Genomic DNA, 72089 nt, shown 5'->3' with positions numbered 1-72089 from the left:
GCTTTCTTTCCGATTTAGGTAAGTTAGATGCTTATTTTTGTCGGCTTCTATGCCATCCACCGTTATTGACCAGTAACTGTTTCCTTTGCACCTCTGTGTAAACAGGGTTATCTACTTCACCTCGTTGCTATTGCGACCTTTTGTTGCACTTCACAAAACATTTTTGTTTTAAGATTGTTTTGTGCAGTTCAACTAAAATGTCACACCGACAACGTTGCTTGATTGCTTGATCATAGTGGAACTGCACAAGAGGAGATCTGACTTCCTATCCGTGTTGGCAAATTTTGTTCAGATCTTCTTCTATTGTGTTGTTTGAATTCTGCGCCATGAGAGGTCAGTACTAGCCTTCTTCCACATGACTGTGTGGTGTGCTTTCAAATGTTGTGCTACTTATAAGGTAATGTTGCTTGATTTTAGTGAACTGCACAAACGGAGACCAGACTTCCAATCTATATGTGCAACGTAATATCCCATTGAGGCAAGATGATGATATTTCACAACTATTGGCCTGTATTTTGCTACTGTCATCAGAAAATTAATGTTGTTGTTTAGTGTTATACTTGTGCTCCCTAATTGACATGCCAAATCTGACATTGAAGGAGAAGCTTGTCTGTTATGGAACCAAGTGATGAAGGGGAACAACAAGCAGAAGAAGAATGAAAATCAACTCCCGGTGCTGTAATGAAGCACTGAAATTATGGTGACATAAGTAATGATATAGTTTTGCATCTTAATTTATTGCTATGGTTGGAACGAGTAATTGTTTTGCCACTTTGATTTGATGCCACTCTTAATGTAATAATGTAATTATGTGTACTTGTGCAAACAGGGATCTTGTTTGAAGATAACATATATTTTAGTGGAAATACACAAGAAGATGTTGGAAACTTTAAACTAATCGAGGAGTTTATAGTAAGCATGACAACCATAGTAGATAATAACAGATGGTTCCTGAGAAGTGCTTCATCTGTATGCTCTACACAATAAGCCTCCTGACAAAGTTTGGTACCGGCCCATGGATTTCATCTATATGATTGACCTTTGTCGTCTCTATTGGTGTTGTGCTACTGTTTAGCTAATGTCATGAGAAAGTGGTATTTTTTCGCATGTTAATCTAAGGCTGCCAATAAATTGAGGCACCGGTTTGCCACCGTTATAGCCACTGATAAAATGAAGTAATAATATACTTCAAGTTGAGGTTCTGTCTTTGGTATCATATTATTTCCTATGAGGATAATGAGGATGCATCTCTTGGTGACTATACATTTCATCAATTACTCCCGTTGTTAATGTAATGGTTGTTTTAAATATTTCCTTTTCTTTTTTCCGAGCACACAGGGATGCTAGCATTTAGTTGTTCTCTTGTCTTTGCACAACAGGATCATCCTCCTTTGAAGAAGAATATGGAGTACGTGAAGTTCCTAGTTCCGATTATGCCAAGATAAATAAGCCAAGTTTCTTCTTATCAGAAGGGAGCAGTTGAAGGACAGTTACATTTCTGAAAACAAGAACAAACTAACTTCAGCTCAGAAGGACTCACAGATCTCCATCTTTGTTGTGATGACTGTTACAATGTTGTTTTAGGATTCTTTCTAGTGAGTTCCATATTTTTAATTGTGTGCTCTGCATGGATCATGTAGGTGCCTATTTAAACTGTAAATTCATAATACGGTTTGCTTTATACTAATCACTTATTTTGTATTTATGCAAACAGGGATGCTCAGCTTGATTTCAATGGGAACTGCACAAAATGTTCTGATGGTTCATGCCCTCCATTATACTACATCATGCGCAATACATTGAATGTTCTCGAATCATTCATTTCCACCACCAGCCACAAAATTTGCTACAAAAAAGGAGGTGCCGATATGTTCCAGGCGTTGCAACATATAAAGGTGAAATCCTACAAGCTACACGCGAAGTTGGTTGGTTTTAGTGGAACTGCACAAAAGTAATTGATGAGGACATCAATACCATTGTAACACCCACTGCCCCTGCTGCTATACATACTGGACCAATTACTAGAGCTCGCGCACGCCAATTAAATTATCAGGTATTTTTGTTTCTTGGTAATGATTCTAATGTTCATGAGAACATGATGCTGCCTAAATTGGATACATTTGTTTTGCTTACAAATGGAGGGCCTGTCATGGATAAGAGGGATGAACACTGAAGCAAGACCAAGCATGGAGATGATGGCATGCGTGAGGGGAACAAGAACGGAGTTACAAGTGATGATTTCAGGACTTTGAAGCCACCATAATGAGTCCATGAAGCCTCGGACGAAATATACAAACTGCCACTTCATAATATTCGTCCAGAGGCTATTCTAGGTGCTGCGTCACCTTATTATTGGGCCAGGCCCATGTAATTTCGAAATACATAAGTATAGGCTGTTTTTAGAGTCCGTATGTGTGGGGGAAACAAGAGATAGGGTTGGTTTCGGACCCCTTCCCCAAGGGCCACGAAATTCCCCCCTCTTCCCTCCATATATACAGCCCTTAGGGCACCGTTTAGACTTTGGGTTTTGTTTAGATTAAAAGTTTGCCATAGCTGCAACTTCGCGTACTTCGTTTGTGTTCAACGACAAGACAAAGGCGTCACAGAACCCCACCTTGATCAATAAAGCTTTCCTCTTATATTCGCAATATCCAGATTGCAATCTTAGTTTCTTGCTTGTTCTTCGTTTGCCTGCAGGAAACAGACCTTCGTGGTCAGGTTGTTCGTGCTCCGGCGTGGTCAATAACCTCTCGGAGTTGGTTCAACGATTGCTAAGGCACGACGTCCTCGCACGTTCGTAGTCGGATCGTCAAAGTCGACTTCCTCCAAAACGATAGCCACCATCTCATCGAAAGACGGGACACCTTTAACACTATCAAGTGGTATCAGATTTCCAGGTTGCTCGGTGAGATTTTACAGTTTTTTGTAGTTTAGATCGAGTCTGTTCTTCATTCCTTTCGTCCACGAAAAAGCCAAACAAAATTTAGGGTTAGTTCATCCTATCCGAACCAGTCTGAGCCTTTCCATAGTATTATTAGTATTTTGCTTTGTTGAATTTGCGGTTGCATCATCGTGTCAAGTTCCTGGTCTTAGCATCTTTTAGAGTTTCGAGTTCTGGTCATAAGTTCTCACGCCGCCACCGCACCATCATTATCTCCCCTGCCACCTACCACCACCGATTATCCGCCACCACTCTGAATCCGTATCCATATACCACCACCAATCCGTATCCATATACCACCACCGATCCATATCCATATACTACCACCGCTACCACCACCGCTGCCATATACCACCACCATATATCCACCACCAATCCGAGTTCCTTTAATATTAGATTTTTTTCGAGATCCATCTAATTTCCGATTCGTGTTTCCTTGCCGGAGTAGGTCTCGGGAAAAAAAAATTAGGCCAATATTTCGGCGACCGAAAATATTTTTTCCATATCCTATTTTTATGCGTTTCTAAGTCTTTTGAGACACTCGCCATCATAGTGATTTTTGTCACACTTTTTCGTCATCGCTGCCCTGATTTTTGAAAAAAAAGTCAAAAAAATTCCGTGCCCATCCTGTCAGTTTGACCTGGGAAGAGTTTTGAGACACTCGCCATTATAGTCATTTTTTGCAAAAAAAAAGAGGAGCGCAAAAAAAGAGCGCCAAAAAAAACATAGTGAAAAAAATCCAGAGTGTGCTTTTCCCTTGTTTACGTCCAGCCCCGTGATTTTGTTAGTGTTCTAGGCTCGCGTCTCTAGCACGGTCTAGCCTAGGACCAGCACTGTACAGTCGTTGAGCGTTTATTCAACTTTGCATATCTAAATTGATTATTGCTGACCCTTTTTGCTACCATATTATAAGCCTTCCCAGCTCCACATACATCTACATCATGCGTTTGACTCTCTTGGTAATCGCTCTATCCAAGCTTTGAGAGTTTTGACTACATCGGTTGCCGATCACCGCCTGCTGTTGGGTAAGAACTGGTAAGAATTTGAGATTTGCTTGACGGATTTGTGACACCCAGCACCACCACCACTTGTTAGTAGTCTGTAGGATCATATTCTTGTGTGTTTCTATTACTGCCAACCATGCCAGGATCACAAGCCGACGAGATTGACTGGGAGAACTTAATGAACAAGGAGCTTCATGATAAGTTTCAGCAAATGATGACTGAACAGGTGGAAGATGTGCTGAACAATTTTGAAGAGGCCATGGAGAAGATCACTGGCCTTGAGAAGACATTCAGAACAAAGCTCGATAACAGATTTAATGAACTGCTTGCGTGTCTTCCACCATCGGCTGCACCTGTCGCACCTCTGCAACAACAACAACAACAACAACAACAACAACAACAACAACAACAACAACAACAACGACGACGACGACGACGACGACTACGACGACTACCTCCATGTCGCGAAACAGCCCTCCGCTGAGCGAGCCGTGTCCTTCTTCAGCCTGGCCAAACTGTTGGTGCTACTGTTGATACTTATGTGGCTCCTGCTGCTGATGCGGAGAATGATATGCGGGAGATTACGAGAATGAGGTTGATCAAAATCAGAACTACGTGCAACCACCAGCACCACAACCACCAGGTCGTCCACATGCAAATAATCAAAATGGTAGGGCTCTCCCTCAGGTACGAGATCATGACCATCTTCCTAAACTGAAATTGAATATTCCACCATTTGAGGGTAGATATGTTCCTGATATATATCTTACTTGGGAGTTAGAAACTGAACAATGTTTTACATGTTTAGGATATCCCGAGGAGAGACGTGTTGCTGTTGCACTTTGTGCTTTCACTAGTTTTGCTTGTCTGTGGTGGTCTGAACATCGTAGATTATATTTGAATAATATTCCAACTACTTGGGCTACTTTGAAAACTGCTATGCGTACTCGTTGGGTTCCACCATATTATCAACGTGAATTACTTCAAAAATTGCAGCGTTTAAGACAAGGAAAAAAATATGTAGAGGAATATTATCATGAATTACAAACTGGCATGATTAGATGTGGTATTGTTGAGGATAATAAAGCTATGCTTGCACGTTTTATGGGTGGATCAAATAGAAAGATTCAGACCATTCTAGAGTATAAGGAGTATAATAATATCACTCGTTTATTCCATCTTGCTTGTAAAGCTGAACGTGAAGTGCAAGATCGACAGGCATTCGCGCGAACTAAATTTTCTGCCGGTCGACCTTCATCATGGACACCATGTGCATCCTCTACTTCCACTGCACCATCACCTGTATCAGGTGCCACCTCCAACCGTGATACAAGAAAGCAGGCACAACCACCACTATCTGCTAAGAGCACACCTGCCGGGCCTGCACATAGCTCTTCTTCTTCCATGGCATCAACAGGGCACACAAGTGATATTATTTGTCATCGTTGTAAGGGAAGAGGTCATTATGCGAGAGAATGCAAATCTCAGCGTGTGATGATTGCTACTGAGGATGGTGGGTATGAGTCCGCTAGTGACTATGATGAGGAGACTTTGGCTCTTATTACATGTGAAGAACACGGTGGAGACGATTCTGATCATGAGACGCAATACATGGCTCCTGAAGATGCTGACAGGTATGAATGTTTGGTTGCTCAACGTGTTTTGAGTGTGCAGGTTACACAAGCTGAGCAAAATCAGAGGCATAATTTGTTCCATACAAAGGGAGTTGTGAAGGAACATTCTATTCGCGTCATCATAGATGGAGGGAGCTGCAACAACTTGGCTAGCATGGAGATGGTGGAGAAGCTATCTCTCACCACAAGACCACATCCACATCCTTACTACGTACAATGGTTCAACAACAGCGGCAAGGTTAAGGTAACACATACTGTTCGTGTGCATTTTAGTATCTCTACATATGCTGATTATGTTGATTGTGATGTGGTACCTATGCAAGCATGTTCCTTATTACTTGGTAGGTCATGGCAATTTGATAAAAATTCTGTACACCATGTAGAAACAATCAGTACACTCTTGTTCATAAGGATAAAATTATTACTTTGCTTCCTATGACTCCTGATTCCATTTTGAAAGATGATATTAATAGAGCTAATAAGCAAAACAAGAGAAAAATAAGAGTGAAAATCATATTGTGGCAAAAGAATTTGAGCAACACATGAAGCCTAATAATAAACCATCTAGTGTTGCTTCTGAAATTAAATTGAAAAGTGCATGTTTACTTGCCACCAAATCTGATATTGATGAGCTAGATGTTAACAAATCTGTTTGCTATGCTTTTGTGTGCAAAGAGGCATTATTTTCATTCAAGGACGTGCCTTCCTCTTTGCCTCCTGCTGTTACTTACATTTTGCAGGAGTTCGCTGACGTTTTTCCACAAGACGTGCCACCGGGATTACCACCTATTCGAGGGATTGAGCATCAAATTGACTTAATTCCTAGTGCATCGCTACCCAGCCGTGCACCATACCGTACCAATCCAGAGGAGACGAAGGAGATTATGCGTCAAGTACAGGAGCTGCTCGACAAAGGTTATATACGCGAATCTCTTAGTCCATGTGCTGTTCCTATTATACTAGTGCCTAAAAAGGATGGTACGTCGCGTATTTGTGTTGATTGTAGAGGCATTAATAATATTACTATTCGTTATCGTCATCCTATGATATGCTTGATGAATTGAGTGGTTCTACAATATTCCCCAAAGTTGATTTGCGTAGTGGATACCATCAAATTCGTATGAAATTGGGAGATGAATGGAAAACAATTTTTAAAACTAAGTTTGGTTTATATGAATGGTTAGTCATGCCTTTTGGTTAACTAATGCACCTAGTACTTTCATGAGACTAATGAACGAAGTTTTACGTGCTTTCATTGGACGATTTGTGGTAGTCTATTTTGATGATATACTGATTTATAGCAAATCTTGGGAAGAACATTTGGAACATTTACGTGTTGTTTTTATTGCTCTACGTGATGCACGTTTGTTTAGTAACCTTGGGAAGTGCACCTTTTGCACCGATCGAGTATCTTTTCTTGGCTATGTTGTTACTCCACAGGCAATTGAAGCTGATAAAACCAAGATTGAAGCTATTGAGTGTTGGCTGCAGCCCAAAACGGTCACACAAGTGAGGAGTTTTCTTGGACTCGCTGGTTTCTATAGGCGTTTTGTGAGAGATTTTAGCACCATTGCTGCACCTCTCAATGAGCTTACAATGAAGGATGTGCCTTTTGTTTGGGGTACCGCACAGGAAGAAGCCTTCACGGTATTGAAACATAAGTTGGCACATGCTCCTTTACTCCAACTTCCTGATTTTAATAAGACTTTTGAGCTTGAATGTGATGCTAGTGGAATTGGATTAGGAGGTGTGTTATTACAAGATGGCAAAACTGTTGCATACTTTTCTGAAAAATTGAGTGGGCCTAGTCTGAACTATTCTACTTATGATAAAGAATTAGATGCTCTTGTTCGGACCTTAGAAACATGGCAACATTATTTATGGCCCAAAGAATTTGTTATACATTCTGATCATGAATCTTTCAAACACATTAAAAGTCAAGCAAAACTGAACCGTAGACATGCTAAATGGGTTGAATTCATTGAGACTTTCCCGTATGTCATTAAACACAAGAAGGGTAAAGAAAATGTTATTGCTGATGCATTGTCTCGTCGTTATACTATGCTTTCACAACTTGACTTTAAAATATTTGGTTTGGCGACCATCAAAGAGCAATATGTGCATGATGCTGAATTTAACGATGTATTGCAGAATTGTAAAGAATGTAGAACATGGAACAAGTTCGTCGTTAACAATGGATTTGTGTTTCATGCTAACAAGCTATGCATTCCAGCTAGCTCCGTTCGTCTTTTGTTGTTGCAGGATGCGCATGGAGGAGGACTAATGGGACACTTTGGCGTGAAGAAGACGGAGGATATACTTGCTACACATTTCTTTTGGCCAAAGATGAGACCGGATGTTGAGCGTTTTGTTGCTCGCTGCACTACATGTCAAAAAGCTAAGTCACGACTCAATCCTCATGGTTTATATATGCCTTTGCCTGTACCTAGTGTTCCTTGGGAGGATATATCTATGGACTTTGTTTTAGGTTTACCTCGAACGAAGAAGGGGAGGGATAGCATATTTGTTGTCGTGGATAGGTTCTTGAAAATGGCACACTTTATACCATGTCATAAAAGCAATGATGCCGTTAATTTTGCTGATTTGTTCTTTCGTGAGATTATTCACTTGCATGGTGTGCCAAATACTATTGTTTCAGATCGTGATACTAAATTTCTCAGCCACTTTTGGAGATGTTTATGGGCTAAGTTGGGGACTAAACTGCTTTTTAGTACTACTTGTCACCCCAAACTGATGGACAAACTGAAGTAGTCAATAGAACATTGTCTACTATGCTTAGGGCTGTTTTGAAGAATAACAAGAAAATGTGGGAAGAATGCTTGCCTCATATTGAATTTGCTTATAATCGTTCATTGCATTCTACTACTAAGATGTGCCCTCTTGAAATTATGTATGGTTTCCTACCTTGTGCACCTATTGATTTGTTGCCTCTTCCTTCTTCGGAGAAGGTTAATTTTGATGCTAAACAACATGCTGAATTGATTTTAAAAATGCATGAGTTAACTAAGGAAAACATTGAGTGTATGAATGCTAAATATAAACTTGCTGGAGATAAGGGTAGAAAACATGTTCTGTTTGCACCTGAAGATCTTGTTTGGTTACATTTGCGTAAGGATAGATTTCCTGCTTTGCGCAAATCAAAGCTAATGCCATGTGCTGCTGGTCCTTTTAAGGTGTTAGAGAAAATAAATGATAATGCATATAAACTTGAGCTGCCTGCAGATTTTGGGGTTAGTCCCACTTTTAACATTGCAGATTTGAAGCCTTTTTTGGGTGAGGAAGATGAGCTTCCATCAAGGACGACTTCATTTCAAGAAGGAGAGGATGATGAGGACATCAATACCATTATAACACCCACAGCCCCTGCTGCTATACATACTGGACCAATTACTAGAGCTCGCGCACGCCAATTAAATTTTTAGGTACTTTCATTTCTTGGTAATGATTCCAATGTTCATGAGAATATGATGCTCCCTAAATTGGATACATTTGTTTTGCTTACAAATGAAGGGCCTGTCATGGATAAGAGGGATGAACACTGGAGCAAGACCAAGCATGGAGATGATGGCATGCGCGAGGGGGACAAGAACGGAGTTACAAGTGATGATTTCAGGACTTTGAAGCCACCATAATGAGTTCATGAAGCCTTGGAAGAAATATACAAAATGCCACTTCATAATATTCGTCCAGAGGCTATTCTAGGTGCTGCGTCACCTTATTATTGGGCCAGGCCCATGTAATTTCGAAATACATAAGTATAGGCTGTTTTTAGAGTCTGTATGTGTGGGGAAACAAGAGATAGGGTTGGCTTCAGACACCTTCCCCAAGGGCTACGAAATTGTTGGCGGGGTGGGGCCTTGCGGAGCCAGCATTGTCCTCCACCTCATCGTCAGTCTCGCCAAACAGCACCTCGCCCGCTTCATCGCCCTCTTTTTAGGTGGCCGCAACCCGCATGTGGTACCGCCAGCGCGCAAGGTGGCTCTCACGGGCGGAGCGGTATGTCTCAAGCAGCGCCTCCTGCTCTGCCCGCTCTATGGCGATCTTCTCCTCCGCCTATAGGTACTCCTGGAGGACATGGTGGTTGTAGACAGCGTCGACCTGCGCCTTTCGGAACTGCTCCTCACACTTCTGCCTCACAATGTCCTTGTGTTGGGCACGGGCCTCGCTGACGGTCATGGTGCAATGCACCGGCGAGGACGACGCAGAGGAGGGGATTGGCGCCGGATCGTCGATGACCATGTTCTCCATTGGGACGCCGGCGTCCCCGGCTGCCTGCCGGCTAGCCAGTCGGCAGCAATGGCTGCCTCTCCTTCTGCTCGGTCGTCCGCCCGTACTGAAGAGCGCTAGAACTCGAGGAAGCCATGGAGGGAGTGGTGTGGAGAGTAGAAAGGGAATGGAGGCAGATATCACTGCGGCTATGGCCGGCGTAGCAGTTTATATTGCAATGGTGGGAGGTAGAGGGACGAACGGGTGGCGCCAGAGTAGCCACCTCGGCAATAGTGTATCATTAATGTGGGCGGCCGATGGACGGACGAACGACACTTGTCTTGCTTGAGCGCGGAGCAGTCGCCTCCACCAGGAAGCGACACGAGCGGTGCTGATCATTTCGGGTGGAAAGCGTGCGCGTGGGAGGGAGGGTGATGTAGGGTGGATCCCTACGAAGAACGTGATGAACACGAGGGGAAACACGAGGGAAAAACGAGGGGAACACGAGAGAAATCACTCAACCAACAAGATTCGATTACACATGCGCTAGATCCAAGAACACATAGAGATCACATGGTCCAAATCCAACAAGGGACGATACAAGAGGTAAGCGATTCTTCTCCGAAAGGAGGTCTTGAGGGGGGCCACCCAAGAGGGGGTCTTGAATCCAACGTGGATCGTCTCCGAAGAGGGGCCGCAATCTCTCTCGAGGAGGGGATCCGTATGGATGAGCAATGCTCTATCTCACATATGAGCTAAACCAATGCTGACCCTAGAAAGATGGGGGAGAAGGAGTATATATAGTCTAGAGGGTTGAAGGGGTACACGGGCCTCGGCCCTTTACTGTGCGTAGACATGGGGGCCAGATGTCCGGGCGACGGGCCGGATGTCCGGGCCTTCCCGAGGGGCCGGATGTCCGGGCTGGAGGGCTCAGCTTCTGGATATTTTGTAGCGTGGCGCCGGATGTCCAGGCTTCTTGCCGGATTTCCGGGCTGGGGCCGGATGTCCGGGCCCTGTAGACTTGGGCGTCTGGGCTGCTGCTGTTGTGGTTGCTCCAGGGGCCGGATGTCCGGGGTCTTGGCCGGATGTCCGGGGCCTGGAAGGTGAACTTGTCCGTTTCCGTTGGTTCTCTTCATCCATGGACTTGGCGGCTTGTCCGTCTTCACGTGCATCCTCGGGAGGTTCCTCTTGACACCTAATCATGCATAGCATATCGGACTTAGGTAGTAGCCATGTCTCGAGTGGATCATATGTGATATCACTAAGGAAGGAAGTCACCTCGTTCTCGAGAGCTCTAGCTCGTGCTCGTGTCATAGGTCCTCTTGGCTCTTGATGAGACGATGGTAGGTCCATGGGGATGATCGTAGGATGCTCCGCATCATCTCCCCTCCCTTGGGAAAGATCCGACCTCGGATCGAAATCCTCATCACCATGGTACGGGGAGAGATCTTTGATTTTGAAGATGTCGCTCACGGAGTACTTGTCGCGTGGGATGTCGATCTTGTATGCGTTGTTGTTGTAGCATGCAAGCACCTTGAAGGGTCCATCCGCTCGGGGTAGTAGCTTGGACTTGCGTTCCTTGGGGAAGCGGTCCTTGCGAAGGTGTAGCCACACAAGATCTCCAACATTGAACATCATGGGTTGCTTGTTGACGTTGAGCTTGGTCGCCAGTCGTTGTACTTGGCGCTCGATGGTGTTCCTTGTATCTTCATGCATCTTCTTGAGGAAGTTGAGTCGGGCACTCGCATCCATGTTTGTGCGCTCTTGTAGCGGTAGAGGTAGAATGTCCAATGGTGACAATGGGTTGAAGCCATAGACGACCTCGAAGGGGGACTTGCCGGTAGTCGAATGTCTTGCACGGTTGTAGGCGTACTCGGCGATAGGTAGGCACTCCTCCCACTCCTTGATGTTCTTCTTTATCAACACGCATAGGAGAGTGGAGAGCGTGCGGTTCGTCACCTCCGTTTGGCCGTCGGTTTGTGGATGGTATGCCGAAGAGAACAAAAGCTTGATTCCGAGCTTGGCGCACAAGGTCTTCCAAAAGTAACTCAAGAACTTGACATCGCGGTCCGAGACAATCGTCTTTGGCACTCCATGAAGTCGCAAGATTTCCCTACAAAACAAATTTGCAACATGTGAAGCATCTTCTATCTTGTTGCAAGGAATGAAATGAGCCATTTTGGAGAATCGGTCAACAACAACAAAAACGGAATCCTTGCCATTTCTAGTTCTAGGCAAACCAAGCACAAAGTCCATGCTAATATCTTCCCATGGGTGATATGGAATTGGAAGTGGAATATAGAGGCCATGAGATTGGGCTTTGGACTTAGCTTTGCGACATGTAGAGCATCAGTTGGTGAAGCGATTGACATCGCGAAACATCTTGGGCCAAAAGTAGTTCTTGGAGAGCGTAGCAAATGTCTTGTCGTGTCCAAAGTGTCCCATGAGTCCGCCTCCATGAGATTCTTGCAAAAGCAACAAGCGAAGAGAGGACTCGGGGATGCAAAGTTTGTTAGCTCTCATAAGATATCCATCTTTGATGTAGTATCGATCCCAAGAAGTATGCGTCAAACATTTTGCATAAGGAATAGCAAATGTAGGATCATGCTCATACAAGTCTTTTATATGCTCAAAGCCAATGACATTTAACTCAAGTTGAGTAACAAGCATGCATATACGGGAAAGTGCATCTGCCACAACATTTTCCTTACCTTTAATGTACTTGATGACATAAGGAAAAGACTCAATAAATTCACTCCATTTAGCATGACGCTTGTTCAACTTACTTTGACCCTTAAGGTATTTAAGTGTTTCATGGTCGGTATGGATGATGAACTCATGAGGGCGTAGGTAATGTTCCCATTCATGCAAAACTCGCACTAAAGCATATAGATCTTTGTCATAGATGGGGTAATTGAGTTGCGCTCCGGAGAGTTTCTCACTAAAGTATGCAATGGGGCGCTTCTCTTGTGTTAACACACCTCCTATGCCATTACCACTAGCATCGCAATGAATTTCAAAAGGTTTGTCAAAGTTGGGCAATGCAAGCACGGGGGCATGAGTAAGCAAATTCTTAAGCTCATTGAAAGCGATATCTGGGATGTTCCCCAAACAAATGGTGCATTTTTCTTACTCAAAGCATGCAAAGGTGAAGCAATGGTGCTAAAATCCTTCACAAATCGACGGTAGAAACCGGCTAAACCAAGAAAACTATGCACTTGTTGCAAATTGGTTGGTTGGGGCCAAGTTTTAATAGCATTGATCTTAGATTCATCAACATGAACACCCTTGGAAGATACTACGAACCCAAGAAAACAAGCTTATCAACACCAAATAGGCATTTTTCCATATTAGCATAAAGTTGCTCTTTTCGAAGAGTTTGTAGCACGGTGCGATGGTGGGTGACATGTTCTTTGAGAGATTTGCTAAACACAAGGATATCATCAAAGTAGACAACAACAAATTCACCAATGTAAGGGCGAAACACGTAATGCATAAAACGCATGAAAGTACCGGGTGCTTCCGATAAACCCATAGGCATGACTAACCACTCATATAGACCAAACTTTGTTTTGAAAGCGGTTTTCCATTCATCACCCTCTTGTATGCGGATTTGATAGTAACCACTTTTAAGATCAATTTTGGAAAAGATAGTGGCACCGCAAAGTTCATCCAGCATATCATCAAGGCATGGAATGGGGTACCTATATCGAACGGTGATATCATTGATAGGTCTACAATCGGAACACATGCGAAAGCTACCGTCTCGTTTTGGCACAAGAATGACCGGTACGGCACAAGGACTCAAACTTTCACGCACATGACCATGGTCTATGAGATGCTTTACTTGCCTTTGTATTTCTTTGGTTTCTTCGGGGTTGACGTGGTAGGGAGCTTTGTTGGGAAGCAGTGCTCCGGGGATGAGATCGATTCGGTGCTCAATGCCTTGTAGTGGAGGTAGACTCGGAGGTAGCTCATCGCGGAAAACATCTTGGAATTCCTGCACTAAAGAAGATAACACCAAAGGTAGATCGTGAGAGTTGTTAGTTTTTGGTGCCTCGTCCTTGCATAATAGGACATAGTGTAGGACACTGGATGGGTTCTCACACACTTCTCTCATCTCACGTTTGGTGGCAAAGAGAACTAAGTTTTTCTTGTCGCTCATCGTGGAGGCACTCAATTTGGGCTTGTGGCGCTCACTCTCTTTTTGCTGATTCGCTCTCTCACTATTCTCTCCACGATGGGTGTTTTGCTTGTTGGTGAGCACTTGGCTTGGAGACATAGGACGTAGCACAAACTCTTTCCCTTTCATCTTGATGCTATAGTGATTTGTACGCCCATTGTGAATGACACCTCGGTCAAATTGCCATGGCCATCCAAGAAGGAGGTGGCACACGGTCATCGGAAGGACATCACACTCCAAAGTGTCTTCATAGGCGCCGATCTTGAAAGAGACTTGTACTCTATGCTCGACTTGGATTGTGCCGGTGTCGCTTAGCCATTGAACCTTGTAGGGGTGAGGGTGCTTCATCTTGAACAATTGGAGTTTGGAGCATAGTTCTTCACTCGCCAAGTTATGGCAACTCCCTCCATCGATGATGACCTTGACAGACCGTCCATTGATGCCGGCCTTTGTGTGGAAGATATGGCATCTTTGATCGTCGTCTTGTTGATGTTGAAGAGTCAAGACCTTGGAGACAACAAGAGCGGGACTTGAGTCTTCGTCACAAAAGATGTGATCATCTTCTTCTTCATTGTTCACTTGTCGGTTCATGGCCACTTGCTCAAGGGCTTCCATTTCTCCTTCACTCATGGAGTCATAGGTTCCGTCGTCGTTGAGGATCATGGTGCGCTTGTTTGTGCACTCGAAGGACTTGTGGCCTCAGCCTCCGCATGTGAAACATTTGATGGAACTTGTATTGATGGTCTCATCGGTTGGAGTAGATGATGATTAAGCTTTCGGTTGAAGTTGCTTGTAGTAGGAGGACGACTTGAGCTTGTCGAAGCTTTCTTGTAACTTGACTTGTCGCCGTTGCTCGTAGTGGGAGTCATCGAAGCTTGATTGTTGGAGAGGCCATAGGACTTGGATGAGAACTTGGCATACTTGAAGTCATCTTGTACTTGCCGTTCCGCTTTGGTAGCTTGATGCACTAGCTCGATGAGGTTCGAGTATGGTTGGAAATCGGCAATCTTCTTGATAGGGTGATTGAGTCCATTCAAGAAACGCGCCATGGTTTGCTCATCATCTTCATTGACATTGGCTCGTATCATGGCAACCTCCATTTCCTTGTAGTACTCTTCAACGCTCTTGGTTCCTTGCTTGAGTTGTTGGAGTTTCTTGAAGAGGTCGCGGTTGTAGTAGTTTGGCACGAATCATGCTCTCATGACATCCTTGATTTGTGCCCAAGTGGTGATGGGTGGTTCACCTCTTGCCGCTCGGCGCTCAATGACTTGTTCCCACCAAATGAGGATGTAGTCTTGGAATTCAAGGGATGCCATTGCGATCTTCTTCTCTTCTTCGTAGTTCTACAAGCGGAAGATTTTGTCAACCTTCAATGCCCATGATATGTACTCTTTGGTGTCATTGCTTCCGGTAAACTTGGGCATGGTGAACTTTAGCTTCCCATATCGTTGCTCTTCATTGTGTTGGGGTCGGGGATGATGACGCCCATGTCGGTGAGGATTGGCAATCTCATGTTGCTCTTGGCGAGGAGGGTTGTCTTCCTCATGTTGCTCTTGGCGAGGAGGGTTGTCTTCCTCATGTTGCTCTTGGCGAGGAGGGTTGTCTTCCTCATGATGCTCTTGCCGTTCTTGTCTCGCTTGAGGAGGAGCTTGTCGATCTTGACGAGGAACTTGTCGATCTAGTCGAGGAGCTTGTCAATGCACACGTGCTTCGTAAATCCTTTCTTGAGCTTCGTCGCGAAGTGCTTCTTGATGTAGTCGAGCTTGTCGGCCTCGATTGGCTACGGCACGACTTGAGTCTTGAAGGGCACGTTGCACCTCAAGTGCTTGAGCTTCATGTAGTTGTCGTTCTTGACGTTGCGCCTCGGCGTCTTGTGCATCTTGATGTTGTCGCGATCGCTCCTCTTGTTGTTGTTGTCGTTGGCGTTGCCGTTCTTGTGCTTGTGTCGAAGCAGCTTGGTTTTGACGATGTCGATGCTCTTGAGAGTCGGTGTCGTGTAGAGGATTGCGGTTAGCTTGACGGTCTTGAAGCGCGGCACGACGAAGAGTGTTCGATGTCGGTGTACTTGAACCGGAGAGGGTGTCGTCGGAGTGTCGACTTGAGCGGCTCCGTCTTGACGAGGACGAAGTTGTAGAAGAGCGGACCATCATGGTTCGGATATCTTCTTTGAGGGAACTCATGGATGTGTCGAAGTAGTCTCTTGTACGTTGCTCGGATTGTCGTAGGTCGGTTGTGAGGTTGTCGATGCGGTCGCGCAAAGCAAGTTGTTCTTGATGCAAAGCCCGATGTGCACCAAATAGTTGAGTCTTGGTGACGTAGGATGACATGTCGTCTTCTTGCTCCAAGAAAGGTGGGTTGGTAGAAGTACTTGGCCTATCCATCATTCCAAACAAAGATATGTGAGTGGGAGAAAGAGAAGAGAAAGCTTATGGTGGAGCTTGGTTAGGATGGTGGCAAAAAGTTTGATGCAATTGTAAGTGAGACTCAATAATGTTGGAAAAGATTCACAAATTTGCAAATGCAACAAGTAGACCAATAGCAACATATGGTACACGGAAACACACATGCAAATAGATAAGTGGGGTTGGGCAACCAAGGATGAGCCAAAATGTGGAATCCACCAAGATGCTCTTGTTGCACAACATTAGAGAGACGCTAGCACGATTGCACAATAGGCGGATACGAACTTGTGCACAACCTACTAAGCAAAAATGTAATGACTTCTATCCCAAGTATGCTATATGTATGATGTTTCTATGCTTTGATCCAAGATGATCGAGTATGATAATCTTAATGTTGTATGATGCTATGGTTCTTGCTTATCTTTCTCCTTTTTGCTTAAAAGCTTGGTTGGCTCTTTGTTGTTGGAGCTCTTTTCTCATGCAATGCTTCACGAACCAAGATAGCAATTGTGTATGTGAAGACAACTTTGTGACACAAAAGATGATACCAAGATATGCAACTCAATGATGGTATGTATGCTATGGGAAGTATGAACACTAATGTGCACAAGTCACGTTGTCGGCAATACTCAAAGGCTAGTCTCGATGGGTAAGCTACGCAAAAGTAAGGCTATGGGGTATCAATGCAAATGCAAGAGAGTATGATGATATCACGATACCAAGATGATATGAAAGTGAAAGTGATACCGAAGTGATGTAGCCGTTCGTGGTAGTCCTTGGCGAAGATGGGCGGTGGTCATGTTGATGCCGAACAGTACCTAGATAGCCGAAACACAATAGGACACGGAAACCACAACTCAAATTCTCAAAGCAAAATGGGTCAAAATTGTTGGAGTTTGTAGTGGGAAAGGCTATGGTGGTGCTATGCGGAAGTGGTGGTGGTATGCGGAAGTGTATGTGGGCTCCGGAACAAAATTGGATGAAAGTTAGGCGGTAAACGGGGTGGAGGGTGGAAGTAATGCTGTCAGGGGCCGGATGTCTGGGCAGATGGCCGAATGTCCAGGACGGGCCGGATGTCCGGGCTCGGGATCCGAAGAACACCGCGTGGAGAGGTCAAATCCGGGCAAAATTCGGAAGATTTTGTGGATGAAATTTGGGGAAAAGATGGGGAAAAGCTAGATCTACCTGCAACACACGAAATCCGCTGATCAAATCCAACAAAACTTCATCACACCAACAAATCACAAAAAAAATTGGGGCTATTTTTGTGGGGGAATTTTCGGATTATGACGAAAAACAACAAAATCAAGCTAGAAAACAAAGAGAGGGGGCTCCGAAATAGTGATCAATGTGGCTCATGATACCAAGACGATGTAGGGTGGAATCCTAGATGGCCGATCTTTCACGAAAGGAGCGGATCCCTACGAAGAACGTGATGAACACGAGGGGAAACACGAGGGAAACACGAGGGGAACACGAGAGAAATCACTCAACCAACAAGATTCGATTACACATGCGCTAGATCCAAGAATACATAGAGATCACACGGTCCAAATCCAACAAGGGACGATACAAGAGGTAACCGATTCTTCTTCGAAACGAGGTCTTGAGGGGGGCCACCCAAGAGGCGGTCTTGAATCCAACGTGGATCGTCTCCGAAGAGGGGCCGCAGTCTCTCTCGAGGAGGAGATCCATATGGATGAGCAATGCTCTATCTCACATATGAGCTAAACCAATGCTGACCCTAGAAACATGGGGGAGAAGGAGTATATATAGTCTAGAGGGTCGAACGGGTACACGGGCCTCGGCCCTTTACTATGCGCAGACAGGGGGGCTGGATGTCCGGGCGACGGGCCGGATGTCCGGGCCTTCCCGAGGGGCCGGATGTCCAGGCTTGGCGGCCGGATGTCCGGGCTGGAGGGCTCAACTTCTGGATATTTTGTAGCGTGGCGCCGGATGTCCAGGCTTCTTGCCGGATTTCCGGGCTGGGGCCGGATGTCCGGGCTGGACGCCGGATGTCCGGGCCCTGTAGACTTGGGCGTCTGGGCTGCTGCTGCTGTGGTTGCTCCAGGGGCCGGATGTCCGGGTATTGGCCGGATGTCCGGGGCCTGGAAGGTGAACTTGTCCGTTTCCGTTGGTTCTCTTCATCCATGGACTTGGCGGCTTGTCCGTCTTCACGTGCATCCTCGGGAGGTTCCTCTTGACACCTAATCATGCATAGCATATCGGACTTAGGTAGTAGCCATGTCTCGAGTGGATCATATTTGATATCACTAAGGAAGGAAGTCACCTCGTTCTCGAGAGCTCTAGCTCGTGCTCGTGTCATAGGTCCTCTTGGCTCTTGATGAGACGATGGTAGGTCCATGGGGATGATCGTAGGATGCTCCGCATCAGAGGGGGTCTAGGTGGGCCAGGGCGGTCAAACTCGTGCTTGTCAGCGGTCCGCTCTAGCAGCCAGACGTGCTAGCTCGCCAGTGAGCTCACTGAGCTCAGCACCGACAACCAGACGATGGACGAGGCTTATGACCAGGTGCCGGTGCCACGGCCCAAGCCGGTTCATGACGTGTTCACCATAGAGCATGTGCGGCCACACTTCGATGCCCTAATGGCGGAACCAGCATTGCCGGAATCAACATTCTAGCAAGCGCTGGAGGACCAGTGATACAATATCTCTCTCCTCAATGAGCACCGTCTCGCGGAGGGACGAATCGCCAGCGAACAAGCGAACGACAATGTCGTCGCGGACATGTGGCACTATGATCCTGCCTTCGTGAACGAGTAGTGGGCGCTGTATCAGACCATTCGTAGGGCCCGCAAGGCCCTCTCTATCGTCCTTCGAGTTATTGCGCTTGCCGTGGCACTACTGTCTCATGTTGTCAACAAGGTCAATGAACATGAGGAACCATGAGATGACTTTACGTGGAGAGGATGACAGTACAGACCCACCAGGGCCATAGCCATATGTACGCAAGTGCCTCCTTATTACAACTATAAAAAAATTGCTTACTCCTGGTTTCCTGACATCACGGTCCCACACCATTGTCAACCTATATAGTTAATAAACGAGAGAATTGCACAAGGAGTGGCCGATAGCTGGGACCCAACAGCTCAACCATTTTTTTGAGGTGTGAGCAGAGTTTTTCTTGAGCGATGTTTTTGTTGTTGTTCTGAGGAGCAGCATATCAACTGGGCGGGTTGTGGCTTGTCTAGCCTAGGCTATTTTTTATGTCGACTAAATATCCAACCCAGATATTAATTTTTCAATGTGAAAATGGCTAGCCCAGCTATACTTTTTTGCGGAATACCCAACCCAGGTCAACTTCTTATTCTCCGCTGGGCTACAAATCTTTCCTAGGAGGGATGCATTAGGCTTGCCAAGAACATGGGCTTTAAGAAATAATAAATAGGCTATAATTATAAAAAAAATGGCTATAAATATAAAAAATGCACCGAATAGGTAATTAGTTTCAAAATTATTATTTTTGGATGTTGAATTTTTTAATATCATTACTTGTTCCACGCGCAAAATTTCATTGGCTTTTTACCTGTCGGCATTCTGGGATCGAGGATACCCAGACTAGCCTGCCTGCGACCCAGCACGCGGCCTCATCGACGACCCGGTATGGCCCAGCTACAAGAACCCTAGGACAAGATTTCTATATAGGTACCTAGCCTCAAGAGGCTCTTGATGACATAAGCCATGACGACCAAGGCCAGGCAGGCACCAGCGGGCATAGAGGAGGACAGTTTCCTCTTTGGTGCTAAGGAGGCAAGGACGTACGCGGGTTCCCAAGGAATCCCTAAAGTTTTCCATTCTGGTGCAACAAGACCAAGACCACGAGCTCGGCAGGACGAATGTCATCGCTGAGTCCACCTCTGCGTCATGACCAGAAGCTTTGTAGGTGAAGACCACCTTTCGTCAGGATAAGACGTACTTCTTGTCCCCTTTCAAATTGGCTGGTGTGGGATCCATTCCCGCCTAAGCTACGAGGGAAGAGGACCAAGGCCACTATAAGTATAGGCTAGCCTCCACCATAGAGAGTGGCCGATCCATTCTCACTCCCGGAGCCCTCGCGAGGCAGCTCATCCACTGTACATGTTCATCCTCATCCTCCTCATGAGGCAATCCACCACAAAGCAGGAGTAGGGTTTTACACCGCAAGGTGGCCTGAACCTGGGTAAATCTCTGTGTTCATTCCCTTCCCCACTCGCACGTACTTGACGAGGCAAGGCCATGAGGTGATGAGCTTGAGGCCAAGGCTGGGTTAGATCTTCGCACACGCCCCAGAGTTCGAACCTTGTTTGGGTGCACGGAGCCCCAATTCTGACATTACCTAATACAAATTTATTTTGATATTAGATTTAATCTGACTTAAAATCTTGGGATAAAAATATTTCAGATCACATCAAAATGTGTGAAATATGGTTGAATTATTTTTTGAGCAGTTGTTAGAAATTATTAACTGTTGTCCTAGCTAGAAAATGGGCAGTAATTTTAACAAACAGTAAATGGGCTCCAGTAAATTCCATTAGAATTCAAGAATGGGTTGTACATTATTACAAATCGCAAATGGGTTGTATGTTCTCTGCCATAGATGTGTGAAGCTCACTTGTGGGCCTACTAAGTTGACGTACGCAAGGCTTTGTCAACTTGTGGTCAATAGACGATTCTAGCAGTAGTGTCCATTGGATGTCTATCAAACAGCTATCGTGCTTCTTCAATCTCGGATATTCTTGCTTCAATCGCCCAAACCACCTCCTGTGGTACCCCCCGTTACCTCCTCCCGTGGCCGGCTGTGCTGCCGCGCAGGCCTCACCGGCCCACCCTACTCCTATCGCCGTCCATGCCATTCCTCTACTCACCAACACCTCCTTTTATTCTCCGGCAACGGCAACGGCAACCTCATAGTGCAGCCGGACCAGTGAACCCTCATACTCCCCTCCACGGGGGCATCCACTGTTGTGTCTTCGCCGGCTCTGGGTCATTCCCTTCCTAGGCCTCGCCATCGTCCACCGCGTTGGTTCTCTCAGCACGGCGTGGTCAACTTTGTCAACAAACGACAGCCATCGAAAGAGGCATGTACAAGGAGTGGCTGACAGTAGGGACCCACATGGCCCAGCGCCGCACGCAGCAAGTGTCTCCTTATTATGCGAAAGCAAATGTTTTCTCCCCCTGACAGGTTTGACCCACCAACTACATCTTCGCGCACAAGAAGTTCTTCCTTTATTGCGCGGAAAAAAGTTTCCTCTCCCTGACAGCTGGGACCCACTAGCTTTATTTATGATCCATTTCACGAAAATATAGATTGCATCATAGATGCTAAATTGTTTTATTTTTATTCTAACTCGAAAAAGAAGAAATTAAAAAAACAAGAAAACTTCTTCAGACGCAAAGAAGTGCCACCTTATTACGCGCAAAAAATGATCCCCCCTGCTAGGTGGGAACCACCAAATTTGGATGCTGACTTATGGGCCTACTAAGTTGACGCATACGCAGGGCTTTGTCAACTTAGTTAATAAATGATTCTAGCTGTTGTGACCATTGGATGTTAATCCAACGGCCGTGATGCATCTTCAACCTCTGGTCTTGTTGCTCTTGCCGCCCAGACTAGCGCCTGCCATACCGCCTCCTCCCGCCTCCCGTGGCCAGTTGTGCTGCCATGCAGGCATCACCGCCTGACCATACTACCACTAGCTAGGCCTTCCCACTACTCACCCACACCCCCTGTTATTCTTCGGAACGACAGCCTTACACCACAGCCGAACCAATGAACCCTCGTACTGCCCTCCATGTGGGCATCCACCTACCTCGTCTTCCCTGGCTCCACGTCGTTCCCTTCCTAGGCATCACCGTCTTCCACCTCCTTGATGCTCTCGGTGCGGCGTGGTCAACGAGGTCAATGAATGACAGTGATCAGAAGAGGACTTTAGTCGGTAAAGCTGACAGTTGGACCCACCAGCTACATCTTCGAACACAAGGAAGTGCCTCCTTATTACTCGCAAAATAAAAATGATTCCTCTCCTGACAGCTGGGACCCAGCAACTATATCTTTGCATGCAAGGAAGTGCGTCCTTATCCGCCCTGATAGTTGGGACCCACCCGATAGAAGCGTACATAGCGTTGTCTATCTGGTTGCGAGCGTGTACGTACATACTAGTCGATTGGTCTCTCCACAATGATGAACCATGGCCGAGCAAGCAGTGGCATGTGTAGTAGTAGAGCCCCTAACGTAGCAGTCAGGCAGTCCCTTCTAAACTATGAACACGTATGTACAGCCACATGCCAAAAAATACGACCACATACGTACATACGGGTGGGGTCTTGAATGCCGACTCGCTCATACGTACGGCTAGGGCTCATGTACATGGAGAGGCAACAGACAGTAGCAACGGCATCCTATTCATGGACAGCCAACTGGCTAGGTCAGAACGGAGAAACAACATCGTGTTCATCGAGAGGCAACGCAATGCGTCCTATTCATCAGGAGCCAACCCGCTTGGACGGAATAGCCAAAACAAGGCCTGGCGTACCGCAGAATGGAGGAAGCGGTTCATCGGGATCCGGTTCATCGGGAGGGGTCTGGCGTACCGCAATACGGAGGAAACAGACTTCTGTTCGAGTGCCTACGGTCGAAATGGGGTCCTGTTGATCAGGTGGGGTGTGGCATATACCGCAAAACAGAGGAAATGGACTTCTGTTGGAGCGCCTACCGTCAAAACGGGGTCTTGTTCATCGGGAGGGGTGTGGCATACCACAAAACGAGACTCCACGGGCTACTGTTCATCCACCGTCGTCCTTCATCAGGCTCCACTGGCAACTATTCCTATAGCCTCCACGTGGTCCAGTTTATCCACCCCCAACCGGCCGGGGTGTGGCGGCCTCCTCGGGGTCCTATTCATCCAGCGGCAACCACCTAGCACCACAGGGTCCCGTTCATCCACAACCAACCAGCCGGCTCCACTCACCACGTCTTGACTCATTCTACGCATCGTGCACACGATAGCAACGATAACTGTTCATCGAGAGGCAACCCAACACCGGCTGGCTACGTCTCGCATGGGGGCTCGATCGGCTTCAGCAAGCAACAGTAGTGATCGATCGCTCGGGTTCAGTTAGCAGCAGCAGCAAAGGAATCACTGAGGTTCAATCAGCAGCGAATGTATCGCTCGAGTTCAGTTAACACCCAAGGGATCGACCGCTCGAGTTCAGTAGTGTAGCTAGTGCGATCGCTCGTTAGCCAATGCCTCGCACACACGCATGTACGAGAGAAACGCGGAAACCACAGTGCATCGCTCGGCCCCGACCACCCACCGTTACCGGGAACAACCCGATACTTTCCTCGCCCTTGCTTCTACCAAGATTTTTTTGACATGGATGGCCCAAAGAATTTCATGCAGGTGCGTCTCCGGCCCGCCTAGGATCAAAAGCCCATTTTCTGTCATGATTCTCTATCATAGAAGTAGGAGCCCACCACATCTATGATGATCCATGTTTTTGTCACTATTATCGTCATAGAAGTGTCATAAGCATGACAGAAAAACTTGTCGTTCGAGCCATAATGTCGTGGATGTGTCTTTTTTTTCTAGTGAAGGTTGCTGCACTGCTCGCCCAGCTACCTCCTATTATATTGACACGCCTTCTGGATGGGTGTCATTACAGGAAAATCCCCTTCTAGCAGGCTGCCACATGCCTGACAAACCCCACTTAACCGCCTGCGGGCTCGACACCGCATCGATTGGTGACATGATGCCCGATGAGGTGGAGCGCTGTTGGCGAGTGAGAGTTTGCCTGCCATAGAGCTTGTCGGGAATTCGCCTTGCCGGCAAGGGTTGCCTTCGTTGTTAATCTTCATGCTTTGCCTTGTGCTCCTCCCCAGTCGGGTCCAACAACTGGGTCTTGAATCCCGATCTTCTCGGCAAGCCTTAGTCGTAGAGAAGTGTAACGCCGCGAGACCGTTGCGCCATATGTGTTCCAGTTATTCGCTGTCGTTGCCATGTCATCCGCTTGCGCGTTGCACTTTGCCATGTCATCATATGCATTTCATCTGCATGCTTTTCAAAACTTGCATCCGTACCGGTCTCCCAGTTGTCTCTGTTGTCCGTTCCGATCCCTTTCACACTCGCATGCGCCCGCGGCACCTCCGAAATATTATTTTATAAGTGGCATAAAAATGTTCTCGGAATGGTTTAAAGTTGGCGTGTGGTGTTGTTATGTTATAGGTAGACCGCCTGCCAAATTTTGTCGCATTTAGAGTCCGTTGATAGCCCAATCGTTAAACATATAGCCGCAATATAGCCGGTCAAGTGTCGGACGTTTTCGGTTTCCGAAAACTGATGCCGGGCTGCACTTCTTTTCTCTCCCCTCAGCCCAAGCCATCCTACACAGCCCAGTAGCCCACCGACACTACCCCTCTCTCCGGAACCGTCCGATCGAGATTGGAGGGCTCTGAAATGCTCTAAAACCCTCAAACCCTAGCCCCTTTCTATTTATAGACGCCTCCCTTGCCATTTTGGGCAACCTAGCTCTCCCCCTAACCTCCAGCCGCCTCCATCCTCATTTTCAGCGCCGGTGCATATTCCTCCCCCGCCACTTGTCACTGCCAGCACCACCCAGCGCCGCCGCCACGTCACCTACGCAGCCGCCCCGGCCAACTGGAGGCTGCCACGTCGTCCCTAACCAGCTCCCACCTCCGCGGCCCGCCTAGCCCATCACGGGCCCACCCCAGGCCGCATCCGGGCCGAGGATACCCGCGCCCTAGCGCGCCGCCGCCGGAACGCCCCGCTCCCCGCGCCCGAGCTCCGCCTCCCCTGCAACAGAGCCCCTCACCTCGCCGCCAAAGCGCCCCCGCCGTCTCGTGCTCGAGCCCGAGCTTCCCTCGAGCTCACCGCGGCCGCTAGTCGCCCCCACGACCTCCGCCTCGACCGGATGTGGCATCCCCTGACCTCCTTCTCATCGGATCCGATGGTTCCCGGCCATCCTTGCCCCCACGGGCTCCATCTGCCGCCGCCGTTGACCAGATCCGGCCCCCAGCGATCGGAACTGTCCGCCCGGCGCCCGTTCCCGCCGTCCCAGCCTCCTTCCGATGACAGGCGCCACCGCCGCCCACTGCCATCGCTGCCCTGCCTCCCTGCTCGTGCAGGTGCACGAGGAGGACGACGCCTCATCGAGCGCTTGCGCGCGTGGACCACCGCGCGCCCCGAGGCCCAGCCCAGCTCCTCCTACCGGCCTGCCTTGCCTCCTCTTCGCGTGGGCCGAAGCCCATCTAGTGATGCCGCCAGCCGCTGCCCTTATCCGTCGCCGTGGGCGAGTCCTGCTATATCACGCTCACTCTGTTTTTCTGTTAAAAATTGGCCAAGTCCCTGGACATTCATATCACACATGCATATTGTGAATGTCATAACTTTGTGCATAATGATCCTATGAGGATGTTCTTTATATAGAACTGTTCTGCTCTCCGTGATCTCCATGATGGCTATGGTTGCATTCCTATTGGAGTTCATCTTGACATGTTAAACTCTGTTGAATTAGTGCATGTTTATGTTAACTACTAAAAGCTGTTATAACTTGCCCTTTTGTTATTTTCGTGTGATTTAATGCATACATCATATGAGCATCTTGTCAACATGTGTTTGGCGCATTTTATGTCCTCTTGCTTGTAGTATTTATTTCATGCCATGATATATCCTGTGGTGCTAGCACAAGCTTCTGAAGTAGGATACTTGTTGTTACTGTTCTACTAAGGCTGAAACTGTATATTTGTTGCCATGTTTACTTGATGCTACCATCAAATCTATGCATAATATGGAGATTCTTAGTAATCATGTTTTGCCATGCTTAACCTGTAATTTAATGCCAAGCTTTTGCTTGCTATGCTATTGCACTGTAGCATCATTGTTCCATGCCTCCAACATGTCAACATGTTATTTCTGCTCGCATGTATGCCCTATTTTTCAGTCGTAATCTATGTTATAAAGTGGCTTGTTGCATTGATCATGTTAGATTAATCTTGATGCCTATGAACCTGAACCTTGATATTATTTGAAGCATGTTACCTGTTCTTCAAGTGCATGTCATGGTTGTGTCAATCTTGTTCTTGTAGCATGTTGTTTTGATGCTTGCTATATGCCTAGTCGTTGTTTTGGACAGCTAGTCCTTTAAACTTGTTTCATGTGTATGTGTTGAACCATTCTCCGTTTTAATCATGCTCTATATGAAACTTGCTTGGCTTTGTGTGTAGAATCATATTATCTTGTTGCATCCATGTGTTGAGTGTGTCTTCTTGATGTTTGAATGCATTTTGCATCAATGCCATGTTTAACTTGTTTTGCTTATATCTTTTAGGGTAGCTCCGAATTAAACGAACTTTATATGTAACTTGACTAGAAAGACGTATAGATCATAATGGTGCATGTTAACTTGCTGTTTAACAACTCTAACTTAATGTGTTATTCAGATATGGACCAATTTCAAAATTTGCATATGAGGACTTACCGGAATTGTTATATGTTGTTTCGGGCCTCATTTAAACTTGCTTTGATGTGATGTTTTGTATGCATCATCTCTTGCCCTGAGTAGCATCATGTAGCCTTGTCATGCATCATCCTTGGGTGAGCATCATGTCATGTTTATGTGTTGTGTGTTCACTATGTTGTTTGCTTCTTTCCGGTTGTGCTTCTTCTCGATAGTTCCTGTTTTGTTGCGATCGCGAGGATTCGTTCGACTAAGTGGGTTCGTCTTCTTCATGGACTCGGTCTTCTTCGTAGCGGGATTTCAGGCAAGATGACCGTTACCTGGATACCACTACTATCTTTGCTTTGCTAGTTTTCTCGATGCTATTGCTATGTCGCGCTAATTACCACTTGTTTATCAAGCCTCCCAAATTGCCATGACAGCCTCTAACCTTTTTCAACAACCTAGCAAATTGTTGTTTGGCTATGTTACTGCTTTGCTCAGCACCTCTTATAGCGTTTCCAGTTGCAGGTGCAAGTTATGCAATGATCGTGATGTGAGAGCGATGTTTACTTGTTTGTAGTTCTTCCACTTCTTCTTCTTCCATCAGGGGATAGGTTTCGGGTCGGCAGCCTGGGCTAGCAGGGTGGATGTCGTTTGAGTTTCTTTTTGTGTTTCATATGTAGTCGGATGTTGTTCTCATGTGTGATGTTTACTGTATTCATGTGGCATTTGTATGCCTTTGTATGTATCCCCAGCTACTATGTAATGGTACGATTTGATGATATCCACCTTGCAAAAATGTCTTCAATATGCGGTTCTGTCCTTGATGGGACCTTCAAGTTCCTCTCGGATAGGATCGCTTATTGGGTGTGATAAGAAGCTACCACTATCTGTGCATAAGGCAGGGTATAAAGTACCCATGCTTTATACATCGACACCGTCGTTGTTAGAATTCTGAAATTCAAACGAGCCCTTTGTTAGGTCCTCGATCCTAAGTCACACCGATCTAGAATGTAACACATCATAACACTTTTGCGGCCTCATGCACGGTATTCCCACGGTTGTAGCTGTCGGCGTTCTGGGAACCAGGGTACCCAGACTTGCCTGCCTGCGGCCCACTGCGTGGCTCCATCGACGGCCTGGTACGGCCCATCTACAACACCAACAAGGCAAGACCCTTGTGAGGGGCCAAGCTTCGCAAGGCAAACGAAGCCAAGACCTCCAGAGGGAGCGGCCCTCCCACGCTGCCTCCTGAGGAGCGGAGATTCCTATGCGGGTGCCTGATACGTCCATTTTGCATCATGTTTTCCTACTATTATTTATGAAGTTTTTATGCATAATAATGCTTTTTGGAGTAATTCTAATGCCTTTTCTCTCATAATATGCAAGGTACACACAAAGAGGGAGAATTCTGGCAGCTGGAAATCTGGACCTGGAAAAGCTACGTCAGGCCACCTATTCTGCACAACTCCAAACAAGTTGAAACTTTGTGGAGATTTTTTATGGAATATATGAGGAATATTGAAGCCAATTAGTACCAGAGGGGCCCACCAGGTGGGCACAACCCACCTGGGCGCGCCGGGGAGCCCAGGCGCGCCCCGGTGGGTTGTGCTCCCCTCGGCCCACCATCGGTGCCCATCTTCTTGTATATAAGTCATTTTGACCTAGAAAAAATAAGGAGAGGACTTTCGGGACGGAGTGCCGCCGTCTCGAGGCGGAACTTGGGCAGGAGCACTTTTGCCCTCCGGCGGAGCGATTCCGCCGGGGGAACTTCCCTCTCGAAGGGGGAAATCTTCGTCATCATCATAACCAACAACTCTCCCATCTTGGCGAGGGCAATCTCCATCAAGATCTTCAACAACACCATCTCATCTCAAACCCTAGTTCATCTCTTGTGTTCAATCTTTGTACGGGAACTATAGATTGATGCATGTAGGTGACTAGTAGTGTTGATTACATCTTGTAGTTGATTACTATATGGTTTATTTTGTGGAAGATTATATGTTCAGATCCAATACGCTATTTAATAACCCTCTGATCTTGAGCATGATTATCATTTGTGAGTAGTTACTTTTGTTCTTGAGGTCACGGGAGAAATCATCTTGCAAGTAATCATGTGTACTTGATATGCGTTCGATATTTTGATAGTATGTATGTTGTGATTTCCTTAGTGGTGTCATGTGAACGTCGACTACATGACACTTCACCATATTTGGGCCTAAGGGTATGCATTGTGGAGTAGTTATTAGTTGATGGGTTGCGAGAGTGACATAAGCTTAAACCCTAGTTTATGCGCTATTCCGTAAGGGACCGATTGGATCCAAAAGTGTAATGCTATGGTTAGAATTTATTCTTAATACTTTTCTCGTAGTTGCGGATACTTGCGAGGGGGTTAATCATAAGTAGGAGGTTTTTTCAAGTAAGAAAAGCACCTAAGCACAAGTCTACCCACATATCAAATTATCAAAGTAGCGAACACGGATCGAATCAACATGATGAAAGTGACTAGATGAAATTCTCGTGTACCCTCAAGAACGCTTTGCTTAGTATAAGATACCGTGTTGGCCTGTCCTTTGCCTCAAAAGGATTGTGCTATCTTGCTGCACTTTTGTTAATATTATCGTTACTTGCTCGTTACAAATTATCTTGCTATCAAACTACTTTGTTACTTACAATTTTAGCACTTGCAGACATTACCTTGCTGGAAACCACTTGTCATTTCCTTCTGCTCCTCGTTGGGTTCGACACTCTTACTTATTGAAAAGAGATACAATTGATCCCATATACTTGTGGGTCATCAAGGCTATTTTCTGGCACCGTTGCCGGGGAGTGAAGCTTCTTTGGTAAGTGAAATTTGGTAAGGAAACACTTATATAGTGTGCTGAAATTTAGTGTCACTTGTTACTATGGAAAACAATTCTTTGAGGGGTTTGTTCGGGGTATCCTCACCTCGAACGGAACCACAATTAGCTACCCCTCAACCTACTTCACCTACTGAAAATATTGAACATGAAATTCCTTCGGGTATGATATAACAACTGCTAGCTAATCCCTATGCAGGAGATGGAACCCAACATCCTGATATGCACTTGATATATGTGGAATAAATTTGTGGATTGTTTAAGCTTGCAGGTTTACCCGGAGATGAAGTTAGGAAGAACCATTTCCCTTTTATCTTTGAAGGGAAAATCATTGGCATGGTATAGGCTATGAGATGATATTGGATCCTGGAATTGGAATCGATTGAAATTGGAGTTCCACCAAAAAAATTATCCCCTGCATCTAGTTCATCGTGATCGGATTTACATATATAATTTTTGGCCTTGTGAAGGAGAACGTATCGCTCTAGCTTGGGGGATGCTTAAGTCAATGTTATATTCACGCCCCAATCATGAGCTCTCAAGAGAAATTATTATCTATAATTTTTTATGCTCGGCTTTCTCATAATGATCGATCCATGCTTGATACTGCTTGTGCTGGTTCTTTTATAAAGAAGACTATTGAATTTTGGTGGGATATTTTGGAAAGAATTAAATACAACTCTGAAGATTGGGAACTCAATGAAGGAAAGAGTCAGGTATTAAGCTTAAGTTGATTGTGTTGAATCTTTTATGAATACCGACGCTTTTCAAGACTTTAGCACTAAATTAGGACTTGACTCTGAGATAGCCTCCTTTTGTGAATCATTTGCTACTCATGTTGATCTCCCTAAACAGAAGTGGTTTAAATATCACCCACCTATTAAAGAAGAAAGTAAAGAACCGGAACTAGCTAAAGAGGAAACTATACTTTATAATATTGAGAAACCACCTTTCCCTGTTAGGATAAAGGAACATGCTAAAGTTTCAACTGTGGTCAACAAAAGTTATATTAGAACACCAAAACCTGATAAAAAAATTAAAGTAGAGCCTAGTGTTTCTATGGTTAAGGATCTCTTGGAAGAAAATATACATGGGCATGTTATTAACTTCTGTAATGCAGCACTAAAATTTTCAAACCTGATAAAACGGATAATCGTAGACCTATTGTTGGCATGCCCGTTGTCTTAGTTAAAATAGGAGATCACTGTTATCATGGTTTATGTGACATAGGTGCTAGCGTGAGTGCTATTCCATTTACTTGATATCAAGAAATTATGAATGACATAGCACCCGCTGAAATAGAAGAAATAGATGCCACTATTAAACTTGCTAATAGAGACACCATCACACCACTTGGGATTGTTAGAGATGTTGAAGTCTTGTGTGGGAAAATAAAATACCCTACTGATTTTCTTGTTCTTAGTTCCCCACAAGATGAATTTTGTCCCATTATCTTTGGTAGACCTTTCTTGAACATCGTTAATGCTAAAATAAATTGTGAGAAACAAACTGTCGGTGTTAGTTTTGGTGATGAGTCTCATGAGTTTAATTTTTCCAAGTTTAGTAGAAAGCTTCATGAAAAAGAATTGCCTGGTAAGGACGAAATAATTGGTCTTTCCTCTATTGTTGTGCCTCCGACTGATCCACTAGAACAATATCTGCTAGACCATGAAAATGATTTACACATGCATGAAAGAAATGAAATAGATAAGATTTTCTTTGAACAACGTCCTCTGCTTAAACACAATTTGCCTACTAAAACTCTAGGAGGTCCTCCTCCACCTAAAGGTGATCCTATGTTTGAACTAAAACTATTTCCATACACTTTTAAATATGCTTATCTTGATGAAAAGAAGATATATCGTGTTATTATTAGTGCTAACCTTTCAGAACATGAAGAAGAAAGCTTATTGAAAGTTCTAAGGAAGCACCGAGCTGCTATTGGATATACTCTTGATGATTTAAAGGGCATTAGTCCCACTCTATGTCAGCACAAGATTAATATGGAACCTGATGCTAAACCCGTTGTTGATCACCAACGTCGGTTAAATCCAAAAATGAAGGAAGTGGTAAGAACGGAAATCTTAAAACTTCTGGAAGAAGGTATAATCTATCCTATAGGTGGTAGTAGATGGGTAAGTCCTGTTCATTGTGTCCCTAAGAAAGGATGTATTACTGTTGTTCCTAATTATAAGAATGAACTTATTCCACAAAGAATTGTGACAGGCTATAGAATGGTAATTGATTTTAGAAAATTAAATAAAGCAACTAGAAAAGATCATTACCCTCTGCCTGTTTTGTCGATCAAATGCTAGAAAGATTATCTAAGCACACACATTTTTGCTTCCTTGATGGATACTCTGGTTTTCCACAAATACCTGTTTCTCAACCTGATCAAGAAAAGACCAGTTTCACTTGTCCCTTTGGAACTTATGCTCATAGACGTATGCCTTTTGGTTTATGCAATGCACCTGCTACCTTCCAAAGATGTATGACTTCTATATTCTCTGACTTTTGTGAAAAGATTGTTGAGGTTTTCATGGATGACTTCTCTGTATATGAGAAGTCTTTTGATGATTGCTTAAGCAATCACGATCGAGTTTTGCAGAGATGCGAGCAAACAAATCTTGTCTTGAATATGCAGAAGTTCCACTTTATAGTTAATGAAGGTATTGTCTTGGGTCATAAAATTTCTGAAAGAGGTATTGAGGTGGACAAAGCTAAGGTTGATGCAATCGATAAAATGCCACGTCCTAAAGATATCAAAGGTATTCGTAGTTTCCTAGGTCATGTTGGTTTCTATAGGAGATTTATCAAAGACTACCCTAAAGTTTCTAGGCCTCTTACAAATCTTTTGCAAAAGGATATTCCATTTGTTTTTTATGATGATTGTTTAGAAGCCTTTGAAACACTCAAAAAAGCCTTAATTTCTGCACCTATTGTTCAACCACCGGATTGGAACCTACCTTTTGAAATTATGTGTGATGCTAGTGATTATGTTATTGGTGCTGTTCTAGGACAAAGAGTTGACAATAAACTGAATGTTATTCATTATGCTAGTAAAACTCTAGACAGTGCTCAACGAAATTATGCTACTATTGAAAAAGAATTCTTAGCAGTGGTGTTTGCTTGTTATAAATTCAGATATTACTTTGTTGATTCTAAAGTTATTGTTCACACTGATCATGCAGCTATAAAATACCTTATGAAAAATAAAGATGCTAAACCTTGACTCATTAGGTGTGTTCTCTTTCTACAAGAATTTGATTTGCATATCACTGATAGAAAAGGAGCGGAGAACCCCATAGCTGATAACTTGTCTAGGCTTGAAAATAATCTTTATGACCCACAACCTATTAATGATAGTTTTCCTCATGAGCAATTGTTTGCAATAAATCTTTCTAATAGTACACCTTGGTATGCTGACTATGCTAATTATATTGTTACTAAATACATACCACCTAGATTTACATACCAACAAAAAAAATTCTATGATTAAAGACACTACTTTTGGGATGACCCACATCTTTATAAAGGAGTAGATGATATTATTAGACGTTGTGTACCTGAGCATGAACAGGGACAAATCCTACGGAAATGTCACTCCGAAGCTTATGGAGGACATCATGCGGGAGATAGAATTGCTCACAAGGTATTGCAATTTGGATTTTATTGGCCTACTCTCTTCAAGGATGCTCGTAAGTTCGTCTTATCTTATGATGAATGTCAAAGAATAGGTAATATCGGTAAGCGTCAAGAAATGCCTATGAATTATTCACTTGCTATTGAACCATTTGATGTTTGGGGATTTGATTACATGGGATCTTTTCCTTCTTCTAATGGGTATACACATATTTTGGTTGCTGTTGATTATGTTACTAAATCGGTAGAAGCTATTCCAACCAGTAGTGCTAATCACAATACCTCTATTAAAATGCTTAAGGAAGTTATTTTCCCAAGGGTTGGAGTCCCTAGATATTTAATGATTGATGGTGGTTCACACTTTATTCATGGTGATTTCCATAAAATGTTGGCCAAGTATGATGTTAACCATAGAATTGCATCACCTTATCATCATCAGTCTAGTGGTCAAGTTGAACTTAGAAATAGAGAAATAAATTAATTTTGCAAAAGACTGTCAGTAAGTCCTGGAAGAATTGGTATAAAAAATTAGATGATGCACTTTGGGCTTATAGAACAGCATACAAAAATCCTATGGGTATGTGTCCTTATAAAATGGTTTATGGGAAAGATTGTCATTTGCCTATTGAATTAGAACATAAAGCATATTGGGCAATCAAGGAACTCAACTATGATTTCAAACTTGCCGGTGAAAAGAGGTTATTTGATATTAGCTCATTAGATGAATGGATAACCCAAGCTTATGAAAATGCCAAGTTATTTAAAGAAAAAGTTAAAAGATGGCATGATAAAAGAATTCAAAAGCGTGAGTTTAAAGTTGGAGAATATGTTCTTTTGTACAACTCTCGTTTTAGATTCTTTGTAGGAAAACTCCTCTCCAAATGGTAAGGACCTTATGTAATCAAGGAGGTTTATCGGTCTGGAGCTATCAAAAATAAATAATGCCGAAGGTACTAACCCAAAGGTTGTTAATGGGTAATGAATAAAACATTATATCTCAGGTACGCCCATTAATGTTGAAAGTAATACTATCCAAACTATGACACCGGAAGGACACATATAAGTGTCCTTCCAGAACACTCCAGAATCGTGAAAAAAAAGGAGGTACGTGATACGATCTGAAAATGTGTCATCCCAAGACTCTGAGGGTGAGAGCTATGTTGCTGATTTTACCGCAAATCCCAAGTCTTATGGGGATGTGGAGCATTATGGCTAGACTTCGGAGGAAGAGGAAGACTATTATCCTAGGGAGAGGGAAGAGACGAGCTCCGATGAGGACGAAGCCCCATTGTCTCAACCTTGGGACATGCATGTGGAATTAAAGAAATCAAGTCTCCTCAACAAAGCAAAGAGACCTAAGGTTCAGTTTATACCCTTCCGCCTTTTGCAGGAAAATTAGCAAGATTTATACAAAAAGGTACTGGAGCTTGAGCAGGAGATCAGTGAATTGAGGAGGAAAAGTCCATCCTCAAGCATAAGCTGAGGAAGGACAAACCCTCTACTTCATCACGACCACCTTCTTCTTCATCACCAAAAGAAAATTGAGTATTGGGTATGGGCACTCCCCTTGGCTTCCGCCAAGCTTGTGGGAGGTGCCCCGATATCGTATCACCCCCACTATCTTTTGCCTTTACTTATTTTAGTTCGATCTTTTGCTTTAGATGAATAAAAGTTTAGTTCAATCCTTTCTTTTCGAGAGCTTGCTTAGTGATCTATCCTTGTAATTGTGTGCAAGATATATAATAAAGTTTAGTTTGAGTTTTTGCTTTCTTTACTTTCATGTTGCAATAAAAAGAAAGGAAATAAATTAAAAAGATCATATGCTAATCTTATAGTAGGTGATGACACCACATAGGGAAAAGTATAAGTAGAAAATTTTATTAGATATTGACAAACATAGCATTGGTCAATGATGCAATTCATGAAAGAATTAATAAGGGAACAGAAGATCCACATATATATACACTATTCTGGAAATCTTTTGTGATTGTGAGCCCCATCAGAATATTATATGCCAAAATTGTTGATGTTGGACAAGAAAGACAATGTAATGCTTCATGTTTGTTCATATTCACATAGAAGTTATATTGTCATAGATCCTTCAACATGTGGTGCTTGCCCCCTATCTTTGCTAGCCAAAAATTCCGCACTAAGTAGAGATACTACTTGTGCATCCAAAAACCCTTAAACCCAAATCTTATTTTCAACAAACCACCATACCTACCTAGGGATTGAGCAAGATCCCTCAAGTAAGTTGTCATCATGGAATAAGGCAATAAATCTCGCTTCTAAAAGTGTGAGATCATTTAGTGTAAGAGAAAATAGAGTGTTGTACCAACTTGTGATGGTGAAGAATAAAAGCGACATACTGCATAATAAAGGTTTCTATCACAAGGGGCAATACAACGTGACGTTCTTTTGCACTAAGGGGTTGAGCATACAAACAAATAAGCACATGGCAACCACTGCTTCCCTCCTCGAAGGGCCTATCTTTTAGTTTTATGCATTTACCTTTATGCAAGAGTCATAGTTTTTCTCTCTATTCCTTTTAATTTTTCTCCTTAGGCAAGCATCATGTGGTGAGGAAAGATCTAGGCACATATGTCCAGTTGAATATGGGTGGCATGAGTTATTATTGTTGACATCACCCTTGAGGTGAATACGCTGGGAGGCGAAACTATAAGCCCCTATCCTTCTATGTGTCCGGTTGAAATGTTTTGCTCATGTGTACGTACTGAGTGTTAGCAATCATAGAAGACTATATGATGGTTGAGTATGTGGACTTGCCTAAAGGCTTCGATACGTGACCCTTCCTAAAAGGATGATGAATTGTAGTTGCAAAGTTGACTGAGACCATAGTTTGTTGGTTTCTAATAGAGTTTATTCTTTATACTTTGATAGTGTGATGATTGGTACTTATTCATGAGAAGTTTATGATAAAAGTCTTACATTTAAGTTTGTTGCTGTTATAATAATCTACATGATGCTTCTATGTCCGTATTTTGTTTTTATCGACACCTCTCTCTCTAAGCATGTGGACATGTTTTTAGATTTCGGTTTTTGCTTGAGGACAGGCGAGGTCTAAGCTTGGGGGAGTTGATACGTCCATTTTGCATCATGTTTTCCTACTATTATTTACAATGTTTTTATGCATAATAATGCCTTTTGGAGTAATTCTAATGCCTTTTCTCTCATAATATGCAAGGTACACACAAAGAGGGAGAATTTCGGCTGCAGGAAATCTGGACCTGGAAAAGCTACGTCAGGCCACCTATTCTGCACAACTCCAAACAAGTTGAAACTTTACGGAGATTTTTTATTGGAGCCAATATATGAGGAATATTGGAGCCAATAAGTACCAGAGGGGGCCCACCAGGTGGGCACAACCCACCTGGGCGCGCCAGGGAGCCCAGACGCGCCCTGGTGGGTTGTGCTCCTCTCGGCCCACCACCGGTGCCCATCTTCTGGTATACAAGTCATTTTGACCTAGGAAAAATAAGGAGAGGACTTTCGGGATGGAGCGCTGCCATCTCGAGGCGGAACATGGGCAGGAGCACTTTTGCCCTCTGCCAGAGTGATTCTGCTGGGGGAACTTCCCTCCCGGAGGGGGCAATCATCGTCATCATCATCACCAACAAACCTCGCATCTTGGGGAGAGAAATCTCCATCAACATCTTCAACAGCACCATCTCATCTCAAACCCTAGTTCATATCTTATGTTCAATCTTTGTACCAGAACTATAGATTGGTGCTTGTAGGTGACTAGTCGTGTTGATTTCATCTTGTAGTTGATTACTATATGGTTTATTTGGTTGAAGATTATATGTTCAGATCCAATATGCTATTTAATACCCCTCTGATCTTGAGCATGATTATCATTTGTGAGTTGTTACTTTTGTCCTAGAGGTCACGGGAGAAATCATGTTGCAACTAATCATGTGAACTTGATATGTATTCGATATTTTGATAGTATGTATGTTGTGATTTCTGTAGTGGTGTCATGTGAACGTCGACTACATGACACATCACCATATTTGGGCCTAAGGGAATGCATTGTGGAGTATTTATTAGATGATGGGTTGCAAGAGTGACAGAAGCTTAAACCCTAGTTTATCCGCTATTCCGTAAGGGACTGATTGGATCCAAAGGTTTAATGCTATGGTTCACTACAAAAAAAAGAGAGACATCCGTGACACTTTGGGCTGAACGGATTTTTTTGTCATGCTTATGACACTTCTATGACGACAATTGTGACAAAACCCGGTATCATCATAGATGTGGTGGGCTCCTACTTCTATGACAAAAAATCATGACAGAAATGGGCTTTTCGTCCTGGGCTGGCCGGAGACGCAGCTGCATGACATTCTTTGGGCCGTCCATGACGGAAAAAACTGTGGTAGAAGCGAGGGCGAGGAAAATATAGGGGAGTTCCCAGTTATGGTGGGTGGTCGGGGGCCGAGCGATGCGCGTTTCTCTTGTACACGTACGCGCGTGGGTGCAAAGCATTGGGCTCCAACTGAACCTGAGCGAGGCGTTCACCTAATGAACCCGAGCGATTGCACAGCAGGCTACAAGTTACTCAACCCGAGCGATCGATCGAACAGGCTGTTAACTAAATCCGATCGAGCAATTCCTTCGCTACTGCTGCTAACTGAAGCCTGTGGAACCTGCTTTTTCTCCATGGTCGGAGGAAACTGCTCCCGATGAACACGATGACGCAGTTTCTCCATTCCGACCCAGCCATGTACACGAGCCCTGGCCGTACGTATGCGCGAGTAGACGTTCGAGACCCCACCCGTATGTACGTACGTGGCCGTATTTACTTTCTTGCACCCTAGCTGTACGTACGTGTACATGCTACGTGCGCGCCTATACTATGACACGTGCCCTTCCTTACACGGCCACGGTTCATCGCTGCAGCCTGCAGACAGACCAATCGACTAGTATGTACGTACATGTTCGCGACCAGAATGACAACGCTACGTACGCTTCAACCAGGTGGGTCCCGACTGTCAGGCACTTCCTTGCGTGCGAAGATGTAGCATGTGGGTCCCAACAGTGGGGGTGGACGTTTTTTTCATGAAATACGGTGGCCTGTCGGGTGGGTCCCTACTGTTAGGTGGAGGAATCATTATTTTGCACGTAATAAGGAGGCACTTCCTTGCTGCGGCCGTGGACCCAGCTGTCAGCCTCTCCACGTACAGTACTCTTCCGATGGAAGTCGTTCCTTCACCACATTGACCACACCGCGCCGAGAGCACCAAGGCGGTGGATGACGACGAGGCCTAGGACGGGGACGACGCGGAGCCGGGGAAGATGCGGCAATGGATGCCCACGCGGAGAGGAGTACGAGGGTTCACTGGTTCGGCTACGGTGTGAGGCTGCCGTCGCCGCAGAATAACAAGGGGTGTGGGTGAGTAGAGGGATGGCCTGGCCAGCGTGGGAGTAGTAGGGGCGGTGAGGCCTCCGCGGCAGCATAGCTGGCCACAGGAGGCAAGAGCACGCGGTGGTTTGGATGGTTGGAGCAAGAAAATCAGAGGTTGAAGAAGCAGGATGCCGGTTGGATGTTAACAATCCAACGGTCACTAGTTATAGAATCGTTTGTTGACTAAGTTGAAAAGGCCCTCCGTCCACATCAACTTAGAAGGCCCACAAGTCAGCCTCCCACTATGGTGGGTCCCAGCTAGCTGGGAGAGTATTCATTTTTTTGTGCGTAATAAGGAGGCACTTCCTTGCAGTATTACATGATAACAAGTGTGAAAAAAGGATAGTAACATTGCCCCTTCTCTCTTTTTCTCTCATTTTTTTGGGCCTTCTCTTTTTTTATTTGGCCTTTCTCTTTTTTCTTGGGCCTTCTCTTTTTTTCTTTGGCCTTTCTCCTTTTTTTATTTCCTCACACGGGACAATGATCTATGTATTTGCAACTCAAGGATTACAACTCGATACTAGAAAAAATATGACTCTATATGAGTGCCTCCGGCAGTGTACCGAGATGGGCAATGAATCAAGAGTGACATGTATGAAAAATTATGCATGGTGGCCTTGCCACAAATACGATGTCAACTACATGATCATGCAAGGCAATATGACAATGATGAAGCGTGTCATAATAAATGAAACGACGGAAAGTTGCATGGCAATATATCTCGGAACGGCTATGGAAATGCCATAATAGGTAGGTATGGTGGCTGTTTTGAGGAAGATATAAGGAGGCTTATGTGTGATAGAGCGTATCATATCACGGGGTTTGGATGCACCGTCGAAGTTTTCACCAACTCTTGAGGTGAGAAAGGGCGATGCACGGCACCGAAGAGGCTAGCAATGATGGAAGGGCGAGAGTGCGTATAATCCATGGACTGAACATTAGTCATAAAGAACTCACATACTTATTGCAAAAATCTACAGGTCATCAAAACCAAGCACTACGCGCATGCTCCTAGGGGGTTAGATTGGTAGGAAAAGACCATCGCTCGTCCCCGACTGCCACACATAAGAAAAGCAATCAAAGAACACCTCATGCTTCAAATTTGTCACACAACGGTTACCATACGTGCATGCTACGGGACTTGCAAACCTTAACACAAGTATTTTTCAATTTCACAATTACTCAACTATCCCGACTCTAATATCACCATCTTTATATCTTAAAACAATTATCAAGTATCAAACTTCTCATAGTTTTTAATGCACTCTATATGAAAGTTTTTATTATACCCATCTTGAATGCCCAACATATTAGGACTAAATTCATAACCAAAGCAAATTACCATGCTATTTAAGACTCTCAAAATAATATAAGTGAAGTATGAGAGTTCATCTACTTCTTCAAAATGAAACCACCGCCGTGCTCTAAAAAGATATAAGTGAAGCACTAGAGCAAACGACAAACTACTCCGAAAGATATAAGTGAAGATCAACGAGTAATTGAATAATTATGTAACTATGTGAAGACTCTCTTACATTTAAGAATTTCAGAACTTGGGATATTATTCCAACAGCAAGCAAAACAAAAAAATATAAAATGACGCTCCAAGCAAAACACATATCATGTGGTGAATAAAAATATTGCTCCAAGTAAAGTTACCGATGAACGAAGACGAAAGAGGGGATGCCATCCGGGGCATCCCCAAGCTTAGGCTCTTGGTTGCCACTCCTTTTTCAACTTAGTCAGCCCATGTGTTCCGGAGCAGTAGCAAACTACCATGGGTCAGTGGAAGCACTAGGAGACATTTTCCCATCAGGAAGGCTACCAAGAATAAACAAATAGGTGTCGGATCCCACACATACCAAGCTTTTCAATAACATACACACAGTATGCTCGATATGTGTAGATACAACATGGCATCACAACATAACTCTATGACTCAAGTATTTATTTAAAGGGCTCCGAGGACCCATATATAGCATGATATTACAAACATGGGTCTCATGACCCAACATACAAAGTCATACAAGCAACAAGCACATGCGGAAGCTAATCCTGTCTGAGTACAGACAACTGATAAGAAAGAAGGCTAGGAACTAGCATGTCTATCTACAATACCCTCCAAAGGAACCAAACCTCTGTCTGGGATTCCCATGCTAATCGTCGAAGCCCACGTGGAACTACTAGTGAGACTGAAGTCTCTCTGCAAAACATAACTTAAGAAAACATGAGTACAAATGAACTCAGCAAGACTTACATCAGAACTAGCTACATATGCATTAGTATCAACAAGGGGGTTGTGGAGTTTAACAGCAACAAGCCAGCTTTGACTCAGTGGCTATCTTGTACTACGTTTACCAGCATTTTCTTTGGGATGAGTCCACAAATTCACCCTATCAATACGCAACTATGGATCAGCTCCCGTCTCCCTACGAGAAGGACATCCATAGCACTCACGCTTATCTTGCGCATTTTAGAGTATCCACTTCCAGTTATCTATGAACCATATAGCTTTCCAAGTAGTCCATATCCACGGAAGCGACTATTGGAATAGATCATTTATAACCCTGCAGGGGTGTACTTATTCACACACGCTCCCACCACTTACCACCATGTACACGTCATGTATCTTGGCAACCTTCAAGCGGAATCCTGGCGAGAGTGTCGGCCATGACCTGACTAACCACACAAGACTCTAGTCCAGGTTTATCGCCTATTTGAGTTCCATCCGCAAGGAAGTCCGGCTGAGGTTTCCACTACGGCCCCAAACAATGTGTGCAGGGTTCCCGAGCCCACCAAACGGGTGCCCCGATACACCGTGCCACCGTGTATCTACCGCATCATAGCCCACCCCTAGGGTCCTGCAACACATAACCTACAAACACCAGAAACTAGTTGCAACTCCTGGACAGAGATCAAGGCGACTAATAAGTCGAGAGAGTCAATTAAGGATCCCAATGTGTTGTAGTAACTATCTTGGATCACAAAGACATAACTCAGTTCCTGAGGATGGTTTCAATGAGACAACCCACCATGTACTCCTACATGGCCTCTCATTGCCACCTTTACCAAATCGTGTTCACACACTTAGCTCTCAACAATAGGACATGTTCATCACCATTCCAATCCATCCCACATGAATCAGACCTGACACAACTCTAAGCATAGCAGGCATAACAAGCAAGCATGAATGGATAGGCACATCATGGCTCAAACAACTCCTACTCATGCTAGTGGGTTTTACTAACTACTGTGGCAAAGACAGGTCATGCGAAGGAATGGGTTCAACTACTGCAACATGTAATAGTTGAATTGTTGTTGCCCTAATGCAGAATAGAGAGCAAGAGCGAGAGAGTGGGATTGTATCGGAATGCCCAATGGGGGTTTGCTTGCATAACACTTCTAAAGATAGTATATCTCTTCATCGGTGTTAATGATCGCTGCGTTGAAATTGTCTTCTACTGAGAAGGAACAAACATAGCAAACAAGAGGGAACACATTCTATGAAATGCACAAACAAATGAATGATGTGACATATTAAGGTACTGAATTGAACCAATGCAACCATAAGTTAATATACTTGAAGTGGAATTCAAATATATATCAAATTCCAATCCAAAGCTAATTAATAAATTTGCCCTAATTATCATTTTTCTATTAAGTGAGGTTAACTTGTTCAAACATGCATGAAATGTGCATAAATAGATTCTTCATATTTTTCTGATAATTTTTCATATATAAATTATTTCATTTGGAGCTACGGTTGATTTTCTATGATTTTTAGAAGTTTTACACAATTTTTGGAATTTCCTGGTTATTTAAATTAAACTAAATGAAGAAAATGAATTATTGCGTCAGCACTACGTCACTGCGATGTTAGCAGTCAACGGAGCTGGTCCAGGTCAAACCTGACTTATGGGGCCCACATGTAAGTGTAATAGGACAGGAGCGGAGGCTGACCAATGGGGCCACGTCAATGCTGACTTAGTTGGTCAAACCTGACAGTTAGGGCCCACTGGATTAAATCTAATCTTAACCTGAAATAAACATGTGATTAATTAACAGGGTGGGGCCCATTGTGAGTGTCACTGGCTGCTAACTAACTACGTTATTAACCCTAAACTAATTTGGCCACATCATCATCGCCGACGTTTAGCCGCCGGTGACTGAAACTGTTGCGGGTCTTCGGAAGTCACCGCCAGGCGATGGTTCAACGCGCGCATAGGCTTGTTCGACTCCTGGGAGTGTACCGCATCTAGTGGTGCCACTGGTTGGAGCTAGTGTAGCCGGGAAATACACCGGCGTCGAGGTTTGGCGGCGACAGAGCCACGGGCTACGTTGGAAACGGCACTACAGCTCACGGAGGAGCTCTCAAGGGCTCATAGGGCTCCTAGTGAGGCAAGGAGAACGATGACATGTGCGGGAGCAGCTGGTTCGAGCTCGGGCCAAGCCGGTGCCATGGCCGGTAGCACGGAGCTCTCGGTTCCGGTGGCTAGGATGGCTAGAGAAAGGGGTTGACCGCTGGGAGGTGGAAACGCTGAGGGGCTCACAGCGGTGCCGTAGGGATGGCCAGCATGCTCGGGGAAGCTTAGATGGCGGCAAATTGACGGTCGAGGTCCGTGGCGGCCAATAATGAAGAAGAGGTCGGGGACGGTGCTCCGAGGGCCTTCCGGTATCGTGGATCGGCTGAGATGGGATAGCGGTCGATGGCGGAGCTCGTGGACTGTTCGGATAAGCGAGGGGGAGGCGGTGGCTATGGCAGCGCTCAGCTGTGGGGAGAAAAGCGAGACAGAGGAGGGGATGAGGCCGAGGGAGAGTGGGAGAGGGTCGAGGGGCTCCGTCGCATCACGGGAGGCGTCCAGGGCGACGAGGGGGCAGCCAGGCAGGGTGGAGGTGGCCGGCACGCAGCGACCTCCCGCCCGTCCTTCTTTCCAGCGAGGAAGACGATAGGGGCAGCTGGGCTGGGCCGCACAGTAGTGGGCAGCCGGGTGAGCACTCTCTCTGCTTTCCTATATCTTTCTATTTTTCTATTTTTTCTTCTGTTTTGAATTTGGTTTACTAACCAAATTATTTTTTCTGCTTTTGGAAACTTTAGTGGATGCAATATGGTTTATCCCAGAGCTCCACAAAATATTTAGAATTATTTGAGCAGTAAAAATATTTATAGGATTTATCTGCTCCAACCCAAATACAGTATGAGTTAATTCAAAAATCCATAATGTCCTAGAAATGTATTCATCATTTTTGGCAGAGGTTTCCACCTTAACCAAAAATCATGAACTTTTCTTAAGGCACTTAGGGTTCATTGAAAATGTTTTTAAGTTGAACCTAGTTGAGTTATTTTGTTGCTAGGGTTTGATCACCCCCAATTCATATTCCAAATAAATTTAGACATGATTCATGGATGCAATGCCACTATTTACAAACATTAATCTAGGGCTATGACAACTCACCCCACTAAACAAGAATCTGGTCCCGAGATTCAACACATAGGGTAAGAGGAAGGGGGTCACAAAACTATCACAATCTTCATGATCCAACTGCCCTTCTCGAAGATGTTGATTCATTGCATCATATTGACCTTGACGTCTTTTCTTTCGAGAACTTCATCCAACATGATGATGACAGAATGAAACTCCACAGGAATCGACCTTCTTGAAGGCCGAGTAACTCAAGATCAACTCATGGAGTGAGACGTAAGAACATCTTTTGAGTTGAGACACAAAATGCACATCAGGAGCAATGGAAAGAAGGAGATGGCAAGGGTACAATTTGGTAGGCAACAGTGCCATACTTAAGTAAGATGGTGAATGAGTGTCAAAGTAGCAAGGAGATAAATTTCCATGATTCCATAAAAGGACACCTTGGGGAAGCTGACTCGTAGAACTATTCCCTTAAGTGGCAAAAAGGATTACTTTTGATATGGAGATCATTGGAAACTCTTCATACCAGCCCGAGGTATTTCACAATTGATCATTTGAAGGAAATTGAAAGAATGCCATACTCAGTTGGAAAGGAGACTATAGTTATAGAGCAACTCGGCAAATGGACGGCACATTCCAATTGATACTGAGCGTGCTTTCAAGGACTTGAGCATTTCCATATTCATCGAGGTTTTACCAACATCTGTTCCAAAGATCATGGTAATACACGTACTACCATGATGAATGACGATGGAGGATGTAGATGCAAAGGAGGGCATCACTTTGACAGATTTTTCCTTAGCAATGCCAAGGAACAAAACCTGGATGATCGACCGAGAGACATTTAGCACTCCATTTGTAATGTTCTCCTTGATGTTGTAGCTACCATTTTCATGCTTAATAGCATCAACATGGCCATCAACTGAAGGTTGGACTTCGGGAACACAAGGAACCCATAAGGAACAACTTGTAGACTAAGTAATGCCAACTCCTCATGGAAGAATGGCCAAATTGCTGACTCAAGATACTACAATAATAGATCTCCCGGATAAGTGTGTTAACCATGACATCCACTTATCGGTTCAAAAGACCAATATTATAATTCTTGGGAACGTCTCAACCAACATATGTGCCTAAGATTCAGATCTAGTTGGTGTCTGGATATTCTAGACTCAGCATGTCTGAAAAAGAAAGTTAGCAACACAAATCGACGAGATGATGTTGCGAGATTCTCGGGAAAAGAACTACGGCTGCAAGCTCCAAAACATGAGTTGTTTGCAAGGTACACATGATCACACTATCCAAGACAAGCATGACCACATAGAAGTCTTACCATAAAACACTACCGAGTTCTAATTGGGAACCATCATCGAGGATATCGAAGTCCTTGTATAAGCCCGGGTCTTAAAAGGGAACATCTTTCCTTGAACAAGTCAATCAGTGGCTTGGTGTGCTAGGAAACACATATAGAATGAAGGCAGCCAACCTATCAAACCATAGAGTACTTCGCACATGCGTGACTAACCTAGGACGATTCCAAAGAAAGCAAAAAACAATCTTTCTCAGATCTACGGCGGCAACTTGCATCAAATGCACATGAACTTAGAGGAACTCACTTCTTACACCAAACATATGCTTCATGAACGGAACATTAAGAAAATGCTTACACAAATTTCTAATACTAGTTTGATGTTCAACATGAATCATGGAAGAGATAAAATGCTGCTGATGGGCTCAACAACAAGTCATCACGATCTCCATATAATGGAATTCCATAACTATGTGAACAAGGTGATAGTATTGGTCAGACCAAAAGATATAATGGTGTATGATCGAGGAAACAACCACAAGTAATACAATATTATGAAGATCGTTGGTTCTGATTTTGATTGACGATAGCCCACACTGCCCTTAGTTGTGCCAGCCCGTGGGTTTTGCCCTTACTTTTTAGCTCTGCTCAGTTTTGCCCTTAGATTTTTCTCTTAGGTCATCTGAGTGCCCTTTGACCAATACTTTGAAAATTCATAACAAATTCAAATAAAGTCACAAAAGTGCAAATAAGATATCAAAATGTCTAGAATAACATTACCGTTATGTGCATGCCATTTGCATTCAAGAAAAAGTACAATTTAAACTACCCAAGATATTAATGTTATAAACACTATTAAAAATAAATAGTAAAAACAATACCTTTTTCATGAATAAAAATTACAACCAAATGTAGGTGATGTTTTGTAAACATCACGATATCTTACTTGCATTCATGTATCTTCATATAAGCTTGTTATGAAGTTTCAAAGTAATGGTCAAAGTCAATTGAAGATTCATAGCAAGTAGATATGCACTCAAAAGAATGCAAATAGGATATCATGATGTTCAAAAACATCACCTACATTTGCTTTTAATTTTTATTCATGAAAAAAATATTGTGTATACCTTTTTATTTTTAATAATGTTTAATACATTAATAACCTTGGGCACTTTAAATGGTACTTTTTCCTGAATGCAAATATCATGCACCTAATGGTAATGTCATTCTAAACATTTTGGTAACTTATTTCCATTTTGGTGACTTCATATTAATTTGTTATGAATTTTGAAAGTATCAGTCAAATGGTCAAAGGGCACTCGAACGACCTCAAAAATAAATCTAAGGGCAAAACCCGTGGGGTGGTTCCGACAAAGGGTAAAAATGCATTTGTCCCATCAAAGTTTGGATGAGATAATAGATCAATTGTTGATCACAAGGGTCAACCGATGAAGATATCATCTTACTACTATGTCGTGGTTTTGTCACGGCAGATGCCCTAGTGAAAGGACTTAGGTGTGGAGCCACCGCCACGGAGGTTAGCTTAAAGGGGTTGAACGGGACAAAGGACACAAAGGGTTTACCCAGGTTCGGCGCCTCTTGTTGAGGTAAAAGCCTACTTCCTTCTTCTAGTTGTATTGTTTGAGTTTCGATTACAAGGGAGCGAATACGCTCAACCTAGTTCTCGAGGAGTTGTTCCTTGGCTTAACCCGCCGCAGGGTCTCGCCTTTATATACATAGGTCGAGGCCCGAGGCTTACAAGAGTCCGAGCCGGATCACACACTAGTGCAAAGACCTGCTATACAAATGGTTTTTAACCCCTTTTCGTGACGGCGCTTGGAACCGACGCCAAGTGAGTGTGGGCGATAGGGGGTCCTCCCCACACGACCCAGAAACCGTCGGGGATAGGCCCTCCTGGCACACAAAATGAGCTCGTGTGCGATCTAGGGAGGCATCGAAACCAAATCGTTTCCATTTGTATGTACATCCCACACGGCGAATCCCAGAAAAACATTTTCGTTCGTATGTGTATCACACACAATTTTTGGTGTGGAAACATTCGTGCAAGGTGGCCTAGCGCAAATAGTTCTCTGCCGGAAGCCGTGTGTGATTGTTAATTGATCGAACACGCCTAATTTCTAGCAACCGTGTGGGTTGTTTGAGTTCATCGCCCATGGTGCTGTCTGAGTAACAGTCTGCAATAGAAAACCCCAATAAGCACGGTAATTAGCTTATTATTGATAATCCATGTAGTAATCAAATTGATATTTCTTATAAAACACACTAGATATTTCATATCCGTATAACGACAACCAGGATTTCATAATAGAATTACATCAGATAGCTTCAGCACTCAGTTACGCCGTTACACAACAGCAACAAGTTTAACATGCAACATCGAAAACCTTTGGAAAGTAGCATCATACATGGTAAATAGACAGATGAATCTCATCTGGGAAACTGCAGAAGCGGAAGGCAAATATTGAGCCTTCAGTGATGTTGAATGTCCTTGCAACTTTGTGCCAGTGGCTATGGATAATTGCCCGCCCAACCTTCGTCCTCTTCAGGAAGACTTCAATATTGTACCGTGGGTGTTGAATGAATACCTTCCTCGCCTCTTGATCATGCAGGTGGTTTGATAAGTAATCATCAGTGAACTGATTTGAAAAGTACTAAAAACAAAGATCTGCATAAATCGCTGTTATAAATTTTGAAATGGCGCAAGGGGTAAAAATAAGGTAAAAGAGCTAGTTCCATCCTATAGTTGACTGATGTCTTCTTCATTGTGCAAACAAAGATCTTGCTATTATTCGTCGCAAGTTTCTTCATCCTAAAAATCTTTCTGAGTTTGTTGATTTGACTGATATTCATGGACATCTCATTTCCCCATATGCAAAATGGGTCGAATAGTGGGTCTAAGCCTCTGACAGCAGAACCTACATGTGCAAGACCAAATTGTAAGAAACGTAAATATTAGAATGATTACTGCAACTGCACAATAATGTGCTATTAGTGAAAGGACCATGCATGAGCATACCTTGATGGTAAACTGCAGTGTCTCCCATTGTTTCCCTGCAACACACATAAGGAAGATCTTGATCAGGTTAACTGAGAGTTGCCATACTATCAGTAGAATATGTATTGAGTACAACCAAATTCGATTTATTTCACATGTATAACAATACAAAGTTGTAACCACAGCAAATGAAAATCAAAGTGCAGAATTGAACCAAACAGTTAAATGGGCAGCAGACCAAATGAACCAAAATAGTTAGCTGAGCACGACATTGCAGAAACATGTACTAGAAGATAAGACAGTTAACAAAACAAAGAATGCTTGAGAACAGTACTATGAACTGTAGCAATTTTTGGACCAAACTGTTAACTGAACATTACATTTTAGAGCACCAAACTGTTAACTGAACAACACATTTCAGAGGACCAAACTTTTAACTGAACAATACATTTCAGAGGACCAAACTGTTAACTAAACATCAGATTGCATATTAACATTACAGAGGAAAAATTACTAGAAGGCACTGGCGGTGGCTCGAGAAAATAGGACGACCTCTGTTTTAGAGTAGACAACCGCATGGCGGTGTTGATGGTGGCCTCAAAGACGAGGTGCTCCACCAAGATCTGGCGGTCGGCACGCATGGCAGCCATAGCGACCTCGTGCGCGTGTGCGGCCGCAATTTGCTTCTCCGCTGCCAGATGCTACTGAGCTCCATGTTATACTGGGTGCAAAATGGATGAGGGCGGCGCTTAATTGGAGGAGGGGGATAGTGATTTCGGCGGAAGGTGTCGCGCCATGTGTCGGGGCATGTGGGACGGGGAAGGAGGAGGATGGTGTGAGTGGGGTGTGGATTACCTGACCATATCGACGAGGCCACGCAGCAAGAAGAAGGGTTGCCGGCGAGGAGGTGGCGCTGCAATAAGAAGGGTGGCCGGCGAGGGAGCGACGATGCAAGAAGAAGGGTCACCGACGAGGAGGCTGAGTTGCCAGTAAGCAGCAGTGAAGGTTTGAACTTGGAAAGCTAGGAGGAATAGTGGAAATGTGGCTTTTGGTGGGAGGGATGGGGTGGGGAGATAGATATTTCTGCGGTGGCAGAAAAATTTCGCTCGGTGCCACGAGAAACTGGCGGGCAAGTCTGGTTCAAGCGGGGGTGGTGGACTGTAGACGACGATGCTTCCTGCGTAAGCTAGACAAGATGGTGCGCCAAGATATTTTATATCGCATCCCACATTATAGTAAACTATTTGTGGTATACCTGATTTTTTCATTATGTTTTGAAAGACAAAATGGTGTTATGGAGGGAAAGGATGGTGAAGTGTATGCTAGAATACTTATGTACAGTGAACATGCACCTACATGAGTGTCGTGTTTAAATTTGGAATTATTCCGGGTTCGTTTGGCATTTTTATGCATTAATTGAGTTTCTAGGCATTTAATGAGCATAATTCAAATTTGAACTACAACCACATACTCCAGTGCACCAAAGTTTGTTGAAAAATCACATGTGTGTCTTTGGGTGAATTTATAGGTCCCATGCAAGAAATGGAAATGAAATTCAAACATCTCGGCGTTGTCCCTCGGCCGGAAACATTGAGAAACTTAGTTTATTAATTCCTGTAAATCCAAAACATGCCTGAAAATCATGAAACTTGGCATGGTGTCATGACATGGCACCAACATGTTGTGGTAATTTTTTTGGCCGAATTGGGACAAGCTTTGGTATAAGCTTCTTGCAAACCGGAGCTTCTCTCAAGAAGGCTCGTGGTTCCGAGAGGGAACGCGTCACCTCCGTGTGCGAAATGACAGACACTACCTTCTCCCACCTTAATTCTTTACACAGGTAGATTAGACCAAATGGAAGTATCCTGCTAAATTGTGGAATTATTCGGGGTTTGTTTGGCCTTTTTTATACATTAATCAAATTTCTGGGAATTTAATGTGCATAATTCAAATTTGAACTACAAGCACATGCTCCAGCGCACCAAAGTTGGTTGAAAAATCACATGTGTGTCCGTGGGTGAATTTCTAGGTCATGCAAGAAATGGGAATGAAATTCAAACATTTGGGCGTCGTTGCTCGGGCGGAAAGATTGAGAAACTTAGTTTTTTTTATTCCTATAAATCCAAAACACGCCTGAAAATCAGAAACTTGGCATGATGTCATGACATGGTACCAACATGTTGTGGTAAATTTTTTGGCCGAATTCGGAGAAGCTTCGGTATAAGCTTCTTGCAAACCGGAGCTTCTCTCAAGAAGGCTCGTGGTTCCGAGAGGGAACATGTCACCTCCGTGTGCGAAATGACAGAAACTACCTTCTCCCGCCTTAATTTTTTACATAGGTAGATTAGACCAAATACAAGTGTCGTGCTAAATTATGGAATTATTCTGGGTTCGCTTGGCCTTTTTTATACATTAATCGAATTTCTGGGCATTTAATGTGCATAATTCCAATTTGAACTACAAGCACATGCTCCAGTGCACCAAAGTTGGCTGAAAAATCACATGTGTGCCCTTCGGTGAATTTCTAGGTCCCACGCAAGAAATGGGAATGAAATGCAAACATCTGGGCGTCGTTGCTCAGCCGGAAAGATTGAGAAACTTGGTTTTTTAATTCCCGTAAATCCTAAACACGCCTGAAAATCATGAAACTTGGCATGGTGTGATGACATGGCACCAGCATGTTGTGGTAATTTTTTTGTCCGAATTGGGAGAAGCTTTTCTATAAGCTTCTTCCAAACCGAACCTTCTCTCAAACAGGCTCGTGGTTCCGAGAGGGAACGCGTCACCTCCGTGTGCCAAACGACATACACTGCCTTCTCCTGCCTTAATTTTTTTACACAGGTAGATTAGACCAAATAGAAGTATCGTGCGAAATTTTGGAATTATTCCGGGTTCGTTTGGCCTTTTTTATACATTAAATGAATTTCTGGGCATTTTATGTGCATAATTCAGATTTAAAATACAAGCACATGCTCCAGTGCACCAAAGTTGGTTGAAAAATCACATGTGTGTCCTTGGGTGAATTTCTAGGTCCCATGCAGGAAATGGGAATGAAATTCAAATATCTGGGCGTCGTGGCTCAGCTGGAAATATTGAGAAACTTGGTTTTTTAATTCCTGTAAATCCAAAACATGCCGGAAAATCATGAAACTTGGCATGGTGTCATGACATGGCACCAACATGCTGTGGTAATTTTTCAGTCCGATTTGCAAAGGTGCACACATTAACAATCAATAAAGTCATTTTGGAACAAGTGTTGTCACATTACAAATTGGAAACACAAGTATTATTGAAACCATGGGCATTCTACTTACCATTTAGGTGCCGCCTCGTGTCCCCTTTTTTATTAGCTAGGAGGTGTCGTGCGGGGTAGCTATTTTAGTATGGGAGGCGTGCGATCAGACCCCTGCGCGTGCTCATCGGGAGGAGAGCCCTTTGACCTCTATCCGCCGCACACCTCCCTCCCAACGGCTCCATTAATGGCACCTAAGCCCCTGTTTCACGGAGTGGCTATGTCTCACTGGACTGAGATTTAAGAGAGAAAAAATAAAATCTAAAAAGAAAGTTTTGCACGGATCTTGATTTAAGATTCGACGGACCTATATAGCATCGAGTGCGACTTATAGCAAGACTGATGAATATCAGGATGATGACGGTGCATAATAATTGTCTTACATATTTAGGAACATTATTAAAAAAGCCACATGCAACAACGCCAAAAATACACAAGGGCAAAAGAAGAATGAAGACAATGATCTGGCTCGCTGATCTCTACTTTCTTGATGCGTTGTTGTAGCCAGCGGGAACCAATATCTTTGGCGAGCGACGATGAGCTATTTCTTGTCCTCAAGGTGCTGCTTGAGAGCATCCACGGATTCCTCCATCAGCCTTCTGCGCTTGATGCGCAGCATGGCATTCTCGTCCATAAGTTTATCGACGATGACGCCGGCCTCCTCAACAAGGCAGTGGTCTCCTCCTGCTGCTCTGCACTTTCGACAATCTTCGCCCTCAGCAGGTTGCGCTTGGCCCGGAGCTTCGCATTGCTCTCATTTAGTTGTCGGATGACGCCGGTAGCCGGTTCAAGCAAGGCTTTCATGTCGTCCTGCACCCTCGCCCAGTCGGAGATCTGATCCATCTGACTATGGACGATCGCATGCATGCGCCTGTAAGAGTCCTCGCCTGCCTGCGAGACATTTTCCGATGCCACCGCGACACGGGAGGACATCTCTGCTGCATTCGCGGCATGGTGGGACATCTCTTCTGCTTCCGCGGCGCGGCCGGACTAGTCTGTTGCATTGACAACACGGTCGGACCTCTCGTGCTTCCGCTTCCATGCTCGCCTCTCCCTGGTGGCAAACTCTCGACCCAGAACTCACGCTGGCCATGGTATACGCAAGGGAACGATGATGAATGGCTTGTTTGTTTTCTTGGATGAGGAATTGAGGAGGAATGTGCAGTCATCTTGGAGTAGTAGTATTTATAACCGAGTACTAATACGCTCCTAAGTGGGAAACCCTTTAGGTTTTGATCGGTATGAACAGGTTTGCAATTAACTATAGCGTGGTAGTAATTTGGAATGTGACGGGACACGGGCTCAAAATTTATTGACGGTTCTAAGTGCAGCACTATTCCCGGAAGGCGTAACATGGGCACGCTTTCTCGGCCGCCTACGTGGCGTTTGCACCATATGGTGCACTGTAATAGGCAATGTCAGCACACGTCTTGTTCCAACAACCGTGCGCGCTCGTTATTACCATCGCGCACACTTCTTTTAATTAGAATGTGTGCCCGTCTAGCGCACACACGTTGATGTGTCTATCTGTTTCTGTTTGTTGTGGCTAATCGCAAACAGTTCATCCATGTGAAGTGTATGCCATCAATCGCAGACACTTTGATCTGGCTGACTGTTTTTGTTCTGTTGCCTAATCACAAATAGTCAATCCTTCTGAAGTGTATGCCCTCAACCGCACACACCTTTATCTTGCTGCCCGTTTCTGTTGTTCCTCCTCATCACAAACAGTTCATCCGAGTGAACTGTATGTTGTATATCGCACACACCTTCATCTGGCTGCCTGTTTCTTTTGTTCCTCCTCATCGCAAACAGTTAATTGAACTGAACCGTATGCCCTGCATCGCACATGGAACTAAAATCTGAACCGTGTTTGATGAATCCTTCATCACAAATGTTTTGCACCTTTTTAATGGTTTTTTACACCACCGTTTGCGATTATTGCATCGCACACAGTTTCGTCGAAGGGTCTCTGATCGTAGTGTCGCGTTAGCAGCATCTTGCAGTAGTGACACAACGTAACCGGCCGGTTTTGTAAATTGTCTTGCATTAACAGGCAAGCCACCATATGGCGGTTTACACGTCCGGGTATTGGGCCAACCCGAGGCCCGCCTCTGTGATCCGCCGTCATCTCACTTCGTCTTCTTGGGCCTCTTGGGCCTTCTTCATATTAAGTTGCCAATGGTGTAACCCGGCCCCTCCTCGGTGGGTCACACCGCGGGGTTATATCCCCAACATTAGGCCGCAGATTGATTTGAACTTGTTCATGTCGATCTTCATCCTTTGGTTGGCGAATCTCTTGAATCTTTCAATACTTAACCTGACAAATTTTCTTGACCCTCCATGACGAAAGGTGACGTCATGCCATTAATCTCAGAAAATATCCTATGACATCACAACGAATCTTTGCATTAATCAACCATCCAAGAATCGAGGCGCCTCTGTTGTTAAGATAATGATCATGCCTACTCGATTTCTGCGCCTGCCATTTTACTGTTCACCTTTTCCCTTATAAATAGGCACGGGGGGTTCCTTTTTCACTTTTACCCCCGCCCCTCTCTCTTCCTCATCTTCCTCGCACCGACCGCTGCAGCTCGAGCTCTGCCGCCGCCGCCGACCTTCACCAACAACTCCGACATGGCTGCTGCATCAACCTGAACAAACCAGAGAATTGCGGCGCACGCTCACTCACCATCACCACCGTCAGGTATCACTTCTCGGCCTTTTCAGATCTGCACTAGGTCTTCTTCCTTTCACAAGTTCATCGGTGTTCATCGTAGTTCATCCGAGTTCGCCATAGTTTCTTTCACCAATGCCTAGTTCAATCCAAAAACAGGCCCGAAGTCGTGCGGTAGCAGTTTTAGCATATGCTTCTCATCGTAGATTCATTCCATCCTTTTGAGATTCAATCTCCAGCACACTAGTTCTTCCATAACACTTTAGGTTTAACCATTTTTCTTGGTTTTTTTGAACTGCTGTAGATCATAAATATAGCTCCCAACCTGCAGAACCTGTTTGCCCCATAGTTAGAAAAATCTCAACTTCCTTGACTTTATAATGTAATGACCCGCCATTCATTGCATGTGCGATTTAAATAACAATCTCAGTAACCCGCCAGGACTTAGCCGGCTCAATCAAAACGCACAATTTGTTCAAAGATCCAGATCCTGGTATGAACCGTCGGCAACATTGGCCTATTCAGCTTAACCATGCTCTTGTAATCCACCGGGGAATGGCCGGCTTGAACATGAATTCTGTAATTACTGGGTGGTTTACCATCACAATATTGACCCGCCACATTTTATTCTCAGGTTTTGCTGTCAAAATGACTAAGACCATCACCTCTTGCGACTGGTTAGTTTCCACTTTCACTGAACAATCTCTCAACGAGTATGTTGGGATGGGTGTTTTACCAACAAAGGACTTCATCCATTAGCAAGTTCCAGGGACTGAAGTTCTGCCTCAACCTAAGGAAGGAGAGGTCATAATCTGTGTAGATCACCTCCTCCGTGGCTTCTCACCACCCGGGTCAAAATTCTTTAGGGATGTTCTGAACTTCTACAAGCTGCACCCCCAAGATATCGGCCCCAACTCTGTTTCTGACATCTGCAACTTCCAAGACTTTTGTGAGGTTTACCTTCAAGAGAAGCCCAGTGTTGATTTATTTAGAGAATATTATTATCTGAACCGCCAGACCGAGATGACAGACGGACCTAGCCTTGAACTTGGCGGGATTTCAATCCAAAGGCGGAGAGACGTCGTCTTCCCTGCAGCCACACTACCCAGTCATCCCAAGGATTGGAACCAGACTTGGTTCTACTGCCAAGACACCTCTCCAGCGGGTGAAAATCCTCTTCCGGGTTTCCGCGCTTGCCAGCTCAGTCCTAGGCATCCACTCCCTGACCTGATCACAGCTGCAGAATGAGCCAAGTATGCGCCTACCTTTTCAAGGATAAGGGCTTTGCTAGCTTATACGTCTCTGTCGTATCTATAATTTTTGATTGTTTCATGCCAATATTATACAACTTTTATAAACTTTTGGCAACATTTTATACGATTTATTTGGACTAACATATTGATCCAGTGCCAGTTCTAGTTCCTCTTTTGTTGCATGTTTTTTGTTTTGCAGAAATTCCATATCAAACGAAGTCCAAACGCGATAAAAATTTATGGAGAATTATTTTGGGATATATGTGATTTTTGGGACTTTGAATCAATGCTAACGGAGGCCCACGACCTCCAAAACCCACCAGGGCGCGCCAGGCACCCCCTCGCGCGCCCAGGTGTGTTGTGCCCATCCTGTAAGGCGGTTGAGGCCCTTCTTCTGGCACAAGAAAGAGAATTTATGGAAAAAATTGTGTAAATTTTTTAGTGCAATCGGAGTTACGGATCTCCGGGAATTTAAGAAGCCGTGAAGGGCCAGATCTGGGGAACGCGAAACAGAAGAGAACAAAGAGGGAGATCCAATCTCGGAGGGGCTCCCGTCCCTCCGCCGCCATGGAGGCCATGGACCATAGGGGGAAATCTCCTCCCATCTAGGGGGGATGCCAAGGAAGAAGAAGAAGGAGGGGGCTCTCTTTCCCTCTCTCCCGGTGGTGCCGAAACGCCGCCTGGGCTAGGATCATGACGGCGATCTACATCAACAACCTTGCTACCGTCATCACCAACTTTCTTCCCCTCTATGCAGCGGTGTAAGACCTCTTCTCCCCGCTGTAATCTGTACTTAAACATGGTTCTCAACTCCATATATTATTTCCCAATGATATTTGGCTATCTTGTGATGTTTGAGTAGATCCGTTTTGTCCTGTGGGTTAATCGAGATCTTGGTTGGTATGATTGTATTTTTTATTTATGGTGCTGTCCTACGGTGCCCTCCACCTCGCGGAAACATGAGGGGTCCCTACTGCAGGGTGTTGCAATACGTTCATGATTTGCTTATGGTGGGTTGCGATAGTGATAGAAGCTTAAACCCGAGTAGGTAGGTTGTTGCATATGGGATAAAGAGGACTTGATACTTCATGCTATGGTTGGGTTTCACGACCTTAATGATCTTTAGTAGTTGCGGATGCTTGCTAGGGGTCCAATCATAAGTGCATATGATCCAAGTAGAGAAAGTATGTTAGCTCATGCCTCTCCCTCATGTAAAATTTCAAGAATGATTACCGATACTTGTGATCGATTGCCTAGGGACAATTGAGTTTCTTGTTGACAAAGCTATCTATTTTTAGTACCTTGGAATTTATTCGTAGTTTTATTCTCGCAAAGTTTTCGTAGTTTTATTCTTGCAAAATAGGCTCATACTTGTTTTCGGTAAAGCAAACGTCAAGTGTGCGTAGAGTTGTATCGGTGGTCGATAGAACTTGAGGGAATATTTGTTCTACCTTTAGCTCCTCGTTTGGTTCGACACTCTTATCTATCGAAGAAGGCTACAAACTATCCCCTATACTTGTGGGTTATCACTAGACAATGGCTTGACTGGTATTGATTTTTTCCGTTGATGGTCGCTTGGAGAATATTGCCTTTGTGCCGCCGTGCCGGCTTAATGTGTGATTACACATGTGATGTGAAAGACCCTCAGCAATACAATCAAACACATCTTGAAGAGCAGGAGATCCATGAGATGTCCAAGTTGTTGCTTGGGGAGAGCCTTGAAAACTGCAGCAAATCGGGACTGGACCCTTTCTGTGCTCTCAATCCTGCTCCCAATGTAAGTACTTTCAGTCCTTTTTTACTTACTTACCCTTTTCTCATAATCTGCTCATCTTCTCATCGTCATTTATGTTTGTCGGAGGGATTGACCACGGGTAGCCTCATCAACACCCCATAGTATTTCAAGACATCGGGGCTAGCTGCGCCCCTCACACCTTCCGGACGAACGATCGACTCCTAGGGGCGGCTGCTAGAAGACGGCGTGCCCCCCAGCAGGCGGCCCCGCGCCCCCTCAAATTTTGCACCCATTTACTATGACGAGATGGGGCGTAGCTACAGTATAACCTATCAGCCCCGAATCCAGGACGAACGTGGCCACAGTGCGGGTGTACCAAGCGGACAACCCTTGCCCGGCGTGGGACTGTAGCCACGCGGTCCATGACGCGACCTATGTCAGCAGGAGCCCTCCTCCTATGACGGGCGGTCGGTATGGCCCACAGGCGGCGGGCCCTACCTGTCTGCGAGCAGCTAGAAGACGACGCATCCCAAGCAGGCGGCCGTGAGCGCGGGCCGACCTCTAGCAGTCGGCCCTCCCTCCCCTCGGAATCTGCGCACCATTAATCTGATGAGATGGAGCATGGCTACAGTGAGCACCCGCCAGGCGGTGGGACTGTAGCCATGCGCCCCCGACAAAGCCTCCGTCACCAAGGGCCGGGCTACAGTAGAAAGCAGTCCGCATGGACCGCAGGCGACGGGCCCTACCTATCGGCCGAGTTCACTGCAGCCGGCGGGACCCACCAAGCGGCAGGCCCGAGCAGCTGGCGGAGAAGCCGGCGCCCAGGGACACTGACGGCCGGGTCCTACACCCGGCCGGATTACCATTTTACCCCTAGGGGGTAGGCCTATATAAACCCCCCAGGCTCACCCATGCAAAGGGTTCCGAACCCTAGCCAATATACACACACATAGAGAGAGGAGATAGAGCTAGCCTTGCCCTTCTTCCTCCTGTAGCCAAACAGCTCAAGGAGCAACCTTGTAGCCACCTTATTGACGATAGTCATCATGCGGAGACCCCGCAGAGCAGGACTAGGGGTGTTATCTCCACGAAGAGCCCCGAACCTGGGTAAGACTTGTAGGCGTTCGAGATCTCACTCACTCCCGCTTCTAGGACCCGACGACGTACTCCTGTCCCCACCCATGATAAGCCACCCCTGGCATATGTCGCAAGATATCCCCGACATTTGCCGCCCACCATAGGGCTGAGTGCACCGTCGACCAGAAACACGTTCTGGACGGGAACCCTCTTCCTTCCTGACGCGTGTAGCCAGCCCGGCACGCCTGATGGCGTATGTGCCGATGTGCTTTGCGGCGTGGAAGCCGCTTGTGCTGCAAGCTGCCTCGCTGATCTCATCAGCGGGATCAGCCTCTCTGATGAGCCCGCGCCCGACGCGGGAGCGGCCAGCTCCAAGACCTGCCTGGTCAACCTCCTCGGCAAGATCTGCATCGCCAACGAGCCTGGCTCCAACCTGGAGTGCGTCGGCTCCACCGACCCGCCCGTCGAGATGCTCATCGACTTCGACGCGACGTCCACTGGTGCCTTCCCTGGCAACTGGTGATCATCGACGATCCGCTCCCTCCTGCGGTCAGCAACACCAGCACTAGCACCATCACGGAGGTGCTAGTCACAAGCCACGACGGAGTCTCGAAGGGGCCGGCCAGGACCCGCTGCAAGCGGCAATGCGGGGTCTGTCCATGCCCGTGGCAGCTGATATCGATGGAGCAACGATGGAAACATTCCACGTCTCGCTCCTCGACAGCGCCAAGAAGTTGGCAGCGATGAGGTGCCTCACTGAAGCCTACCAGCACGAGATGGACCGCGGCGTGGATGGCACCCCGGCTGCTGGTGAGCCTAGCCGAGTGGGCACGGTTCGGCAGCGCGGCTATCGCCAGCATGCTGGGAGCCGGACGCCCAGCCTACGACACCCCGATGGAGAACTTGCGCGGCTATCGCCAGCATGCTGGGAGCCGGACGCCCAGCCTACGACACCCCGATGGAGAACTTGCGTGCCGCCCAGGCGGCGGCAGACGAACTGGACCACCTGGAGGGCGATGAGCATCGCGACCAGATGGTGCGCCTCCAGCAGCTCCTCAACGCGGCTACCGCGTAGCAGGAAGCCGGCCGCCGCGTGGTGGAACCCGGCGAGCAAGCTGAAAACCATCCCCCCCCCCCCCCGTGAGCATGGGGCGACCTCCCGATCCCCAATAGGCGGCGCTCACAGTCAGCGAGACCAAGAGCCGGCTAGTAGCCGTAGTCGGCGCACCCACATTACGATTGTGCGTGACCAAGACGGCCGCCTACGAGCAGAAGAACGGCGGGACGATCGGCCGCTTCCCCCTCACAGGGAGAGGCGCGCTTCCCCGCCGCCTGTTGATCACCCGACTCTTGGAGGCCGGCTAGGCCCCCGTGAAGGAGTCGGAGATAATGACGCCCGCCACCGGATCGACTGGCTTGCTTGGTCCCTGGCTGTAGAAGAAGAAGATGCAATCGGACTAGCCTGCTTCAGCCCCCGCATTCGCGACGAGCCCTTCCCCAAAGGGTTCTCGCTCCCTCAAGACACTCCCAAGTACACCGGCTTCGTGAAGCCTGAAGACTGGCTGGTCGACTACTCCACGGTCGTCAGCATAGCTAACGGCAACAAGCGTGTTGCCGTGAAGTATGTTCCGCTCATGCTCCAGGGCACGGCCTGGACCAAGCTGAACAACCTCAAGCCATACAGTGTCAACAGCTGGCTGGACTTTGCCGGTGTCTTCATCCGCAACTTCACCAGCACCTACAAATGGCCACCCAAGCCTCGCCAACTCTCCATGTGCGTCCAAGGCCCGACTGAGTCCACCTGCGACTACCTGACGCATTGGGCTGAGTTGTGCAACTCTTGCGAAGGGGTGCACGAGGTGCAAGCCATCGAGTACTTCGCCGCCGGGTGAAGAGAGGGCACTTTGCTCAAGCATCGGCTCCTGTGCGACGAGCCGACCACCCTAGACGAGCTCCTGATCGTGGTGGCCAAGTACTACACCGCCGACTCCTTGATGAAGTCGGAGATCTGGGTGGACGCATCCGGGAAGGTCCTCCCGCCGGCTCCTCAAACGCCAGCTGGTGACTCCAACCGGAGCCAGCAGCGAAACAACAACAAGCGCAAGGCCCAGCAGCCAGCTTCTCCAGCAGCCAGCAAGTGGCGATAGTTGAAGATCAGCAGCCGGAGGGGCAGCCGGGCCCCAAGGGCCAGAAGGGCGGCAAGCCTGCTTGGTTGCCCGCCTTCTCCTTCGAGCAAACCCTTGATGCTCCCTGCAAGTTCCACAGTGGGGCGAAGCCGTCTAACCACACCACCCGGAAATGCCACTGGCTCACCCGAATCGCCAAGGGCAAGGGCCTGCCTCCTCCGCCTGCCGGCCCACCGGCTTCGCCTCCTCAGCAGCTGGCGGCCCGCCCAGACGGCCGGCTCCAAAATGAGTTCCCCGAAGCCAATGCCACCTACTTCATCTTCACCAGTGAAGCCGACGACAAGCACAGCCAGTGCCAGCACCACCAGGAGGTGAACGCTGTCGCCCCAGAGGTCCCAGAGTTCATGCACTGGTCCGAGAGGCCCATCAGCTGGAGCCATGCCGACCACCCAACCGTGATGCCGTCGCCGGGTTCTTATGCCATGGTGCTGGATTCCACCTTCTCAACAGAGAGGCGAGCTTGCCGCTTCTACCGGATCCTGATAGACGGTGGTACCAGCATCAACATCCTCTACCATGACACCATGGAGAAGTTGGGCATCAAGGAGAAGCAACTCGTGCCCAGTCGGACTATCTTCCACGGCATCGTACCTGGACTTCCCTGCTCCCCAATCGGCAAGATCAAGATAGACGTCCTGTTAGGAGACAAAGATCACTTCCGCCGCGAGCCAATCTGGTTCGAGGTGGTTGACCTGGACAGCCCCTACCACGATCCTGGGCTGGCCTACACTGGCCAAGTTCATGGCAGTACCGCACTACGCCTACCTCAAGATGAAGATGCCAGGCACCAAGGGCATCATCACCAAAGCCGGCGACTACCAAAAGTCAGCTGCATGCGCAGCTACTAGCAGTCGGCTGGCCCAGTCCCTCATCATCACCGAAGAGAAGCATCTCCTTGACCGGGTGGTGGCCATGGCCAGCAAGCAGCTGAGCATGCCATCCGACCCCAAGGACACGGAGGCTCAGGGCTCCTTCCAGCCGGCCAAGGAAACCAAGAAGATTGCCTTGGACCCGGCTCACCCGGAGAGACACCCCATCGTGGGAACCAACCTCGACAGCAAATAGGAAAGCGAGCTTGTCGATTTCCTCCGTGATAATTGGGACATCTTTACATAGTCTCCCAAAGACATGCTGATATGTCTCCAACGTATCTATAATTTTTGATTGTTCCATGCTATTATATTATCTGTTTTGGATGTTTAATGGGCTTTATTATGCACTTTTATATTATTTTTGGGACTAACCTATTAACCGAAGGCCCAGTGCAAATTGCTGTTTTTTTGCCCATTTCAGTGTTTTGCGGAAAAGGAATATCAAATGGAATCCAAACGGAATGAATCCTTCGCGAGGATCGTTTTTGGAACAAACGCAATCCAGGAGACTTGGAGTGGACGTCAAGGAAGCAATGAGGTGGCCACGAGGTAGGAGGGTGTGCCCCGGGGGGGTAGGCGCGCCCCCACCCTTGTCGGCCCCTCGTGGCTGCATCGACCTACTTCTTTCGCCTATATATATACCCATATACCCTGAAAACATCCAGGAGCACCACAAAACCCTATTTCCACCGCCACAACCTTCCGTACTCGTGAGATCCCATCTTGGGGCCTTTTTCCGCGCTCCGCCAGAGGGGGAATCGATCACGGAGGGCTTCTATATCAACACCATAGCCTCTCCGATGATGTGTGAGTAGTTTACAGCAGACCTTCGGGTCCATAGTTATTAGCTGGATGGCTTCTTCTCTCTCTTTGGATCTCAATACAAAGTTCTCCTTGATTCTCCTGGAGATCTATTTGATGTAATTCTTTTTGCGGTGTGTTTGTCGAGATCCGATGAATTGTGGGTTTATGATCAAGATTATCTATGAACAATATTTGATTCTTCTCTGAATTCTTATATGCATGATTTAATATCTTTGCAAGTCTCTTCGAATTATCAGTTTGGTTTGGCCTACTAGATTGATCTTTCTTGCAATGGGAGAAGTGCTTAGCTTTGGGTTCAATCTTGCGGTGTCCTTTCCCAGTGACAGCAGGGGCAACAAGGCACGTATTGTATTGTTGCCATCGAGGATAAAAAGATGTGGTTTATATCATATTGCTTGAGTTTATCCCTCTACATCATGTCATCTTTCCTAATGTGTTACTCTGTTCTTATGAACATAATACTCTAGATGCATGCTGGATAGCGGTCGATGTGTGGAGTAATAGTAGTAGATGCAGAATCGTTTCGGTCTACTTGTCACGGAAGTGATGCCTATATACATGATCATGCCTAGATATTCTCATAACTATGCACTTTTCTATCAATTGCTCGACAGTACTTTGTTCACCCACCGTAGATTATGCTATGTTGAGAGGAGACACTAGTGAAACCTATGGCCCCCGGATCTATCTTCCATCATATTAATCTCCCGCCAACTAGCTATTTCTATCGCCGTTTATTTTGCAATCTTTACTTTTCAATCTATACAACAAAAATACCAAAAATACTTATCTTATTATCTTTATTAGATCTCACTTTTGCAAGTGGTCGTGAAGGGACTGACAACCCCTTTATCGCGTTGGTTGCAAGGTTCTTGATTGTTTGTGCAGGTACGAGGGATTTGCGTGTAGTCTCCTACTGGATTGATACCTTGGTTCCCAAAAACTGAGGGAAATAGTTACGCTACTTTGCTGCATCACCCTTTCCTCTTCAAGGGAAAACCAACGAATGCTCAAGAGGTAGCAAGAAGGATTTCTGGCGCCGTTGCCGGGGAGATCTACACACAAGTCAAGACATACCAAGTACCCATCACAAACTCTTCTCCCTCGCATTACATTATTTGCCATTTGCCTCTCGTTTTCCTCTACCCCACTTCACCTTTGCCTTTTCTTCGCCCCTCTTCTGTTCGTCTTTTTCGTTTGCTTATGTTGCCATGTGCCTTCTATGTGCTTGCATCTTTGCTTGCTAAAAATCTATTGATATGGATCCTCATCCCCTTGCTAATCTTTTTAAGTGATCCAATTATGATGAACCAATTGCTAGTGAGTTGTGTGGACTAGATTATCTTTATGAGGTTTTGCTTGAAATCCGTGAATCTGGAAATTGTGATGAAATACTTTATGAAGTGAGTCATGGTAGATCTTTGGATGAAAAGCACGATTGCAATGATGGTATTATAAATTCTATTAATGTCAGTTGTGCTAATAATATGCAAAACCCTAAGCTTGGGGATGCTAGTTTTGCTATATCCTCTACTTGCGCAATGATCATGATTGGGTGATTCTTCTTATGATCTTGAAAATTTATTTAAGCTTAATGATGAATATGAGATTTATAATAATGTTTGCAATAATATTGAAACTGGGTTTGGAAGAGTGTCAACTTTAGATCCCACATATTTGGGGAATGTTCAATCTTATGAAGTTTTTGATAAAAGTGGGTTTGGAGAGGTCATGACTTTAGTTAATGTTAATCCCACTATTTTGGAAGAGTGTCAACTTTGCATACATGTGGATCGTGTTAAGAATATGTTTTGTGATAGCTATATTGTTTAATTTGATTATGATCCTACATGTAATTATTATGAGAGAGGAAAATATGGTTGTAGAATTTTTCCTGTCACTAAATTTCCTCTCCTTATGTTGAGATTGCTATTGTTTCTTTCTTCTTCCTTGCATATGCTAGATCTTTCTTGTCTTGCTAATTTTTTTTCCTATAAAATGCCTATGCATAGGAAGTATGTTAGACCTAGAGGTGATTTCACATGTTTTATGATGCTCTCTTTGTGTTTCAATTATTATCTTTTGTGTGAGCATCGTTGAAATCTTATGCCTAGCTAGGGGCGTTAAACGATAGCGCTTGTTGGGAGGCAACCCAATTTTATTTCTGTTTCTTGCTTTTTGTTTTTGTTTAGTAATAAATAATTCATCTAGATTCTGTTTATATGTGGTTTTATGTTTTAAATTAGTGTTTGTGCCAAGTAGAACTTTTGGGAAGACTTGGGTGAAGTCTTTATGATCTTGCTGTAAAAAACAGAAACTTTAGCGCTCACGAGATTAGCTGCCATTTTTACTGGAGAGATATTTTGGGTTGATTCTTTTTGCAGATGATTAATAGACAAATTCCTCACGTCCAACAATTTGTTTCTGAATTGTTTGAGTTACATAAGTTTGCGTTTGATACAGATTACTACAGACTGTTCTGTTTTTGACAGATTCTGTTTTTTGTGTGTTCTTTGCTTATTTTGATGAATCTATGGCTAGTATCGGGGGGTATGAACCATAGAGAAGTTGGAATACATTAGGTTTAACACCAATATAAATAAATAATGAGTTCATTAAAGTACATTAAAGTGGTGATTTGTTTTCTTATACTAACGGAGCTCATGAGATTTTCTATGGAGTTTTGTGTTGTGAAGTTTTCAAGTTTTGGGTAAAGATTTGATGGATTTTGGAATAAGGAGTGGCAAGAGCCTATGCTTGGGGATGCCCTAGGCACCCCAAGGTAAAATTCAAGGACAACCAAAATCCTAAGCTTGGGGATGCCCCGGAAGGCATCCCCTCTTTCGTCTTCGTCTATCGGTAACTTTACTTGAGGCTATATTTTTATTCACCACATGATATGTGTTTTGCTTGGAGCGTCTTGTATGATTTGAGTCTTTGATTTTTAGTTTACCACAATCATCCTTGCTGTACACACCTTTTGGAGAGACACACATGAATCGGAATTTATTAGAATACTCTATGTGCTTCACTTATATCTTTTGAGCTAGATAATTTTGCTCTAGTGCTTCGCTTATATCTTTTTAGAGCACGGTGGTGCTTTTATTTTATAGAAATTATTGATCTCTCATGCTTCACTTATATTATTTTGAGTCTTTTAGAACTGCATGTGAATTTGCTTTGGTTAAAATCTTAGTCCTAAAGTGATGAGCATCCAAGATAGGTATAATAAAAACTATCATATAAGGTGCATTGGATACTATGAGAAGTTTGATTCTTTATGATTGTATTGAGATATGAAGATGGTGATATTAGAGTCATGCTAGTTGAGTAGTTGTGAATTTGAGAAATACTTGTGCTGAAGTTTGTGATTCCCGTTGCATGCACGTATGGTGAACCGTTATGTGATGAAGTCGGAGCATGATTTATTTATTGATTGTCTTCCTTATGAGTGGCGGTCGGGGACGAGCGATGGTCTTTTCCCACCAATCTATCCCCCTAGGAGCATGCGCGTAGTACTTCGTTTCGATAACTAATAGATTTTTGCAATAAGTATGTGAGTTCTTTATGACTAATGTTGAGTCCATGGATTATACGCACTCTCACCCGTCCACCATTGCTAGCCTTTCTAATACCACACACCTTTCGCCAGTATCGTACACCCACCATATACCTTCCTAAAAATAGCCACCATACCTACCTATTATGGCATTTCCATAGCCATTCCGAGATATATTGCCATGCAACTTTCCACCGCTACGTTTATTATGACACGCTCCATCATTGTCATATTGCTTTGCATGATCATGTAGTTGACATCGTATATGTGGCAAAGCCATGTTTATAATTCTTTCATACATGTCACTCTTGATTCATTGCATATCCCGGTACACTGCCTGAGGCATTCACATAGAGTCATATTTTGTTCTAAGTATTGAGTTGTAATTCTTGAGTTGTAAGTAAATAAAAGTGTGATGATCATCATTATTAGAGCATTGTCCCAAGTGAGGAAAGGATGATGGAGACTATGATTCCCCCACAAGTCGGGATGAGACTGCGGACAAAAAAAAGAGGCCATACAAAGAGAAAAAGGCCCAAACAAAAAAAATAAAAAAATAAGAGAAAAAGAGAGAAGGGACAATGTTATTATCCTTTTACCACACTTGTGCTTCAAAGTAGCACCGTGATCTTCATGATAGAGAGTCTCCTATGTTGTCACTTTCATTTACTAGTGGGAATTTTAGATTATAGAACATGGCTTGTATATTCCAATGATGGGCTTCCTCAAAATGCCCTAGGTCTTCGTGAGCAAGCGAGTTGGATGCACACCCACTTAGTTTCTTTTGTTGAGCTTTCATACACTTATAGCTCTAGTGCATCCGTTGCATGGCAATCCCTACTCACTCACATTGATATCTATTGATGGGCATCTCCATAGCCCGTTGATACGCCTAGTTGATGTGAGACTATCTTCTCCTTTTTGTCTTCTCCACAACCACCATTCTATTCCACATATAGTGCTATGTCCATGGCTCACGCTCATGTATTGCGTGAAAATTGAAAAGGTTTGAGAACATCAAAATTATGAAACAATTGCTTGGCTTGCCATCGGGGTTGTGCATGATTTAAATATTTTGTGTGATGAAGATAGAGCATAGCCAGACTATATGATTTTGTAGGGATAACTTTCTTTGGCCATGTTATTTTGAGAAGACATGTTTGCTTTGTTAGTATGCTTGAAGTATTATTATTTTTATGTCAATATTAAACTTTTGTCTTGAATCTTTCGGTCTGAACATTCATGCCACAATAAAGAAAATTACATTGAGAATTATGTTAGGTAGCATTCCAAATCAAAAATTCTCTTTTTATCATTTACCTACTCGAGGACAAGCATGAATTAAGTTGGGGATGCATGACACATCTCCAACGTATCTATAATTTCTGATTGTTCCATGCTATTATATTATCTGTTTTGGATGTTTAATGGGCTTTATTATGCACTTTTATATTATTTTTGGGACTAACCTATTAACCGAAGGCCCAGTGCAAATTACTGTTTTTTGCCTATTTCAGTGTTTCGTAGAAAAGGAATATCAAACGGAATCCAAACGGAATGAAACCTTCGCGAGGATCGGTTTTGGAACAAAGGCAATCTAGGAGACTCGGAGTGGCCGTCAAGGAAGCAACAAGGCGGTCACGAGGTAGGAGGGCGCGCCTAGGGGGGTAGGCGTGCCCCCCGCCCTCGTGGCTCCACCGACCTACTTCTTTCGCCTATATATACTCATATACCCTGAAAGCATACAGGAGCACCACATAACCCTATTTCCACTGCCGCAACCTTCTGTACCCATGAGATCCCATCTTGGGGCCTTTTTCGGCGCTCCGCCGGAGGGGGAATCGATCACGGAGGGCTTCTACATCAACACCATAGCCTCTCCGATGATGTGTGAGTAGTTTACAGCAGACCCTCGGGTCCATAGTTATTAGCTAGATGGCTTCTTCTCTCTCTTTGGATCTCAATACAGAGTTCTCCTCGATTCTCTTGGAGATCTATTCGATGTAATTCTTTTTGCTGTGTGTTTGTCGAGATCCGATGAATTGTGGGTTTATGATCAAGATTATCTATGAACGATATTTGATTCTTCTCTGAATTCTTATATGCATGATTTAATATCTTTGCAAGTCTCTACGAATTATCAGTTTGGTTTGGCCTACTAGATTGATCTTTCTTGCAATGAGAGAAGTGCTTAGCTTTGGGCTCAATCTTGCGGTGTCCTTTCCGAGTGATAGCAGAGGCAGCAAGGCACGTATTGTATTGTTGCCATCGAGGATAAAAAGATGGGGTTTATATCATATTGATTGAGTTTATCCATCTACATCATGTCATCTAGCCTAATGCGTTACTCTGTTCTTATGAACTTAATACTCTAGATGTATGCTGGATAGCGGTCGATGTGTGGAGTAATAGTAGTAGATGCAGAATCGTTTCGGTCTACTTGTCACGGACGTGATGCCCATATACATGATCATGCCTAGATATTCTCATAACTATGTACTTTTCTATCAATTGCTCGATAGTAATTTATTCACCCACCGTAGATTACGCTATCTTGAGAGAAGCCACTAGTGAAACCTATGCCCCCCGGGTCTATCTTCCATCATATTAATCTCCCGCCAACTAGCTATTTCTATCGCCGTTTATTTTGCAATCTTTACTTTTCAATCTATACAACAAAAATACCAAAAATATTTATCTTATTATCTTTATCAGATCTCACTTTTGCAAGTGGCCGTGAAGGGACTGACAACTCCTTTATCGTGTTGGTTGCAAGGTTCTTGATTATTTGTGCACGTACGAGGGATTTGCGTGTAGTCCCCTACTGGATTGATACCTTGGTTCTCAGAAACCGAGGGAAATACTTACGCTACTTTGCCGCATCACCCTTTCCTCTTCAAGGGAAAACCAACGCATGCTCAACAGGTAGCACATGCCGGGTGTCCCGACGGATTTCGCCGAGCACAAGCTACATGTGAGGCCGGATGCAAAGCCGGTCAAGCAACCCCTCCGCCGCCTGTCAGAAGAGAAGAGAAGAATTGTTGGTGAAGAGATCGCCCGGCTTCTGGCAGCCGACTTCATCATGGAAGTGTTCTACCCGAACTGGCTTGCCAACCCAGTCCTCGTGTTGAAGAAGAACAACAAGTGGCGTATGTGTATTGACTACACTAGCCTCAAGAAAGCCTGCCCCAAGGACCCTTTTGCCTTGCCTAGATAGACCAAGTGATTGACTCCACAGTCGGATGCGAGCTGCTGTCTTTCTTGGATGCCTACTCTGGTTACCACCAGATCAAGCTGTACCCGGCTGATCGGCTGAAGATCGCCTTCATCACACCATTCGAAGCCTTCTGCTACCTGACCATGACGTTCGGCTTGAGAAATTCCAGCGCCATGTTTCAGTGTTGCATGCAGAAGTGCCTCCTCAAGCAACTTAGCAGAAATGGCCACGTCTATGTAGACGATATTGTGGTCAAGACGGAGAAGCGCGACACCCTCCTGGAGGATCTCAAAGAGATGTTTGACAATCTGCGCCGTTTTCAAATCTAGCTCAACCCGGTGAAATGTTTCTTCGGAGTACCAGCCGGCCAGCTCCTTGGTTTCCTTGTCTCCGAACGCGGCATCGAGTGCAACCCCGTGAAGATCAAGGTCATTGAGCGGATGCAGAGACCCACCCGGCTGCGGGACGTCCAGAAGTTCACTGGGTGCTTGGCATCCCTCAGCCGGTTCATCAGTCGGCTGGGCGAGAAGGCCCTCCCCCTGTACCAGCTAATGAAGAAGACCACTTGAGTCGAGTAGAATGACAAGGCAGACGAGGCTTTCTCCAGCTCAAAAAGATGCTGACCAAGCCGCCTGTCCTGGCCGCTCCGGCTGCTAAGGAACCCATGTTCCTCTACATTGCCACTACCAGCCGGGTGGCTAGCACCATGATCGTGGTCGAGCACCCAGAAGACGGCAAGGCATAGCCAGTCCAGAGGCCTATCTACTACCTGAGTGAGGTGTTGCCGGCCTCCAAGAAGAACGACCCCCACTACTAGAAAGATGTGCTACGACATGTACTTTGCCGCCAAGAAGCTCAAGCAGTACTTCCAGGAGCACTCAGTCACGGTCGTCTGCACTGCCCCACTCACCGAGATCATAGGCAACAGAGATGCATCAGGCCAGGTGGCGAAGCGGGCCATCGAGCTAGCTCCCCACACCATCCTCTACCAGCCCCGCACCACCATCAAGTCCCGAGCGCTGGCTAACTTCCTACTCGACTGGGCCGAGACCCCGTACCTGCTGCCAGCGCCGGATTCTACCCATTGGCGGATGCACTTCGACAGCTCGAAGATGTGCACCGGTTTGGGAGCCGGCATCGTCCTCACCTCTCCCAAAGGCGACAAGCTCAAGTACACACTGCAGACTCACTTTGCCGCCTCCAACAACGTGGCCGAGTACGAGGCGCTCGTCCACGGGCTTCGACTTGCCAAGGAGATCGGCATCCGCCGAGTGCTGTGCTACGGTGACTCGGACTTGGTAGTCCAGGAGTCGTCCGGCGACTGGGATGCCAAAGATGCAAACATGGAGAGCTACCGCTTCCTCGTCCAACAGATCAGTGGGTACTTCGACGGGTGCGAGTTCCTTCACGTGCCACGGGCCGACAACAAGCAAGCTGATGCCCTGGCATGGATTGGCTCCACCCGGTAGGCAATACCAGCCGGTGTCTCCCTCCAGTGCCTGCGCAAGCCATCTCTCAAGCCTTCGCCGGAATCAGAGTCCATCTTCGGGTCGGCTGACCCCGGAGCAGTCGGATACGGCTCGGGGATTGCAGCAGTCGGCCCGTGGACTTCGGCAGGCGGCCCGAGGACTGCAGCACTCGACCCCGGCCCGGGGGCTGTGATAGTCGGCCCGGGGACTTCAACAACACAACAACTCGCAGCCGGCTCCAACCCGCCGCCTCCCAACCCAACCTCCTTGGTACCAGTCGCCGTGATGAAAGTGGTAGAAGCACCATCATGAGCGCAGCCCATCCTCAACTTCCTGGTGAGCAGAGAGCTACCATCCGACGAGATTCTGGCTCGGCAGGTGCAACGCGGGGCAACAGCATACACAAAACTGAACAGAGAACTTGTCAGGCGCAGCGTGACTGGTGTTTTCCATCGCTGCGTAGAGCCGGAGAAGGGCATGGAAATCCTCAGAAATATTTACCAAGGCGAATGCGGCCACCACACTGCCTCCAGATCCCTTGTCGCCAAAGCTTTCCGCCATGGCTTGTTCTGGCCGACTGCTTTGGACGACGCCAAGGAGTTGGTCAAGAAGTGCAAGGGCTGCCAACGCTTCAGCTCTAAGCAGCACCTGCCGGCCTCTGCACTCAAGACCATCCCCCTCACTTGGCTGTTTGCCGTCTGGGGGCTGGACATGGTGGTCCCGTTCAAGACAGCACGCGACGGCATGACCCATCTGCTGGTCGCCGTGGACAAGTTCACGAAGTGGATTGAAGCGAAGCCAATCAAGAAGTCAAATGGTCCGACTGATGTGTCCTTCATTGCAGACATCACCGTCCGATATGGCGTATCGCACAACATCATCACCGCCAATGGCACGAACTTCGCCAAAGGCGCCTTGGCCCGTTTCTGCGCGACGCAGGGCATCCGACTGGACTTAGCGTCCGTTGCCCATCCGCAGTCAAACGGCCAAGTGGAGCGAGCAAACGGCCTCATCTTGTCTGGCATCAAGCCCCGACTGGTCGAGCCGCTGGAGCACTCGGCCGCCTGCTGGATCGAGGAGCTACCGGCCGTCCTCTGGAGTCTCCGGACTCCGCCAAACAAAGCAACCAGCTTCACTCCCTTCTTCCTCGTGTACGGGGCCGAGGCCGTCTTCCCAACTGACGTCGAGTTTGACTCGCCTCGCGTCACCATGTACACGGAGGAGAAGGCGAAGGAGGCGCGAGAAGACGGTGTTGATCTGCTGGAAGAGCCCCGGCTGCTGGCACTCAGCTGGTCTGCCATCTACCAACAGAGCCCATGCCGCTACCATAGCCGGAAGGTCAGGCCACGATCCTTCCGCGAGGGGGACCTTGTGCTTTGGCTGATCCAGCGAACAACCGGCCATCACAAG

The 72089-nt window shown here is 45.5% G+C and overlaps 1 protein-coding gene across 1 annotated transcript; it reads left to right on the top strand.

Moving 5' to 3' along the window:
• Window positions 1–59195: 59195 nt before the first annotated feature.
• LOC109752258 (uncharacterized) lies at window positions 59196–61802 on the top strand. Its single transcript, XM_020311164.1, has 4 exons — window positions 59196–59361; window positions 59989–60236; window positions 60878–61352; window positions 61522–61802. Exons 1-4 carry the CDS (start codon window positions 59196–59198, stop codon window positions 61800–61802), a joined length of 1170 nt encoding a protein of 389 aa, XP_020166753.1.
• Window positions 61803–72089: the final 10287 nt, after the last annotated feature.

The sequence above is a fragment of the Aegilops tauschii genome, chromosome 5 (assembly GCF_002575655.3).
Source record: "Aegilops tauschii subsp. strangulata cultivar AL8/78 chromosome 5, Aet v6.0, whole genome shotgun sequence".
In the NCBI taxonomy this organism is placed as follows: Eukaryota; Viridiplantae; Streptophyta; class Magnoliopsida; order Poales; family Poaceae; genus Aegilops; species Aegilops tauschii.
Note: the sequence above shows the minus strand (reverse complement) of the source record. Positions and strands in the feature narration are given on the sequence as shown.

Coding starts and splice junctions, on each gene's coding strand:
- LOC109752258 (XM_020311164.1), top strand. CDS start 59,196: ATGCGGGGTCTGTCCATGCCCGTGGCAGCTGATATCGATGGAGCAACG. Junction 60,237..60,877: donor ACAACCTCAAGCCATACAGT/GTCAACAGCTGG, acceptor CGAATCGCCAAG/GGCAAGGGCCTGCCTCCTCC. Junction 61,353..61,521: donor ACTTCCCTGCTCCCCAATCG/GCAAGATCAAGA, acceptor TGAAGATGCCAG/GCACCAAGGGCATCATCACC.